Raw genomic sequence first — 72,089 nt, forward strand, 5'->3', positions numbered from 1 at the left:
CGCTGCCTGATGATTCTACTGATGCTGCCTGATGATTCTACTGATACTGCCTGATGATTCTACTGCTGCTACCTGATGATTCTACTGATGCTGCCTGATGATTCTACTGATGCTGCCTGATGATTCAACTGCTGCTGCCTGGTGATTCTACTGACGCTGCCTGATGATTCTAATGATGCTGCCTGATGATTCTACTGACGCTGCCTGATGATTCTACTGATGCTGCCTGATGATTCTACTGATGCTGCCTGATGATTCTACTGCTGCTGCCTGATGATTCCACTGATGCTGCCTGATGATTCTACTACTGCTGCCTGATGATTCTACTGCTGCTGCCTAATATTTATGCTGCTGCCTGATGATTTAACTGCTGCTGCCTGGTGATTCTACTGACGCTGCCTGATGATTCTAATGATGCTGCCTGATGATTCTACTGACGCTGCCTGATGATTCTACTGATGCTGCCTGATGATTCTACTGCTGCTGCCTGATGATTCCACTGATGCTGCCTGATGATTCTACTGCTGCTGCCTGATGATTCCACTGATGCTGCGTGATGATTCTACTGATGCTGCCTGACGACTCTACTGCTGCTGCCTGATGATTCTACTGCTGCCTGATTATTCTACTGATGCTGCCTAATTATTCTATGGCTGCCTGATGATTCTACTGATGCTGCATCCTCACTCTCCCTTCTTTCCCTGTTTATTTGGCTTTTTACACACTGGGGGAAGAACAGCCTCCAAAATAAAGGAGAAAGAGATGTCGGTTTGCCCAGTGTTCCATGGTAAACACAGGGAAGCCTTGTGTGTGTGTGTGTGTGTGTGTGTGTGTGTGTGTGTGTGTGTGTGTGTGTGTGTGTGTGTGTGTGTGTGTGTGTGTGTGTGTGTGTGCTCGCTCATGCGTATGCTTGCGAGAGAGAGGGAACACTGCCGACAGATTACATTCATGACCGAAGGGATTTCAAATAATTACATAACTTGACTTCTTAAAAAATATGTTTCTCGGACCACATAAATATATTTTGCAAGATATTATAATTTCTTCTATGGTGGAACCCTGGTGGAAATATGCCTACAATACGGAAGTGGGACTTCCTGTTGATGTGTCTTTTAACTTCCGGTTGATTTGCCCTGTTACTTCCTGTTTGTGTCTGATAATGGGTTAACAGATCGTACCTGCCAACACAGGTCTGGCTCCCTGGCCCATGGTGGTTATGCCGGCTTCTGTCATCTCGCCGTATTTGGCGCTCACTTCACCTTTGTGCTCCCTGAGTGCTCTCAGCAACTGTCTCTCAGCACTGTGAAACACAGGCAGTAACCCTGTTAACCAGCCACCTGCATATTGTGCTCTCTTGTTCCCACTTTGTAGCCAACAGCGGAGAATCTAATAACGCAACAACAAACACTTTCCACTCTCTCTCTTTCGCTCTCTCTCTCGCTCCCCAGCCCGCTTGGCCTTTCAATCTTATCTGGGGTAATATAATAAACTCCGTCTCCGCTCCGTCTCCCAGCCACCTCTCTTAATTCCTTAAAATAAAGCAATATCATAGGTCCGCCTGCTAAAGTGGATAAGATGGCTTTAAAGTAAGAATAATTCAGCAAATATACGCTCATCATTACGACATTGAAGCCAGCCACCAACTGTATTTCCTGCCCTACCTGCCCTATCAAAAGTATTACATGTGCTTTTGTCAGTTAACAACGCCGCAAAATGGAGGCCCTCTCCCTAATGAAATTACTCTGTTAAATCAAAAACAGTGAAAGGAAATAAACTACATGTTTTATAAAAAGAAAACGAAAGTCAGCTTGGCATCCCGTTCCCATTCTAGAGAATGGAAGATAATTTCTCATTGAATCTCAGAAAACGTAGCCCTTGGTGATGTGTATAAAAGTCTGTCATGACTATTAACCACCCACCAATGATATCAGAAGGAATTTGCAGGGGCCAAGGCTGCACGGAGAAGGTCATCCTTGCTAAAACTCAAACAGCATTCATCCGACAGGCATGGTGTCCAAACCAACACCCACAGTAAACAGTGAGCACAGCAGGCTCATGTAGATTCTCTTGATTTGACTGTATTCTTTCAGGCCGCATGGTAGGCCATAATAACAAACTAAAACATGCTCTTATTGCCTTTGGGCTGAGAGAGGAGATGCATGATCTCAGAATGAAATGGATGGAACACAAACTGATGTTCCTCTGTGTCCAGTGACAGACAGATTTTCATGCCTCGCAGCTATTTACCCACAATGCAGCAGCCCAGACAATGTATTGCAACGGAGTGCATCTATAGGCTACGGTCTCACTACATCCTCTCAATGTACAAATAAATGGTGGACATTCTGAACAATGTATGGTCATTACATTCATATAACAGTCATTCTGTTATATTTTGTTGCTCCCTGCCGATAGACAGAGACTAAAACAGGAAGCACCCGCGCTAAGGTCTGGTCAACGCTGGTCCGACCAATCTGATTCCACGCTTCAAGATTGCTTTGATCACGTGGACAAGGATATGTTCCGCATTGCGTCAAACAACAACATGGACGAATACACTGATTCGGTGAGCGAGTTTATTAGCAAGTGCAACGGCGATGTCGTACCCACAGCAACAATTAAAACATTCCCAAACAAGAAACCGTGGATTGATGGCAGCATTCGCACGAAACTGAAATCACGAACCATTGCTTTTATTCAGGGCAAGGTGACCGGAAACAAACAGTGTAGCTATTCCCTCCGCACGGCAATCAAACAAGCTAAGCGTCAGTATAGAGGGGCGGCAGCGTAGCCTAGTGGTTAGAGCTAGTAACCGGAAGGTTGCAAGTTCAAATCCCCGAGCTGACAAGGTACAAATCTGTCGTTCTGCCCCTGAACAGGCAGTTAACCCACTGTTCCTAGGCCGTCATTGAAAATAAGAATTTGTTCTTAACTGACTTGCCTGGTTAAATAAAGGTAAAATAAAAATAAATAGAGACAAAGTAGTGTCGCAATCCAACGGCTCAGACACAAGAGGTATGTGGCAGGGTCTGCAGTCAATCACGGATTACAAAAAGAAAATCAGCCCCGTTGCGGACCAGGATGTCTTGCTCCCAGACAGACTAAACAACTTCTTTGCTCGTTTTGAGGACAATACAGTGCCACAGACACGGCACGCAACCAAAACCTGCAGACTCTCCTTCACTGCAGCAGTAAAACACCCCGCTAATCCACAACACTGGGGCCCCACAAGGGTGCGTTCTGAGCCCTCTCCTGTACTCCCTGTTCTCCCACGACTGTGTGGCCATGCATGCCTCCAACTCAATCATCAAGTTTGCAGACGACTCTACAATGGTAGGCTTGATTACCAACGATGACGGGACGGCCTACAGGGAGGAGGTGAGGGCCCTTGGAGTGTGGTGTCAGGAAAATAACCTTACACTCAACGTCAACAAAACAAAGGAGATGATCGTGGACTTCAGGAAACAGCAGAGGGAGCACCCCCCTATCCACATCGACGGGACAGTAGTGGAGAGGGTAGTAAGTTTTAAGTTCCTCGGCATACACATCACAGACAAACTGAATTGGTCCACCCACACAGACAGCGTTGTGAAGAAGGCACAGCAGCGCCTCTTGAACCTCAGGAGGCTGATGAAATTCGGCTTGTCACCAAAAGCACTCACCAACTTTTACAGATGCACAATCGAGAGCATCCTGTCGGGTTGTATCACCGCCTGGTATGGCAACTGCTAGCCCACAACCTCAAGGCTCTCCAGAGGGTAGTGAGGTCTGCACAACGCATCACCGGGGTCAAACTACATGCCCTCCAGGACACCTACACCACCTGATGTCACAGTAAGGCCATAAAGATCATCAAGGACAACAACCACCCGAGCCACTGGCTGTTCACCCCGCTATCATCCAGAAGGCGAGGTCAGTACAGGTGCATCAAAGCAGGGACCGAGAGACTGAAAAATAGCTTCTATCTCAAGGCCATCAGAATGTTAAACAGCCACCACTAACATTGAGTGCCTGCTGCCAACATACTGACTCAAATCCAGCCTTCCAGGTGGTGCAGTGGTCTGGGGCACGGCATCGCAGCGCTAGCTGTGCCACCAGAGCCTCTGGGTTTGCGCCCAGGCTCTGTCATAGCCAGCCGTGACCGGGAGGTCGGTGGGGCGACGCACAATTGGCCTAGCGTCGTCCGGGTTAGGGAGGATTTGGCCGGTAGGGATATCCTTGTCTCATCGCGCACCAGCGACTCCTGTGGCGGGCCGGGCGCAGTGCACGCTAACCAAGGCAGCCAGGTGCACGGTGTTTCCTCTGACACATTGGTGCAGCTGGCTTCCAGGTTGGATGCGCGCTGTGTTAAGAAGCAGTGCGGCTTGGTTGGGTTGTTTTTCGGAGGATGCATGGCTTTCGACCTTCGTCTCTCCCGAGCCCATACGGGAGTTGTAGCGATGAGACAAGATAGTAATTACTTTCAACTGGATACCACAAAATTGGGGAGAAAAGGGGGTAAAAAATCATTTAAAAAAAATGTATCACTAGCCACTTTAAACAATGCCACTTAATATCATGTTTACATACATTACTAATCTCATATGTATATACTGTACTCTATACGATCTACTGCATCTTGTCATCTTTATGTAATACATTTATAACTATCCACTTAAACAATGCCACTTTTATATGTTTACATACTCATCTCATATGTATATAATGTACTCGATACCATCTACCGCATCTTGCCTATGCCGTTCTGTACCATCACTCATTCATATATCTTTATGTACATATTCTTTATCCCTTTACACTTGTGTGTATAAGGTAGTAGTTTTGGAATTGTTAGCTAGATTACTCGTTGGTTATTACTGCATTATCGGAACTAGAAGCACAAGCATTTCGCTACACGCATTAACATCTGCTAACCATGTGTATGTGTCAAATAAAATGTGATGTGATTCTAAGTATGACGTGAGATGAGAGCTATGGAGAACGTACTGTTGAAACGCTGCATACAGTCTGTCTTGCTGTATCCTTTCCTGTTGGTCACAGCCTCTGTGTGACTGGGCCTTGGGTTCCATTGGAAGAAAGATAACTTTTTGGGACATTTTGCAGCCAGTAAAAAGAAATAGACTCACAAAACAAACACAGTGCAGAAGTTACACTGATGAAGAAGTGCATTATTTGAATTACAACTATTTCACTGAGATGTTTGGAATTCCTCGGGCTGTTATTACTATAAAAGTGTTAATTACGTTTACAACTCTACGACACAATAAGAGTAAGGAGATGAAAATGCCTCTCAGCGAACCTGGCGCAACGTATTCAAATCATCTTGGTAATACCGACGACACGACTTCAGGAAATATCCTTTTGACATAGCACTAAGTAATCCTGCCCTTTATGGACACAGTCGGGTACCTTTGCATTTCCCCTTAAAGACATTAGTCTTTTCTTCCTCACCCACTCCTTTTCCTGAGACATCCCTCCTCGTTGAAGATGTGCTGCATCCTGCCAAAAATAAAAGCACACACTTAGTGTGCGTTTGAAATGGCACCCTATGCAGCCCTGGTTGAAAGTAGTGTACTATATAGGGAATAGGGTGCCTTTTCAGAAACAACCTTAGTTTGGGGAAGCTCTGTGATAGAGGGTTAAAGTGTGAATTAAGTACATAGCGTCTAACTGTGAAACAATGTGGTAATTCAATCTGCAGACAATCAATAGCAGCCAGCCCGGAGCCTACAGACATCTAACGGGTTGATAAATCCTTATAGACGGTATCATTCAGTCAGCAAGTTTACACCGCTATTCAGTCGCATTGACACTGTTAAATGACAGCATCTCGCAAGCGACCATGAAAGGTTTTGTGTGTAACAAACGGGAGAAAAAAAGGCCTATTATTTCAAAATAGACAGGAAAATCTCTGGTTTCTAATGTTGTTTCAATGAGATGCGCAAAACAGTTGGGGAGTGAATACGTATTGTGTTAGCATAAAACACTGATCCCTGCTAGTATACGGTATTACCATAGATGGAACTGATTATCAGAACATGAAACGATGACTCAAGTCTTACCATCAGAAGATCCATCCATTTCTCACTTTCCTTCCATCTTCTTGGTTTTAATTTGTAACTCCTTCATACTCCTCCCTTTTCAAGTCAGATTACAGCTATAAATATACTGGATAGTTGTCTCTTTTCTGTTTAGATATGCGTTAATGTTTGGGTTTGGTAACCTCAATAGCACTGAACAAGGAAAACCCCATGTTCTCATTTTCACCCCATCATTTGACTGATGAACACTAATTTCATAAGCTTCTTCAGATCTTTACGGTAAATTCACAAAATCCCCTTTTACCAAAACAAGTGTTGGGGAGAAACATTGTCAAGCTTCATTTTTGTTCCTGAAAAGACTAACGAAGTGGTTGACAAACCAAGGCAGAAATCCAGGCTTCAGAAACAACAAACATTGCATCCAGTAACAAATGAATTGTTTGGACGTTATCCTATTTTCACAAACAATGTATGATACCATCAATTTCACAAATGTGAATACTCAAGATGAGTAAACCGGGCTTCAGAGCAATTCATTGAAGTTACATAAAAATAGATTTCAGTTCAGTGCATCTGAACGTTACATCAACTACAGTATATTACAAACCAAACTGACAACTTTTAAAAGCCCCCCCCCCCAAAACAAAAAGGCAACAGAACGCAGAGACAAAATGTCAGTGAGAGGTGGGTGGGCGTTGAGCAAAGCTCCCAGTGTTGTCCATTAGGCAGAACATGTAATGTGCTGGTGAATATGAGAGATGACAGAGATATTCCTCTTTGTGGCTCTGACCTGTTCCAGTGAAAGGCTGCCATGCGTGATCATGTCAGGCAGCATACGTTCCCTCAACTGCTGGGCGTAGCGGGGGATCACCTCTTCTTCCATTTCCTCCTCTACCGCCACCGCCGTGAAGCGCCCACGGCCTGCAGCACCAGCACCGTGAAGCGCCCACGGCCTGCAGCACCAGCACCGTGAAGCGCCCACGGCCTGCAGCACCAGTACCGACACGCAGCACTGGATCACCGGCCCTCACATTCCACACCTCTGCCTCCTCCCTGTGGGCTAGCACCATACCCGGACACACAGGGGAGGGTGTGGAGTAACTACACACACACACACAGAGCAAATGTATAACTATACACACTGATAAACATACACATATGCACTATGCAGTAGTAAAGGTGCCACTAACACATACAGCTTAGATTTCTATTACAGAGTACTCAGAAACATTATTTCTTATAAGCACAGCCCAAACCGTTGTGGCTTAAAAACAGGACAAACTCGCATCTGTATTGCACTGACCATCTCAGTGTGTGCTCTTCAGAGGAGGAAGGGGAGGACCAGACGCCAGTGTAACTGCTTACTGACTGTACACTGTAACGTTACTTAATGATTGTAGCGGGTTTACTAACGAGTTAGTTCTATTAGCTCTGTTCACTTGGATGTTACTTTAGCTAATATGGGGACAACGATGTAGGCTGTGTGTAGAGGTTATGGTTTGGCTTGGAAAGTTTTTTTTCGCCTGGTCACATACAGCTGATTTGTTGTTCATTGAAGTCCACAAGCGAAGGGAAGAGAAGGAATATAACGTGGCAGTTATGAGAGTGAACTCTGTTTACCCGTGATCAGGGGTGTATTCATTCTGCCGATTCTGTTGAAAAACATTTCTTAAACTGAAGCAAATGGAACAAAACGGGGATAAACATGTTGTCTCTTGACCTGTGTGCACCTACGTTTGTAAACGTACTGTACATTCACAGGCTAGGTTGTAGAAACCTCATGATGGGTATAGGGAAATTCAAGTATCATGCAGCAGACTAAATCACTATTACGTTGAACTGGGTGAATGGAATATGAATGAGAGTCATCCAATATGCTGTAATAGGAATAAGGCCATGCTCATGAAAATAAATAAATGTGTCCTCATCTTAAACGACACTGACCGCCACTGTTGTGCATCCAGTGTGGAACTGGATATAAGTCAAAGCCGTAAATGTCCATCACTAAATCACCAGCAGTGCTAAAGCATCAATTAATTATTTCTGGTGGATTAGCCTAGCTAGCTTTTCAAAAGGCCACTGATGCAGCAAATTTCTCCAAAGAAAGTCTGAGGTGGACAAACAGACTCCCAACACTGTGTCAGCTCCACAATATAAACTGTCACTGTGTCCTACATGTATTGATGTTGGTCTCAAAAATTCTGAGGTAGTTTACTGTTTTGTAGCACAGAGAGAAATGTCAAGCTAGGCTGACATTGCTGGCTTCTGTGCTTTGGTAATAGTTCTGAATGAACAAGAGTAGAACTATGCCTTAATCAAAGCTAGCTGGTTCTTGGTTATAAATGTAGGAATGATTCAACATTCAAATGTGTCTTCTGCTCTACTGCCCTGCCTTGTTAACAGTGATTATGACGTGTTGTTATTGTCTCTTGTAGGTACAGTCAGCGTGTGCAGACCAATGTGTGAATCAGACGAAGCCAATGCCTAAAGTGATTATTTTCTTTCTCAAACAGAGAGATTAAATATTTCAAGACGTAAAAATATGAGATGACAACCTCCCAGAGTAGGATTTATCCAGGAATCCCAACTGAAATGACTTGCACTGGACTGTGTCCATTTCATTAATGTCCTGTTTCTTCCCTCCTGTCTTGTTGTGCGTGCACTTTGTTCACAACCGTAAGATGAAGAGAAAATCCCGGCCCAGTCACAATGCATCAAGATCAGGGGGATAGAGAGAGAGAGGGCCTGCCTAGTCAGACTGCAGCCTATACCGGTGGGAGGTATCCATAAAAAAGCATAAGGTCATTGTCTTGATGTCTATTGTGACTCACCGGAGAGCTCACCGGCATTGGATGGTGTTGGGCACTCGCAGTACAGGCAAGAGAAGGATTATGCCTGTGCCTATTGCATAAAACTGTTCATTTAAGATCCTCTTGACTTTTCTTTAGAGGATTTCATGTACATTCTGAGACAATGGAAAGGGCTGCTAATCTCGCTGCTACAGCTAAATCCATGACAATGCTGAATAATACAAGCAGGCTAAATTCTACCATGTTAGAGCAGGTCTAAGCCAATCACTTCTGTACTGGAATTACAACAGAGATGCGTCATGTCAACAGGATCTGGTTGAGACTGTCTTGTCTTTCCCCCCCAGAACAATGCCAGCTTACAGAACCTCAGTGTACCCCTGTTTGGGTACATATTCAAATGAACCTCCTGTTAATGGAAAAAGGCATGCATACCACACGACAATGGGCTGGTGCCTGGAAAGCTAAGAACTAGTCCTTCTACTGTGTGTTCCTTTAAAGTGTTCTTCTTTCTTCAATCCGGGAATGAACATTATGTTTTTGATTGAGAAATCAACTCCATATTTGGGGTTGAATAATTTTGGGGGTATTTTGAAACTTTTTAAATGTGTTTTTGTAGGAACTCTGGAGCGTTGATCGTACCTGACTATGATGGTTGTGTCATCATCTGCATCCAGCATTTCAGCCATTTTCTAATATAAGCCCTTTACATATTGGTTCATTATTTCTACAAATCAAACAAATACAAAGTCAGATCATCTGCTGATAACTGTATGAATGAATTAATTACATTTTCTGAAGTAATTAAACATGTTTTATGAATGAATGAATGAATGAATGAATTGCATTTTATGGATGAACGAATGAGTTTCATTCCCTATTTCTCCGAGGTCACAATAGTTACATAGTCTTTCCTCTTCCAGTTCACCACAATACCTGTTTCACTACGCAGAGGCAATATCCCTGATCTGACCTGTTTCACTACACAGAGGCAATATCCCTGATCTGACCTGTTTCAATATGCAGAGACAATATCCCTGATCTTACCTGTTTCAATATGCAGAGGCAATATCCCTGATCTTACCTGTTTCAATACACAGAGGCAATATCCCTGATCTGACCTGTTTCAATATGCAGAGACAATATCCCTGATCTTACCTGTTTCAATACACAGAGACAATATCCCTGATCTTACCTCTTTCAATACACAGAGACAATATCCCTGATCTTACCTGTGCACTGTATTACTTCAACTCACAATGGCACACTTCTTCTCCAACTCTTACTAAATACAGTAATAGAATATACATATACGTATGTGTGCTTGAAATGATATTCAAAACGTCAAGACGGGTAAATATTCACACATGCGAACCATGCTCATTCATGGAGTAATAGCGCTTGGTCAGGCATGGAATAACGCTTCTACAAAGGTAATGAAAAAGGAGCAGTAATATGGCTCATATGTTGCTTGTCATCATTTGATGGGATTGAGTATTACAAATCCATTGATGTTAAACGGGGGTGATATCCTAAAGATGAAATGGCTTCTCTGTTAATAGCCATGCTCCATTATAACATGCATATTACTTAACTCCCAAGTGGAGGGGGGGGGGGGGGGACTATTGACATGGCTCTGTGTCTGGTGCCTGTCATTTGAAGAGAGAGAGCAAGGAAAGCCGGAGCGAAATAAAACTGACCAATGATACGTGACCTTTGACAATAAAACTGACCAATGATACGTGACCTTCGTCAATAAAACTGACCAATGATACGTGACCTTCGTCAATAAAACTGACCAATGATACGTGACCTTCGTCAATAAAACTGACCAATGATACGTGACCTTCGTCAATAAAACTGACCAATTGTACGTGAACTTTGTGAATGTGTGAGCCATCTGTTGGACCATCAGCAATAAATGTGTTTACATAGTCCTGGCCGTCAGACACTGGCTGGCAAATGACTGATCTTTTTCACCTCACTTTAGTGAACCGATAACTATTGCGATGAATAATGGCATATGTTTAATTCCAGCTCATCTTCTGTGCCGACCTCCGCCATCCCGCTCCGCCTTGGGTTGGTTTCCTGCACCAGCACTGGGTCAAAGTAATTTCGGTCATGTTCATTTCCTGTGGAAACTAAGCCAGGCGAGAGAGAGAAAGAGGAAGGTGGGAGTGGTGGTGGGGCAGGTTGGTGGAGGTCAGTGGTTATTAGAAGTGAAATTATAATTTTGAAAGCCACACTGTTGATCCTGGCCTGTCAGAGTCAGCGCCTTGCTACCTGATAAGCCTGGCCGGTCAGTCCGTTCATATGAGCGCGGCTCACCGGGGCCCAGCAGAAATCAGGGGCCTAATTAGCATGCAACGAAAGGTCATGCCAGGCAATCTCTTAAATACTATTGGCATTTGTTACTTGTGTTCAAAGGGAACTAATGAGAAAATGTACAAGTGAAAAGTACGTGGAATGTCAAAGTCAATAGCCCTCTAAAGCTCTGGGGTCGATGGCCAGGAGAACCCGGTCGGTTTGGGCCGAGTGGAGGCAGACAGGGAAAATAACTTAACTCGTGTCCCATTGACTTCTTATTAGCAATCACTGACCTATGGGCATCAAAGCTGCTCTGCTAGGATGTATGGGAATCCAGCACCTCAAGGGGTCTTTCTCTTAAACAGGTTCACCCCACTGTGCTGCTTTCTTAACCACAAATCGTTCTCCTGGCCTTGGATATTTCACAGAGTATATCCCTAATCTAAATGGTTTTACTTGTATTACTCAGTCGGGCTAAATTAAGAGGGGTGGGTTATTAAATAATATTTTTCCACACAAGGATCACATTTATATTAGAGGGAGAGGATCAACACTCAGACAAATAAAAATGTGTAGTTAGCATGTTTGCATAGGACCTCTACTTTGCCACTACCCACCCATCAACAGTTCTGTGGGCTTCTGTTTGTAGGCCAACAACAGTTCTGTGGGCTTCTGTCTGTAGGCCAACAACAGTTCTGTGGGCTTCTGTCTGTAGGCCAACAACAGTTCTGTGGGCTTCTGTCTGTAGGCCATCAACAGTTCTGTGGGCTTCTGTCTGTAGGCCAACAACAGTTCTGCGGGCTTCTGTCTATAGGCCATCAACAGTTCTGTGGGCTTCTGTCTGTAGGCCAACAACAGTTCTGTGGGCTTCTGTCTGTAGGCCAACAACAGTTCTGTGGGCTTCTGTCTGTAGGCCACCAACAGTTCTGTGGGCTTCTGTCTGTAGGCCAACAACAGTTCTGTGGGCTTCTGTCTGTAGGCCAACAACAGTTCTGTGGTCTTCTTTCTGTAGGCCATCAACAGTTCTGTGGGCTTCTGTCTGTAGGCCAACAACAGTTCTGTGGGCTTCTGTCTGTAGGCCATCAACAGTTCTGTGGGCTTCTGTCTGTAGGCCAACAACAGTTCTGTGGGCTTCTGTCTGTAGGCCAACAACAGTTCTGTGGGCTTCTATTTGTAGGCCAACAACAGTTCTCTGGGCTTCTGTCTGTAGGCCATCAACAGTTCTGTGGGCTTCTGTCTGTAGGCCACCAACAGTTATGTGGGCTTCGGTCTGTAGGCCATCAACAGTTCTGTGGGCTTCTGTCTGTAGGCCAACAACAGTTCTGTGGGCTTCAGTCTGTAGGCCACCAACAGTTCTGTGGGCTTCTGTCTGTAGGCCACCAACAGTTCTGTGGGCTTCTGTCTGTAGGCCAACAACAGTTCTGTGGGCTTCTGTCTGTAGGCCACCAACAGTTCTGTGGGCTTCTGTCTGTAGGCCAACAACAGTTCTGTGGGCTTCTGTCTGTAGGCCAACAACAGTTCTGTGGGCTTCTGTCTCTAGGCCAACAACAGTTCTGTGGGCTTCTGTCTGTAGGCCACCAACAGTTATGTGGGCTTCGGTCTGTAGGCCATCAACAGTTCTGTGGGCTTCTGTCTGTAGGCCAACAACAGTTCTGTGGGCTTCTGTCTGTAGGCCACCAACAGTTCTGTGGGCTTCTGTCTGTAGGCCACCAACAGTTCTGTGGGCTTCTGTCTGTAGGCCAACAACAGTTCTGTGGGCTTCTGTCTGTAGGCCAACAACAGTTCTGTGGGCTTCTGTCTGTAGGCCAACAACAGTGCTGCGGGCTTCTGTCTGTAGGCCACCAACAGTTCTGTGGGCTTCTGTCTGTAGGCCAACAACAGCTCTGCGGGCTTCTGTCTGTAGGCCATCAAGAGTTCTGTGGGCTTCTGTCTGTAGGCCAACAACAGTTCTGTGGGCTTCTGTCTGTAGGCCAACAACAGTTCTGTGGGCTTCTGTCTGTAGGCCAACAACAGTTCCGTGGGCTTCTGTCTGTAGGCCATCAACAGTTCTGTGGGCTTCTGTCTGTAGGCCAACAACAGTTCTGTGGGCTTCTGTCTGTAGGCCACCAACAGTTCTGTGGGCTTCTGTCTGTAGGCCAACAACAGTTCTGTGGGCTTCTGTCTGTAGGCCATCAACAGTTCTGTGGGCTTCTGTCTGTAGGCCAACAACAGTTCTGTGGGCTTCTGTCTGTAGGCCATCAACAGTTCTATGGGCTTCTGTCTGTAGGCCATCAACAGTTCTGTGGGCTTCTGTCTGTAGGCCAACAACAGTTCTGTGGGCTTCTGTCTGTAGGCCAACAACAGTTCTGTGGGCTTCTGTCTGTAGGCCATCAACAGTTCTGTGGGCTTCTGTCTGTAGGCCAACAACAGTTCTGTGGGCTTCTGTCTCTAGGCCAACAACAGTTCTGTGGGCTTCTGTCTGTAGGCCAACAACAGTTCTGTGGGCTTCTATCTGTAGGCCAACAACAGTTCTGTGGGCTTCTGTCTGTAGGCCAACAACAGTTCTGTGGGCTTCTGTCTGTAGGCCATCAACAGTTCTGTGGGCTTCTGTCTGTAGGCCAACAACAGTTCTGTGGGCTTCTGTCTGTAGGCCACCAACAGTTCTGTGGGCTTCTGTCTGTAGGCCAACAACAGTTCTGTGGGCTTCTGTCTGTAGGCCATCAACAGTTATGTGGGCTTCTGTCTGTAGGCCAACAACAGTTCTGTGGGCTTCTGTCTGTAGGCCACCAACAGTTCTGTGGGCTTCTGTCTGTAGGCCAACAACAGTTCTGTGGGCTTCTGTCTGTAGGCCAACAACAGTTCTGTGGGCTTCTGTCTGTAGGCCATCAACAGTTCTGTGAGCTTCTGTCTGTAGGCCAACAACAGTTCTGTGGGCTTCTATTTGTGTTTATGTAATATACTGCACAAGCTTTTCTACATACCTACCTCACTGATGAACACCAGTTACAAATGGTCAAACAGAGACACTTATTAGGCTAGAGTCCTGTATATGCATTGCTGAACTTATACATTTAAGTGATATCATAAATTAACTGTGAAATTCACATGCAAGTCCCTTTACGTTGTCAAAACAGTTTTAACAATTTCGCTGCAATAGCTTTGAGGTAATGAACGCCTTTTTTCAATCAAAATGTGCATAATGGCGGCAGCTCTCAAATATCTTGTCTTTGAATTATATCTTTGATTTACAGTACCTAAATAGTTTTCCCCCTCTAATAAAAAACGTAAATTCCCTGTTCTCACATGCTAGCTATCAAGAACCCAGACTCCTTTTCTCCATTCAGCGCTACTGTTAACAGGCAGTTTTGATTGAATATATTGAGGGTAACCAAGTAGAAGTGTCACAAACATGAAAGTGCTGCTGCTCGTATCCATTATGTTGAGGTGCAGCCTCTACAGACTACATAAGCCATGTGTGGCAATGGGGTTTAATATAGGCCTGTTCTGAATAGAAAAGTATAGATAGAGGACTACGATCACATATGTTTAGCTGTTCTAATTCAATATGTCATGAACATTCCGGGCTTTAAATTATATCAAATAAATAGGTTAGTGTTCTAGGTATAATGTTAGATAGAATGCTATATATACTGTAAGAAGTCATGTTAATTATACTGTTAGATGTAATGTTAGATGGACTGTTAGATGAAATGTTAGATGGACTGTTAGGTGTAATGTTAGATAGAATGCTATATATACTGTAAGAAGCCATGTTAATTATACTGTTAGAGGTAATGTTAGTTGTAATGTTAGATGTAATGCTAGATGTAATGTTAGATGGACTGTTAGATGTAATGTTAGATAGAATGCTATATATACTGTAAGAAGCCATGTTAATTATACTGTTAGATGTAATGTTAGATGTAATGTTAGATGTAATGTTAAATGGACTGTTAGACGTAATGTTAGATAGAATGCTATATATACTGTAAGAAGCCATGTTAATTATACTGTTAGATGTAATGTTAGATGTAATGTTACATATAATGATATATGTAACGCGTAATATACTGTTAGATGTAATGGTAGATGTAATGTTAGATATAATGTTAAATGTAATGTTAAATATACTGTTAGATGTAATGTTAGGTGTAATGCTAGATGGAATGTTAGATGGGATGTGTAATATAATGTTAGATATTATGTTTAATGTAATGTTAGGTGTAATGCTAAATGGAATGTTAGATGGAATGTTATATGTTAGATATAATGTTAGATGGAATGTTTAATATAATGTTAGATGGAATGCCAGATGTAATTTTAGATGGACTGTTAGATGGAATGTTAGATGGAATGTTAGATGTAACGTTAGATGTAATGTTAGATGGAGTGTTAGATGTAATTTTAGATGTAATGTTAGATGGAGTGTTAGATGTAACGTTAGATGTAATGTTGTATGTAATGTTAGACGTAATGCTAGATGGAATGTTAGATGGAATGTTTAATATAATGCTATATGTCATGTTTGATCTAGCGTTAGATGGAATGTTAGATGCTAGATGAAATGTTAGATGGGATGTTAGATGAAAGGTTAGATGTAATGTTAGATGTGATGTTAGGTGTGATGTTGATGTAATGTTAGATGTAATGTTTGATCTAGTGTTAGATGGCATGTTAGATGTTAGATGACATGTTAGACGTAATGTTAGATGTGATGTTAGATGTAATGCTAGATGGAATGTTAGATGGAATGTTAGATGTAATGTTAGATGGAATGTTGTATGTAATGTTAGACGTAATGCTAGATGGAATGTTGTATGTAATGTTAGATGTGATGTTAGATGGAGTGTTAGATGTAATGTTAGATGTAATGTTGTATGTAATGTTAGACGTAATGCTAGATGGAATGTTAGATGGAATGTTTAATATAATGCTATATGTAATGTTTGATCTAGTGTTAGATGAAATGTTAGATGGGATGTTAGGTGGAAGGTTAGATGTAATGTTAGATGTGATGTTAGATGTAATGTCAGATGTGATGTTAGATGTGATGTTAGATGTAAGATGTAATGTTAGATGTAATGTTAGATGGAATGTTAGATGGAGTGTTAGATGTAACGTTAGATGTAATGTTGTATGTAATGTTAGACGTAATGCTAGATGGAATGTTAGATGGAATGTTTAATATAATGATATATGTCATTTTTGATCTAGCGTTAGATGGAATGTTAGATGCTAGATGAAATGTTAGATGGGATGTTAGATGAAAGGTTAGATGTAATGTTAGATGTGATGTTAGGTGTGATGTTTGATGTAATGTTAGATGTAATGTTTGATCTAGTGTTAGATGGCATGTTAGATGTTAGATGACATGTTAGACGTAATGTTAGATGTGATGTTAGATGTAATGCTAGATGGAATGTTAGATGGAATGTTAGATGTAATGTTAGATGGAATGTTGTATGTAATGTTAGACGTAATGCTAGATGGAATGTTGTATGTAATGTTAGATGTGATGTTAGATGGAATGTTAGATGGAGTGTTAGATGTAATGTTAGATGTAATGTTGTATGTAATGTTAGACGTAATGCTAGATGGAATGTTAGATGGAATGTTTAATATAATGCTATATGTAATATTTGATCTAGTGTTAGATGGAATGTTAGATGTTAGATGAAATGTTAGATGGGATGTTAGATGGAAGGTTAGATGTAATGTTAGATGTGATGTTAGATGTAATGTCAGATGTGATGTTAGATGTGATGTTAGATGTAAGATGTAATGTTAGATGTGAATTTAGATATAATGTTAGATGTATTGTTAGATGTGATGTTAGATGTGATGTTAGTTGTATTGTTAGATGCACAATGTAATGTTAGACGTAGCGTTAGATGCCAGATGTAAAGGTAGATGTATTGTTAGATGTAATGTTGGATGTAATGTTAGATGCTAGATGTAATGTTAGATGTAATGTTAGATATGTTTACTATAATGTTAGATATAATGTTAGATGTAATGTTTATTATAATGTTAGATGTAATGATAGATGTGATGTTAGATGTAATGTTAGATGTAAGATATAATGTTAGATGTAATGTTAGATGTAATATTGGATGTAATGTTAGATGCTATGTTTCATTTAATGTTAGATGTGATGTTAGGTGTAATGTTTATTATAATGTTAGTTGTGATGTTGGATGTAATGATAGATGTGATGTTAGATGTAATGTTAGATGTAAGATATAATGTTAGATGTAATGTTAGATGTAATATTGGATGTAATGTTAGATGCGATGTTTCATTTAATGTTAGATGTGATGTTAGGTGTAATGTTTATTATAATGTTAGTTGTGATGTTGGATGTAATGATAGATGTGATGTTAGATGTAATGTTAGATGTAAGATATAATGTTAGATGTAATGTTAGATGTAATATTGGATGTAATGTTAGATGCGATGTTTCATTTAATGTTAGATGTGATGTTAGGTGTAATGTTTATTATAATGTTAGTTGTGATGTTGGATGTAATGATAGATGTGATGTTAGATGTAATGTTAGATGTAAGATATAATGTTAGATGTAATGTTAGATGTAATATTGGATGTAATGTTAGATGCGATGTTTCATTTAATGTTAGATGTAATGTTAGGTGTAATATCTAATGTTAGATGTAAGACATAATGTTATATGTAATGTTAGATGTAAAGTTAGATTTAATGTTAGATGTAATGTTAGATGTGAAGTTAGATGTGATGTTAGATGTGATGTTAGATGTAAGATATAATGTTAGATGTTAGATATAATGTTAGATGTGATGTTTAATATAATATTAGATATAATCTTAGATGTAATGTTAGATTTAATGTTAGATGTAATTTCAGATGTAAAGTTAGATGTGATGTTAGATGTGATGTTAGATGTAAGATATAATGTTAGATGTTAGATATAATGTTAGATGTGATGTTTAATATAATATTAGATATAATCTTAGATGTAATGTTTGATATAATGTTAGATGTGATGTTCTATGTAATGTTAGATATACGATGCAACGTTAGATGTAGTGTTAGATGTGATGTTAGATGTAATGTTAGATGTAATGTTTAATTTGATGTTAGATGTAGGATATAATGTTAGAAGTAATATTAGGTGTTAGACATAGTGTTAGATGTAAGATCTAATGTTAGATGTAAGATATAATGAAAAATGTAATGTTAAATGTTAGATTTAAGTTAGATGTAGTGTTAGATTTAAGATATAATGTTAGATGTAAGATATGTTAGATGTAATGTTAGATGTAATGTTAGATGTTAGAAGTGATGTTAGATGTGATGTTAGAGGTATGATATAATGTTAGATGTATTGTTTAATATAATGTTAGATGTGATGTTAGATGTTCGTTTTAGTGTTAGATGTAAGATGTACTGTTATATGTAAGATATCATGTTAGATGTGATGTTTGATGTAATGTTTAATATAATGTTAGATGTTAATGTTAGATGTATTGCTAGATGTGATGTTAGATGTAATGTTAGATGCGATGTTAGAGGTATGATATAATGTTATATGTTAGATGTAATGTTTAATATAATGTTAGATATGGTGTTAGATGTGATGTTAGATGTATGATATAATGTTAGGTATAATGATGTAATGTTAAATGTAATGTTAGATGTGATGTTAGATGCAGGATATAATGTTAGATGTCATGTTTAAAATAATAGTAGATGTAGTGTTTAATATAATGTAAGATGCAATGTTAGATGTCAGATAATAAACAAATATACATATATGTCTGACAGTTTTGGAATTCTGTAAAAGTGACGTTTTATCTCAGTAATGCACATATTTTATTAACCCTCCGTATAAATTTAACATTTCTAAAGGGGCCTTGATCCATTACTGATGAGACACTACTCTTTAATTTAGCTCTTATTCAGAACTAGAAGTTTTTTTTTCAGTGTTAACTTTGGGGGTACACACACCCACACACAGACCCCCCTCCCCCCCTACTTACACACACACACACACACACACACACACACACACACACACACACACACACACTCACGCGCACACACACACACACACACACACACACACACACACACACACACACACACACACACACACACAGACACACACACACACGCACACACTCACACACACTAACACACACACACACACACCTAGACGCACCATCTACACGAGAGCCACATCCAATGAGAAAAGTTTCCCATGAATGATTGATTTTGCACAGGGGGCCTCGGCGTCTCAGAATATTAACGTTTCTCCTCTCTTTCCTTTTCTAATAAGTGCAAGTCATAACATCTCCCTGACAGTTCAGAGCCGTGAGGGGCAGATGCTATCGATTTAATCTCTGATGAGAGAAGACTTCCCCTGGGATTCATCAAAGCCCCTCTCTGCCCTGCTCCCTGCCTGGCGTGCCGATGGCTGACACTACGTCTACTGAATCAGATGGATCAGTTCAGCAGCATCCAGTGTGTGTGTGTGGGGAGGGGGGTAAAGGACTAGGCCGGAATGAGGTCTGCTCCGCTAAATAAAATTCCACTAATTAAAACTACTCTAATTCACCAGATCTGAGGAAAAGCCATGTTTCTTCAGTGTAAAATAGACTGTAGAATTTTTCTGTGACCATGGGGTAACACAAATTGGCAAATTGGCACTTATTGTCAAGAATCTTGCCCTCAAGGAAGCTCGGCAGAGTGGTCATTAGCTGGCACAAAGTCATTGTAAACCTGACCCTAACCTTAACCACACTGCTAACACTAATGTCTAACCCTAACCTTAACCACACTGCTAACACTAATGTCTAACCCTAACCTTAACCACACTGCTAACGCTAATGTCTAACCCTAACCTTAACCACACTGCTAACACTAATGTCTAACCTTAACCTTAACCACACTGCTAACACTAATGTCTAACCTTAACCTTAACCACACTGCTAACACTAATGTCTAACCCTAACCTTAACCACACTGCTAACACTAATGTCTAACCTTAACCTTAACCACACTGCTAACACTAATGTCTAACCTTAACCTTAACCACACTGCTAACACTAATGTCTAACCCTAACCTTAACCACACTGCTAACACTAATGTCTAACCCTAACCTTAAATGCATTTTTTTTTGTTTTCAGGGATTTTTACAATAAAGACAGTTTTGACTTTGCAGCTGGCCCATCTAGCGGAAACCGTTCAGTTCTGCCTCCAGTGCAACACTCATGACAATAAACGTCAATCCGCCACATGGAAACTCTCAAATATACCTGGAGAACTGGAGATACCTGCTTGCGATAATTTGTTATGATGTGTCTACGCATCAGTGTTCTTGGTTTAAACGCCAACAGTTTTTTTCACTCCACCTTTCACTCAATCTGGCAAGTGTTATCTTTCTTTAAATCTTGTAGAATGATCCCATAACTTTGTCAAGTAACAGACACAACCATGAAAAAGATTGCCAAGGGGCCTTAAGACTCATTATCCTAAGCTTAGCCAGGAGACCAAAAATATTCTTAACATCTCTGGAAAAAGTGTGTGTGTGTGTGTGTGTTTGTGTGTGTGAATTGGCCAAATTTTGGAAGCTTCTCTCTACTGAAATTACACTTAAATGATTTACTACTGTACATTACTAATTCAATCTTAAAATACCTGACTTGTCTGACCTATGAAGACCAAAGCGTGTGTTACATAATATTGCTGAAGAGTCTCACTGACACAGTGAATTACAAGGGGCCATTTCTTTCTGCATGATGGCAGGTCAGCTCTGTTTCATTAGAGTTATGTACACAATACACCATATAGACAGTGTGTATATGCTGGTATGGGAAGGCTATGTAAATACTCTCTCTGATGACTCCAGAAGGCAGAATACTGTTAGAACGGTAGAGGCTGATTTGGTTCTGGAACACCCACTCTTGTGACCTTATCCGGTTAGGTGGAAGTTATAAGAGGGGTACTTGTTAGGACACGCTAGCTTTGGAATGCGAGGTTCAGGCCTTCAGAAACACAAAAGGTTAGATCAGGAACAAATCCACTATCAATGAGTTTGAGGCTAATGAAGAATGAAACTTCACCTCTTGGTTTGGCAGGGGCTCACAGTTCCATTTATTTGTTGGTGAGCTGCAAGGGTGCTATCTTGCCTGTCATGTCAAATGTCTCTCCCTGCCGAAGCCAAAGAAGCTGAAAGCTCTGTGCTGTAGTTGCCATCGAAGGCAGGTTTTTCAATGCCTTCCACTGCAGCCCCCTGCAAAAAGAGAATAAAACACAGCACAACAGGAAGGCCAGAAGCGGAGCATTATACCAAAGTACATTTAATGACAGCAGAACATTCCTTCTAGTGATTCCTCTCCGCCAAAATACTTAAGCGCATCCTCCTCGAATGTCACTAAAACACAATTAGGTTCAAATTAAATCTGAATCTTGCAGGGAGGAAAAAAGAGAAGAAGAAATGATTAAAATAATTACAAATTGCGCCCTGACAAGCAAGAGCAAAATTTTGCCCAAAGCCATTCGTCTGTAATTAGTTAATTAATCCTTACACAAATTATGAGCAATAACTCATCAAGCAGGGCTCACCCATCAGAAATTCAGCCGACTTGGATTTCTTCTGCTTAGGTTGCTGCAGAGCCTTATGCCGTAACTTCTGGAGGGAAATTGTTAAATGAATAAATTAGCTGCAGAATGAAGATCATCATTTATGATCCGCAACTAAACGCAATATTTTAAATATGGGACAACACTGAAATGTCATTTACAATGCCGCTAAAAGGGTCAAGCACTAATTGAACAACAGGATGGATAAAAAAAATCACATAAATAGATAAGAGAAGTTGAATGTGTAATGAAGGTCACGTTAAAATACTTCCTCCTTTTTTTCCAGGAGACAACACACAAATTATCAATTTTTACACAGTCTTTGTGAGAGTGTGAATATTCATTCTCATGAACACGTCCTAAAAAGACTGGAGAACAAGGCTACTTAAATCAGAGAGTTCAAGGACTCTGTTATTCTTTGCGATGCTTTGAAAAATATTCAGTACTGTATTTATTGCATTCGCGGTATGTGATACAAAGCAAATTGCATAGCAAAGCCCAAACACAAGCCAACTCGTAGCGAACCTTTCATAATATCCCTTGCCCTCCTGAATGCCCCATAGTAGCTGGGGTCCATAGCTGTTTGTTAACTTTGATGTACATCCCCAAGCATCATGGAACATTTTCACTTAACCACAGCATATTGTAACTCTTCCTAAAACAGCTTTGCTATGATCCAGTGTGCTCCAAAGGAGTTAGATCAAGTGTCCCTTTTCCTAGTCCATACAGACGTCCATTCAATGGCCTGTAGTACACGTCCACAATGTGACACTATTAGTTAACATTGAAAAGGGGGAAATACAAAACTTAATCACTGAAAGCCACCTATAGCTGTACATGGCCTATAAATGCTCTTTCTCAATGACCACTTCAGTGCAATATTAAGGAGTTTGACATCATATGCTTCAAAACTCTTGGAGGCACTTTCATCCCATGGAGAGATGTTTTTGAGAGCGGTGTGTTATGGAATAGAAACTAGAAATGTAGAAAAACCAACACGAAGAACAGCCAAGGTAAATCACTAAAGTAGTTGTTTTTATTATGGATGTTGATTGTCCTGTACATACATGTCTCTATAGCCCTCAAAGCATGTTCAACTTCACTTTCAAGAATAATTTATGCAGATCGTGATGATGAACTGTACCCATTCCCATGAACAGCATTTCTATACAATATTTAATTTCAAAGACAAAATCAGGGGTAGTGGGGGGGCGATGTTTTTTTTATTTAGTTTTTATTCTAAACGACAGAGCAATTAAAATAGTGGAGGACATGTCCCAATCTGGAAAGAACAGTTTTGTCAATCTGTTTTTACATCCAACAAGCCCTAAAGCAACACATTCATTTATACCACAGAGATGAATTGTTATCTAATTGTAACTTATTTAAAAACCATTTTCTCTTTCCACTGCGTTCCAATCAATTTTTTCCAGTTGTAGACAACAGTACGACTTTAAACACCGACCAGAGACACTAAGTGTGTGGATTCAGTTTCCTTTTCCAGTGTCAAATATAGATATTTAACACACTGTTCAGTTTTTTGTTCATATCCAAATGTACATGAGGAAGTTATAATAGTACCCCAACTTGAGAAACAAGCAAGTCATGACTTTGCTAATAGGGAAATGACACAATGAACATGGCTTTGTTTATGCACCAGTTTACATGATTGCGTAACAGGCCGAGTTAGTAATTACAAAAAGATGCAGCAGCATGCAAACTGGTGTCTGGATTGTTGTTGTTGGTGGTGATGGTGATGGTGGAGGTGGTGGTGATGGTGGAGGTGGTGGTGATGGTGGAGGTGGTGGAGGTGGAGGTGGTGGTGATGGAGGTGGTGGTGGTGATGGTGGAGGTGGTGGTGATGGAGGTGGTGGTGGTGATGGTGGAGGTGGTGGTGATGGAGGTGGTGGTGGTGATGGTGGAGGTGGTGGTGATGGAGGTGGTGGTGGTGATGGTGGAGGTGGTGGTGATGGAGGTGGTGGTGGTGATGGTGGAGGTGGTGGAGGTGGAGGTGGTGATGGTGATGGTGATGGTGGAGGTGGTGGTGATGGTGATGGTGATGGTGGAGGTGGTGGTGATGGAGGTGGTGGTGGTGATGGTGGAGGTGGTGGTGATGGAGGTGGTGGTGGTGATGGTGGAGGTGGTGATGGTGATGGTGATGGTGGAGGTGGTGGTGATGGAGGTGGTGGTGGTGATGGAGGTGCTGGTGGTGATGGTGGAGGTGGTGGAGGTGGTGGTGGAGGTGGTGGAGGTGGAGGTGGTGATGGTGATGGTGATGGTGGAGGTGGTGGTGATGGTGATGGTGATGGTGGAGGTGGTGGTGATGGTGATGGTGGAGGTGGTGGTGATGGAGGTGGTGGTGGTGATGGTGGAGGTGGTGGTGATGGAGGTGGTGGTGGTGATGGTGGAGGTGGTGGAGGTGGAGGTGGTGATGGTGATGGTGATGGTGGAGGTGGTGGTGATGGAGGTGGTGGTGGTGATGGAGGTGCTGGTGGTGATAGTGGAGGTGGTGGAGGTGGTGGTGGAGGTGGTGGAGGTGGTGGTGGAGGTGGTGATGGTGGAGGTGATGGAGGTGGTGGTGGAGGTGGTGATGGAGGTGGTGGTGGTGGTGGTGGTGGAGGTGGTGATGATGGTGGTGGTGGTGGTAGTGGCCAACCTACAAATCATACTTCTGAGAATTGATCAAGGAGAAATGGAGATGAATACGCAATGAAACAGCTATCTACGTTTGAAAAACACTGTATACCATATGCAATAATGCATTATGTTGAGGAATGCACAGTACATGACAGTAGGTATGTGTATGCGATATTGTAGGGTTAGTACAGTAAGTACAGTTGACACATTGAGACATCGTTGGGGGCTGGTCTTGGTTAGCTACACATGGAGGATCTCAATTTGATCACTCGTTTATTGATGAGAATGTTCCTGCACTGCAGGAAACGTGTAGTATATTCAAGGTTTTAAAAGGATTCTAACATATGTAATTTCCACTTTTAAATGTCTGACTTGATTTGCACTAACGTAAAATGTATCAACCCCTACAAAAAAGTTAAATTTATTATAATCCACAAAATAATTCACATTTCCTGTTGCTGCTTTAGCAAACTGGCTCAAATTAAGATCCTACATCTGTAGTGTAATTAATCATCAAATTAGCGCAATGAGGGCAGATAGCCTGTCTTTATTTTTCAAATCATTGTTTTTGCCCTTGAGACTAAGGCACTTTGAAGAGGGAGGTGTAAAACACTTTACCTCAGCCTAAATGCCATTTAATTATCATGCATTGTTTTATCTTAGGCCAAAATTAAATATACATCCTCCTAATTATGAAAAATATACATTTTTGGTGCCTTCCCTATAGAAAATACAAAAATATAAAATTGCCTTTAACACTGCCTTTAAAGAGACAGATGAAGAATCTTAATTTGATCTCTCTTTCGTTGCTGAGAATTTTCCTGCGCCGCAGAAAGTGTTGATGAGCAACAGATGAGCAACATCAATGAGCAAAATCAAAAGACAAACTCATGAATTTGAAGTGTAAATATACACATCAGAAGGGCTGGCTGGCGACAAAACAAAATGAGAGTTTGTTATCATTCCTCAGTTAACTTAGCTCTATTTTCCACCAAATTTTGAGATTTGCACGAATGTATCCCCTTGAGTCCAGTTCCTGCTTCTTAAAAACCTCAGTAACCATGGGGAGTATACATTCCGTGAGCAGAACACTTTTGGTCGCTGTCCCTAAAAATAGAATTCAGAAAACTCCACATAATCCACCCCATCTAATGTTTCCCTTGTCCTTCCTTGGTTTCCACTAGCAGTGACAGCATGTCCCTTTAAACACGACAATCACCCAGTGTGCTCGAACAGGACACAGATGTTTCATATCTAAATCAATAAGCATTGCAGGTGAGAAGAAGGTTCTTGTGGTGACATAACTCTGTCAGCTTGTATTTTAGGAATCTGAGCAACTGTTCCAATTCTAACAATATCACACGCAGGATAAACTACAAAGGGGAAAATATCTTCCGACAGGGCTTTCTAACAAACATACATATATTAAATGAATGGTGCTGTATTGGAGTCATGTGCCAAGAATATCTGGTGTACTATAACAAGCCCTGAAAATAAAGCAAAAATGCCCTGAATTAATTGTTGTCATCCAATCCTGTGCTGCTTAAGACCATGTTCCATCAAAACCCCTCATTGAGTTTGCACATAAAAAAATGTTCATTTGCGGTCAAAGACGAGAACAAAAATTAGTTATAACTTGTGACAAGAAAAATCTGAATGTGATTGTTGTCAAAAGGAATTGGGTACAACAATGCCTTGTTCAGTTCGGGTTCCATTCAAAGCCGGAGCTGTGAGGGCTCGGGGAGAAGACTGCTGCTAGACTGGTGGGCACAGACCAGCTAGAAAGTGAATTTTGCATACTGTACGGATCATCGCCCAGTTCAGGCCAGTCACATTGAATCTGCCATCATCCAATTGTGCTTCATGAAACCGTCAACCCTCATTTATGTCTGGCTGTTTTCTTCTATGCGGCTGTAAACAAGCCACCGCTCTGAGCTGTCGCCCTCATCCCTATCTGCTGAAGAGGGGAACGCAGACAGCCCACGTCCGCTGTGTCAGAAACAAGCAACTTAAAGCCTGCCACTTACAGACAGCAGTCTGTGCAGCAGGCACAGAGTCAAAGACAGGAGACTCTCTGGAATGAGAGATTTATTGGGGTTTAAAGGGGAGAATACATTAGGCCTGTACCGATGCCGGAGTGTTCTGTCTATCCTTAGATTTAATTAGAGAGCTCCTAATCTGAACAACTGTTTTTCAAGTCATTCAGATAGAGCAGCATTGTGTATTAGTTTGCAGAATATTCTCCCAATCTGGCCCATGAAAGGAAACAAGCTGCCACACAGAGGGTAAATGGATGCATACATAAATTGAAAAATGGAATTGAATATTTTTTCAATTTGTATGCAAGTGTTTGACAGGTATATAGTTGTGTAGTGAAAGATGTGTGCAGGCTGGGACTGAACTAAACAACATATTGCCTCATCAATGCTGGCAGAAATGGCTTTGGTTGTCATATGTTATGTAGGCCCGCTTTAAGTGCTTTTAAATACACATGCAGTGGCCAATTCAGAAATTGTACCGCATGAAAAGCTAACCGTTTCAAATAAGTCATGTCAGCAAAATGTGAATGATGGAAATACCATGTAAACAGAGGTGGATAGTACAGTATCTCCTTGATTTTAAAACACTATACGGAAAAGCTGACATTTCTGTCCTACAACATCGTCAAAAAATATTCTTTAAAATGTCATTTACAACAAAAACCTATTTTCATTTAGAGAGTATAAATAGCTTTATAAGTTTGTGGTAATTGTTATCCACCAAATAGTTTCACATTCAACAATGACAGTGCCAGTTGGTGTAGTCAGAAAAACATCATTAGTATTCAGGCTTAATTAATCTATGCTGGCCCCTTTAAGTGAATTAGGCAATTATTTATGCATGTGTGCTCCTTTGATGACAGCAGATTATGTACTTTACAGAGAGAACCTTGAAATAAAAATCTCACTACAGGCTGCTCGATGGCTGAAAGAAATGTTACCAAGACCCAGAATACACCACGGACCGGACATTCCCTGGCCTGAATGTGGAGTAAAACGACATACACAGATCATAACTATCAAATCCACTTGAAACATTTCACTCCCAAAACAAGGGAAATCTCACAAAGGTATTGTTGAACACTTGGCAAGAGGCAAAATAAATCACAGAAATATGGACTTTTGTGTGCCCTAATCCAAGTAATGAAAACCAAGGATCATGGGAATTTGGGATTTTCAAGAGGCTTTTTGTTCCCTCCCCTTGAGAACTCTCCACAGTGGCTACACCCTCTATACCCCTCAATCCCCCATTGGGATCTCAACGGCAGCTTGGAGGAATGCTTAATGTCAATGGTCAGCCTTTCCCAGCACCTTCAGAGGAAATGGAGGTATGAAGGCCTGACCCCTGTGTTCGGCTAGACGTGAAACTGTCCTCACACTGCACCGATCTTGGATAATTTGACTCTAATTCTTAGCCAGTGACTGGAACAAACAAAATTGCAAAATGAATGAGAGAAAAACAAGCTTTTAAAAAAAGTTGTGGAATCAATTGAGTGAAAATTGTAAATAGTTTTATTGTATGCTGTTATTGCAGAGAATTTCCACTGTAGCCATACGCTGCACCTATAGCACAAAACACTTTATATCATACTGTACTATCATATCTTCAATGTCCTTCTGTTTGTGTGTTCAGATCTACAGACTGTAATCTTTGAAATGCATCTAGGAGAATTAAGGTTTAAGTGCAGTTTTTTTAATTATCGGAGATAGACAATTATTATTCCCTTTATTATTCAAATTGGTATTGATATATTCCGTTCCTATGGTAATACACATGACTTCCACAAGTTTCTGCTGAAGTAGCAAAAGAAAATCTCATCTCATACCTTGTGAGAGAATGAAATGCTACACTTTTTTCACACTGAACACTGCTACTATTGGATGTGGCTGAAAAACATGTTAAACTATTGAATCCGGGCTTTGTATATGTGAGGGAAAATGTATATCGTAACAAGTGTGCCTACGTTTTTGTAACTACACTCTGCGTAATAACCAGGTGAAAGTGATGCAGTGTGTAGTCCACATTACACACATTAGAAAAGAAAGACCACGGGATATCCTTATAAGGATATCCTTATACATTACTATGGATCATAACTAGATAGTTCAAACTTCCAGTATCTATTCTTCTCCATTCCTCTTTATCACTAGAATAAGGGAAAGATTAGGACTTCTCAGGTAAAGGGATACTTTTTAGCATTTCCTGTACACATGTATTGTACATATTTTTTTTCAAATTCATGTTTTTCATTTGGTGATTTGTTTTTCTTAGTTACTAATAGAGATGAGTGTAGGAATGTTTTATAGGGGTCATAGAGCTACATGCTGTGAGAGGCCCAGACAATTGGTTGTAAAAAGCTATTATCCCCTATATGCCAAACTCTGTTTTCCAAGTAATGTGATAGCCAACAGTTTCTTAAGCACAGAAGTGACTGACTCACTGCTGCTACGGTTTTTGGCTCTGCAAAGGCTATGCAAATATATATGTGCGCAACGCCCTCATGTCCTTCGAGTTTAATACACTCTGTGGGTTGTAGTTAATAAATAGATTGAAAACACATTTCATGACAACTCCTAAATGTAGCATTCACTCCATTGGAATAAATTGACTCAAAGAAGGCTTGTGAAAAGTGTGAAAATACCCTCACAGAAAATGAAATGCAGTTGTATATGGTTTCAACAGGATGTAGTGATACAAATAACTGATTTCACCCCTATCCTTCCTCAGCTCTGAGAAGCATCATCTCCTCTGTCAACTACTCAGCAAAGCTCAATCAACTCTTAATCCTGGATGAGAGGCTGTTCTGTTCTGTGTTGCTCTCCGTAAAAACTTCGCTCTCTACGGCTTTGTGTGACCTGCGATATTTGGTTGACATTCTTTGTTTTCCACCAACAGGGATAAAGGATGTAATTTCATAGTCACTGAGGCACAGTGCGTAATTCTTTCCAACAATTCTTTACAATTTTATCTTGTTGTGGACAGAGGCCACATTTCCTGGAGTCTATATAGGTGCAGTATTACTGTATCTCCCCAGTTGTTGACAAAATCTACCTGCCCTGTAATAGTCTACATAATAACTGTTTATATTGTATTTACCTTTTTCTTCTTAGGTAGTTCACTTTCTTGACAAATGGATGGAATGAACAGCTGGCAGCAGGTGAATCTAGAAACCTAGCACGCATGTGGAACCTGATTTTGGAGCAAGCCTACTCAGGAAGTAAGAGGCCTGCAAATTGTGAGCAAAAATGTATCACTAGCATGACAAACTACCACAAAATACGAGAACAAATTCATGTATGTTGAATTGATATGCTCAAGTCGCGAGGGGGGAAAAAAAGCATTTATAGTCAACAAACAATAGCTCAAGTTTCCTACAGTTGGTCTACTCCTAGTCGACAAGGCTTGGAGGTGCAATATTGTTGTTGTTCCCCATTTCGTTCAACAACAGACTACCTGCCCCTTAAACATTATAGTATTCTCCATGACCTAGTTATTCAAATTCAAATTCAAGTTCACACGACATGCGGATGGATTAACAAGCAGCAGGTGAATTGAGAAACACTGCACACGTGAGAGGCACCGACAAATATCACGTTTTATTCACCTAATAAATTGGTTGACCAAGGTCTTGTCGACTGGCCTAGGAAACTTGAGCTAACGTAAACGTGTATATTTGGGCCGGGGTACAGTTTGCAACTCTAGTACTACCTGTATTGTCCTGAAATTAAAGGTGTCATCCCCCCTGTCCTGAATTTGAGTGCTCGGGTAGTGCTGCGCGCCAAGATACCTCAGTGTTATGACACCATGCGTGTGTTCGTATGTTATGACACCATGCGTGTGTTCGTAGCCAGCCAACCGCGTCAACAGTATGGCACCATGCGTGTGTTCGTAGCCAGCCAACCTCGTCAACGGTATGGCACCATGCGTGTGTTCGTAGCCAGCCAACCGCGTCAACAGTATGGCACCATGCGTGTGTTCGTAGCCAGCCAACCGCGTCAACAGTATGGCACCATGCGTGTGTTCGTAGCCAGCCAACCGCGTCAACAGTATGGCACCATGCGTGTGTTCGTAGCCAGCCAACCGCGTCAACAGTATGGCACCATGCGTGTGTTCGTAGCCAGCCAACCGCGTCAACAGTATGGCACCATGCGTGTGTTCGTAGCCAGCCAACCGCGTCAACAGTATGGCACCATGCGTGTGTTCGTAGCCAGCCAACCACCATGCGTCAACAGTATGGCACCATGCGTGTGTTCGTAGCCAGCCAACCGCGTCAACAGTATGGCACCATGCGTGTGTTCGTAGCCAGCCAACCGCGTCAACAGTATGGCACCATGCGTGTGTTCGTAGCCAGCCAACCGCGTCAACAGTATGGCACCATGCGTGTGTTCGTAGCCAGCCAACCGCGTCAACAGTATGGCACCATGCGTGTGTTCGTAGCCAGCCAACCGCGTCAACAGTATGGCACCATGCGTGTATTCGTAACCAGCCAAACGCGTCAACAGTATGGCACCATGCGTGTGTTCGTAGCCAGCCAACCGCGTCAACAGTATGGCACAATTTAGACACTTTTGAGTCAGGATGGACAAATACCTGCAATTTGAGAACAACACATGCAGGTAGTACAATAATGGGAGACTGCATCCTACCCTGTATATAGGTAGTGTCATGACTGTCCTGATCAGATCAGGTTACAGGAGACCACAACCCTACAGATTATCTCTCAATCCCAACAGAGGAGGAGAGATCTAGGGGTCTGAAGATGTGGGGGTTTTATGACCCCTCACGCCCCTAGTAAATCTCAGGCCACAGACAAATTCCTTTGTCCTGTTATTATGGAGAACCAGCCTCAGACCATTAAACATGAAATAAAGGGACTTTGGAACAATGGTTTCTGTTAGCCACAATGGTGGTTTTTTCTCTCTCTCTTTGAAATCCCCATTTTGGGTAATGCGCTATAGTGTGTTGGCCCGTTATACTAAGTTCTAATCAATAGCCTATAATGTGTTTTGTCTATGTGTATCTTTTATCATCATTTTAGCTTTTTAGTAAATAAATATTCAACTAAGATTGGTGTGGTACGAACTCATTAGTGAGACCCGGGTCTGCGCAGATTCACGGGAGGAGTGATATTATGGGCAAAGGAGGGCTTTGTTACTTCTCAACATAAATTATAGTAATGAGGTCCCATCCCAGGTAAAGCCATCATGCAACTTTGTAAACATTCACTATGCAGTATGTGAATATACACTAAGGTTCACCATGCATTATTTAGGGTGGTTTGATATAAACATTCTTGTCACTAAGAAAAGCTGGAGTGCATTACAGCTGGTGTGAAGAATAGGTACAAAACACAGCAGATTGTTCCATTCACAATAGGCACAGGGCATGGTTAATGTCTCCCTAAGAACAAACAGCCCAAGCGTTATTTATTCCTGAGAAAATACCTGGTTATTGGTGTCCTTTTCAGCTGAGGGAGAAAGAGTGCTCGCATCGGAAATATTTTTGTTTGTTTGATTTGGAATCCATGTTTATCATGTTTGATCATGAATACTATGATAAACTAACATTCACCTAATTTCTATTGGATAATGCGTGTTAGACACCAACTGGGTAGTTCCAGAGATGTACAGGTTAACTTTAAAGTTGGGTGACCCAACCAAATCAACATAGAAATATTTGTTGTAGATCTGTCATTCTCACTGAAAGCAAGTCTAAGAAGCGGTAGTGTCACGCCCTGACCTGAGTATTCTTTGTTTTCTTTATATACTGTATTTTGGTTAGGTCAGGGTGTGACGAAGGTGGTATGTGTGTTTTTGTCTCATCTAGGGTGTTTGTACTGTCTAGGGGTTTTGTAGATTTATGGGGTTGCTTCCATCTAGTTGTTTGTGTAGGTCTATGGTCGCCTAGATTGGTTCTCAATTAGAGGCAGGTGTTTATCGTTGTCTCTTAGCGGTCACGTTCGTCTCATCGTTTTGTTGTTTTGTTTAAGTGTTCTTCGTGTTCGTCCTTCAGTAAAGAAGAATGTATTCTAACCACGCTGTGCTTTGGTCTACTCCATACGATGATCGTGAGAGGTAGATCTACTCTACATGCACTATTTCTATGCTTCCCGTTCTTAAGTTTAATTTTTGTGGTCTTTTACTTTCGGTATTATACACCAGCTTCAAACAGCTGAAAATACAGTATTTTTGGTTATGGAAAATGCATTTCACAGCAGTTTAGATGTTACAATGATTCTCTACACTATACTTGCTTGTTGTTTTTTTGGCAAACTATTCAACTTTTTTTAAACCAGGAAATGTGATTTCTTCATAGTGCATCTTTAATAGAAAATATGATAAAAATAACATATAAACCAAACACCAAATCTATACTATTCCCTGTTATAGTCCTTTGTTCAGTAATATGTCATTGGGCCTATGCAATCACCAAACCACAGAGCTGAGCATCATCTCTGGGCCCAATAGGCTGGTTGTACTTGTGGTTTAAGTAAGACATTCACTCATCTGGACTGCCCATTTTCCAGCTTAGTTGTCCTTGATCGTTTAATTGATTAAATATAGACCTAAATCCACGATCTGTCTCTATCTTTTCCAATTAATTCTCCATGTAGGCATGAGAGTGGTTGATGATGTTATCTTACCTAATTAACCTGCATAGGGATTCGGCTGTTGGACAGGAATTGTTCATCACTCATCTACGTGTTCATTACTATCATTACCATAAAGGGACTGACTTACCATGTTGGCCGTTCTGGTACCGTTCATTTCGATTTTAGATTCTGGTTATTTTGGTTATGTTTTCAGATCATTTTTAATTACGGTAAAAGACTGAAAATATGGAAATTCTCTAATAACATTCAACTGTGGTCAAAGCAATCGCAGAGATCGCTTGAGATGACGTGAGATGACAAGTGTTGCTTTGGGTGATTTCAGACTTTAGATTTGTTGTTTTGTTCCCGGCGAGATTCAGCAGCAAACTGTAGTCCGAAAACTCCCTCTTTTTTTTGTCAGCTTTCCCAATTACAGAATAAGCTTCTCAACCTATTAACGCTACAGAATGCAAGAGGAATCAATCACCTTCATTGGGCCATGTGTCATTTGTTAATCGGGTATTGATGAGAGTATTGACATGTGGCTAATTAATCTCAAGCCCAGATCCAGCTTTCAAATGTTTCCTTCATTATGTTCCTCGTCTTAGACGTTGGCACAGTTGAGCCAGGTGGTAGACAATGAGTATAGTTAGCTGTCAGACTGTTTTTAAACTCGCCCTGTCAAAACAACTAGGCTCTCTCTGTTGTGGCACACACTGTAGCTACTTGATACTAGTACAATAGTTTTATAGGCTTTGCTTTGCATTAAATAGTTTCTTGGATGATCTACATGTCAGAGTGGTATTATTGTACCATCTGTACTCCAACGGCAGTCAACACCGCCTCAAACCGTTAATGCATTTTCAATGGATTTTTTACCACAATTAGGCAAACCCAGACGCCGACTGAGACATTCACTGGGCTTTCTTTTTCTCTCTGCCAGCAACATGGGGATGCAAGCACTGTATAAACTGTATAAACAATTAAGCTGAAACTGCATGAGGCCCAAATGCACATTACTCATTAACAAGTTGTAGGCTGCTGCAATGGCAGCGCTTCCCCTCTAATGTCCACATTTAGCAGGCCACAGAGGTCACAACCCCTCCTGTCATGGCACAGGGGCTTGCAGACAGCTGGCTGGTTGATGTTAGCGGTGGACTAGCCGGAGCTGGGTTTGTTTGCATCTTGATCGATAGCACTAGCACATTAGCACTCAGACTCCCAGGCAAAGAAGCACCTGAAGGTCAAGCCTGCCTTTGGCAACACCACAGAGCAGCATTTCCCCAAACTAACACACACACAGCAACCGCCAAATCCAACTTTTGATTATTGTTTATAGATACAGATGACAATTAAAGCATGGCCTGCAGGCAGCAGAATTATTTACAGCTGAAAACTCATATCATTATCAGCATGCTCCTAATTGCCAGAAGTAATGTCAATGTTAGTTGACTTAGGGTGGGTTTTTTTTTCCCCCTTCATAGAAGTAATTTTCCTTCAGCATATGGAGAGACGGTTTATCCCAATACAGCTGTTCATCAGGCTTACCTTACTTTTGTTAAGCTCCAAAAGACTACATTGCAGCATCTTCAGAGAGGAGCGCTCTCTGGAGCACCTTCAGAGAGGAGCGCTCTCTGGAGCATCTTCAGAGAGGAGCGCTCTCTGGAGCAACTTCAGAGAGGAGCGCTCTCTGGAGCATCTTCAGAGAGGAGCGCTCTCTGGAGCATCTTCAGAGAGGAGCGCTCTCTGCAGCATCTTCAGAGAGGAGCGCTCTCTTGAGCATCTTCAGAGAGGAGCGCTCTCTGAGCATCTTCAGAGAGGAGCGCTCTCTGCAGCATCTTCAGAGAGGAGCGCTCTCTGCAGCATCTTCAGAGAGGAGCGCTCTCTGCAACATCTTCAGAGAGGAGCGCTCTCTGCAGCATCTTCAGAGAGGAGCGCTCTCTGCAGCATCTTCAGAGAGGAGCGCTCTCTGCAGCATCTTCAGAGAGGAGCGCTCTCTGCAGCATCTTCAGAGAGGAGCGCTCTCTGGAGCATCTTCAGCTCTCTGGAGCATCTTCAGAGAGGAGCGCTCTCTGCAGCATCTTCAGAGAGGAGCGCTCTCTGCAGCATCTTCAGAGAGGAGCGCTCTCTGGAGCATCTTCAGAGAGGAGCGCTCCCTGCAGCATCTTCAGAGAGGAGCGCTCTCTGCAGCATCTTCAGAGAGGAGCGCTCTCTGCAGCATCTTCAGAGAGGAGCGCTCTCTGGAGTATTATGAAAAGACGTTCCTTTAAAAATCATTCACCACTAGGAGAGAAAGAAAGATCCCTGTGCCAACTTGCCCAGTAAAGTTTATTTTAGCTCGTTTTAGAATAGCTTTATCTATCATGTATTTTAGTTTATCTTAAAAAATCTCTAAAATTCAAGCTGTCACAAAGTTGTTGCTATGCTATGCTCTCTGCTTCCATTTATGTTTTAAGTATTGAGCTTCCGTAGTTCCCTTGAACCTCGAAGTGCAAGGAGACTTTTACTGAGTGCAAGGAGTGAAGGGTGGTGGGTGTTTGAGGACATAGGGGGTGTTTTGGGCTCCGCTTCAGCATAGCTTTTGGGAAAGGGTGGAAGGAAGTCTGTCAAGCATGATGTATTTAATATGCATAGAGAAGAAAGAAATATACTTTTAGCAGAATGTTCTGCTTTCTTTGAATGTATCATGCCTGCTGCTTGTGATAAAACAAGAAACTAATGTGGCCCCAAAAGATTATGTCTACGAGGCAGGGAAGGGAACGCAAGGCATCCATCTTGGGCTTCGGAGTCAAATTGTGCAAAGAAGTGAAATGATTGTTAAAAGGGCATCGAAAATAATTATTTAAAAAATGGGCCTTGGGTCATCATTAGGGCTTGATCTCGGGGAAATTGGGACCACAGGGACCATTTAGAGAACATGTTATTCACCAATGAGGACCATCTCTAGCATGCGACAGCTGCTTTTCTTGACAAGGATTTATTATGTGTCTCTTGACAGGCAGGAAAGTTCCCCTTTGATGAGCACATTGTGAGCTCTCGCAATCGCTTCAGGAAAACAACTGCAGGAAATGGGAATGATGAAACTTGTGGCTACATTTCTTCCTCTTATTAGGTTGATTTGGAGGTGATGATGTCAGTGCTGTGATGGCGGTTCCCGTCCCTGCTGGGTCAAGTGCCCTCGGCTGCAGCGTGTCTGCCGTAGTGCTTGACTGGGTGACGTGTAGGAGATCTGAGATAAAGTACTACTGCATGGCAGTGGCACGACCCTCTTCATATTGTCTGTCCAGTGATTGACAAATGCAGTGCCCACTTCTGACTTGTCCAGTGATTGACAAATGCAGTGCCCACTTCTGACTTGTCCAGTGATTGACAAATGCAGTGGCCACTTTTGACTTGTCCAGTGATTGACAAATGCAGTGGCCACTTTTGACTTGTCTGGAACCTAACACATGGTTGTTGTTCCTTTTCCTACACGCAAGAGTCTATTTTAAGCAATAAGGCATGACGAGGTGTGGTATTCGGCCAATATACTATGGCTAAGGACTGTTCTTAAAGCACGACGCAACGCGGAGTGCCTGGATACAGCCCTTAGCCGTAGTATATTGGCCATATGTCATAAACCCACGAGATGCCTTATTGCTATGATCTACTGCATCAATATCAGTGTTTTTCTATATACAGCTAGAACATACTCAACTTTGGTGGTTGGTATGGTTGATGTTGACAAGTAGAGATTCAGTCAGCTCTTGCCCCACTGGACAATGACCCCATCTATTCTGTAAGTATGCAATTAATTGGCTGAGAAGAGGGGTGTAGTGATTACGAGATTTATGAGGCTCCCTGAGACACCCTCTGTCCCTAAGCAGGAATTTCACGGAGATGGCGTAATGACAGTTGGAGGCTGTTGTTGTCGGGGTTTTTTGACGGACACCTCGTTCTACTGTGGTTAAACTCAGTTAAACATCTCTCTGAATAACTGTTGCATGATTCCGGAGGTGTGTTTTGGAATTGAAATGTATTTAAAGAACTCACTTAACTTTAGTCCTCCACTGGACTCACTAAGCTATTCATAGATCCATAGCGAACCTTCACCTGCCTTTTAAGTTGTTTAAGTATTTAACTCCAGTATCTTTTGAACTTTTAATTATCTATTTTTCCCAAGTTAATGATTCAATGCTAAGTGTACTACTGTGTGTCTTGTGTCACCATATTAAGACTGTAAAGCTTGCCTTGTAAGTGGATAAAACTGAAGGTGACCACCATTCTCTCTCTCTCTCTCTGTCTCTCTGTCTCTCTGTCTCTCTGTCTCTCTCTCTCTCTCTCTCTCTCTGTCTCTCTGTCTCTCTGTCTCTCTGTCTCTCTGTCTCTCTGTCTCTCTGTCTCTCTCTCTCTCTGTCTCTGTCTCTCTGTCTCTCTGTCTCTCTTTCTCTCACCCCCCCCCCTCTTAGTCACTCATTATCTGTCTTGACAGAGACTGGATGGAACATCACACCGTAAATTGAGGTTTTATTCCATTATTTGATTTGCATTGAAAAGGGGAGCTCTGAATTTGTATTCCTAAAATCTGTGCAGATTGAGGTTGGATGAAAACTCTGTTTACCATAAATATGAATGGCGCGATGAGTAACTGTGCGGTATTTGTTTAACCAGAGAGGAAAGGTACATAAAGGAAGGGGAACATGTTGATACAGTTAATGCGTGCTGTCAGTGCCAAGCAGATGAGTCATTATCACGGCACCACCGCGTTTTGCAGACAGTAGCTCAAGCACAACCGCTATGATCACAGGCTTATGTTTCTAAACACATGACCTGTGGTGTTTTGCAGGATGTGCATCCTCTCAGACTGGTCCATGCCATACTTAGGATTGTATTGTATGCTCACAAGAGACGCGTTGTATTGCATTGTTGTTACGGTGTTGTGTGTTTAGTTGTTTTTTTTGTGTCACTTTCAAAACAAATCAAATCAAAGTTTATTTGTCACGTGCACCGAATACAACAGGTGTTCACCTTACAGTGAAATGCTTACTTACAGGCTTTAATCAATAGTGCAAAAAAGGTATTGGGTGAACAATAGGTAAGTAAAGAAATAAAACAGTAAAAAGACAGGCTATATACAGTAGCGAGGCTACATACAGACACCAGTTAGTCAGGCTGATTCAGGTAGTATTTACATGTAGATGTGGTTAAAATGACAAACGTGACTTTCTGTTCTGGGCCCATATAGTAAGAGCTCACAGAGAGGGGAGATGATGGACGATGACTGACGGGGAAGTGAGGCCTTGGGTCTGTACCGTTAGACGCATTGTAACTGAACCCTGAGGCAGTTTCAGTTGTGGTCTGTAGGTAACAGGTAGGGCTCTGTGTATTGGTTAGTCATGTCACATGACCTGGATTTGAACCTTTTATTTAAAGCTTATTTTATGAAACTGTCCCCCTTTCTTTTCTGTTTTGTGTCAGATGGTCCAACGTCATAGTCCACTCTCAGACAATTGCTTTTATTTTTGGTCTAACTCGCATTTCTGGAAAAGGCTTGAAATAAAGGTTAAGATCCAGGTCATGTGACATGATTAACCAACACACAGGGCCCTAGTAATAGGGTAGCGCATACTGTAACCATAGAAATAGACTTACTAGAAAGGACAACCCAATTCAAGTGAATGAACAGTGATACTATATCTATGACAGTGCCAGCCCTGAGAGTACTGATCGACCAGGAAGCGACTCTAGCTGTTGATGGTATTGATGGTTTTACATGTCAGAGTAAGATCAGTTCACTGCAGCATCCTTCAACGTGAACGACAAAGACAGCCGTAAAGTCAACAGTCTGTCAAGCCGCAGAAGACAGCTGAGCTCATTGAAAAATGCTCATTGGAGCAGGTGTTAAACATCTGCTTGCCTACAGTAACTGCATCGAGCTCACCCTCTCCTTCCGTTAATCAATTTGTGAAGTTGTACCCTTCAACATGTTGCGTTGAAGTCGTTCATAGCTTGCGGGTACCTAAAAACAAAAGAGTAAGTCGATAACTATATCTCGAAATAGGATTTGAGAGAGAGGCAAATTGGTAATTAGTTGCTATGAGTGTCTCGACATCGCAAACGAGCATTACAATCGTGCTTATGACTCGGCTCTGGGGTCCCCAAAGCCTCTTTTATTAATGCAGCTCTCTGGAACCATCAGTAAGCTATTAACCTAAACGATGAGCAGAAATGAAGGGCTGTGCTAAATGGGCTGAGTGCACCTGTGATGGGGAACCAGCGACACTGCCGCAGGATGAGGATCAGCTTGGTTTGAGAGATCAAGCAAAGGCTGACGAAGGTAAATACCAGGGTTTGGAATTGAATAGGAGGAGGTTACAAGAATCTCATATTTTCACACATAAGCTGTTCTCTGGACAGATTCCTTAGACTTGCAGTTAACGTTCAGATACAGTACAGATAGCTCTCTGTAAGGCCCATTTTAATCCGTTAGCAGAGGAGAGGCAAAAAATGGCCACGACAGGCAGTCATGTTTTACAGTGACATGTTGTGCCTTCACATAGAACCACAGTCGTTTAAGTATTTCTCATTCCTTTTTGCTACCCAATATCAACAATCCAGATTCAATAAGCCAGGTTTACTAAGCTTTATACAGGTCAGGTTTACTAAGCTTTATAAAGGTCAGGTTTACTAAGCTTTATAAAGGTCAGGTTTACTAAGCTATATAAAGGTCAGGTTTACTAAGCTTTATAAAGGTCAGGTTTACTAAGCTTTATAAAGGTCAGGTTTACTAAGCTTTATAAAGGTCAGGTTTACTAAGCTTTATAAAGGTCAGGTTTACTAAGCTTTATAAAGGTCAGGTTTACTAAGCTTTATAAAGGTCAGGTTTACTAAGCTTTATAAAGGTCAGGTTTACTAAGCTTTATAAAGGTCAGGTTTACAGGTTTACTAAGCTTTATATAAACTAAGGTCAGGTTTACTAAGCTTTATACAGGTCAGGTTTACTAAGCTTTATAAAGGTCAGGTTTACTAAGCTTTATACAGGTCAGGTTTACTAAGCTTTATAAAGGTCAGGTTTACTAAGCTTTATAAAGGTCAGGTTTAAGCTAAGGCTTTACTAAGCTATATAAAGGTCAGGTTTACTAAGCTATATAAAGGCCAGGTTTACTAAGCTTTATAAAGGTCAGGTTTACTAAGCTATATAAAGGTTTACTAAGTTATAAAGGTCAAGGTTTACTAAGCTAATAAAGGTCAGGTTTACTAAGCTATATAAAGGCCAGGTTTACTAAGCTATATAAAGGCCAGGTTTACTAAGCTATATAAAGGTCAGGTTTACTAAGCTATATACTAAGCTATATAAAGGTCAGGTTTACTAAGCTTTACCAGGTTTACTAAGCTAATAAAGGCCAGGTTTACTAAGCTATATAAAGGTCAGGTTTACTAAGCTTTATAAAGGTCAGGTTTACTAAGCTATATAAAGGTCAGGTTTACTAAGCTTTATAAAGGTCAGGTTTACTAAGCTTTATAAAGGTCAGGTTTACTAAGCTTTATAAAGGTCAGGTTTACTAAGCTTTATAAAGGTCAGGTTTACTAAGCTTTATAAAGGTCAGGTTTACTAAGCTTTATAAAGGTCAGGTTTACTAAGCTTTATAAAGGTCAGGTTTACTAAGCTTTATAAAGGTCAGGTTTACTAGGTTTACTAAGCTTTATAAAGGTCAGGTTTACTAAGCTTTATAAAGGTCAGGTTTACTAAGCTATATAAAGGTCAGGTTTACTAAGCTTTATAAAGGTCAGGTTTACTAAGCTTTATAAAGGTCAGGTTTACTAAGCTATATAAAGGTCAGGTTTACTAAGCTTTATATAAAGGTCAGGTTTACTAAGCTTTATACAGGTCAGGTTTACTAAGCTTTATAAAGGTCAGGTTTACTAAGCTTTATAAAGGTCAGGTTTACTAAGCTTTATACAGGTCAGGTTTACTAAGCTATATAAAGGCCAGGTTTACTAAGCTATATAAAGGTCAGGTTTACTAAGCTATATAAAGGCCAGGTTTACTAAGCTATATAAAGGTCAGGTTTACTAAGCTATATAAAGGTCAGGTTTACTAAGCTATATAAAGGCCAGGTTTACTAAGCTATATAAAGGCCAGGTATAAAGGCTCAGGTTTACTAAGCTATATAAAGGTCAGGTTTACTAAGCTATATAAAGGCCAGGTTTACTAAGCTATATAAAGGCCAGGTTTACTTTTATAAAGGTCCAGGTTTACTAAGCTATATAATAAAGGTCAGGTTTACTAAGCTATATAAAGGTCAGGTTTACTAAGCTTTATAAAGGTCAGGTTTACTAAGCTATATAAAGGCTTTATAAAGGTCAGGTTTACTAAGCTTTATAAAGGTCAGGTTTACTAAGCTATATAAAGGTCAGGTTTACTAAGCTATAAGCTTTAAAATAGGTCAGGTTTACTATAAAGCTTTATATAAAGGCCAGGTTTACTAAGCTTTATAAAGGTTTACAGGTTTACTAAGCTATATAAAGGTCAGGTTTACTAAGCTATATAAAGGTCAGGTTTACTAAGCTATATAAAGGTCAGGTTTACTAAGCTATATAAAGGCCAGGTTTACTAAGCTATATAAAGGTCAGGTTTACTAAGCTATATAAAGGCCAGGTTTACTAAGCTATATAAAGGCCAGGTTTACTAAGCTATATAAAGGCCAGGTTTACTAAGCTATATAAAGGCCAGGTTTACTAAGCTATATAAAGGCCAGGTTTACTAAGCTTTATAAAGGTCAGGTTTACTAAGCTTTATAAAGGTCAGGTTTACTAAGCTATATAAAGGTCAGGTTTACTAAGCTTTATAAAGGTCAGGTTTACTAAGCTTTATACAGGTCAGGTTTACTAAGCTATATAAAGGCCAGGTTTACTAAGCTATATAAAGGCCAGGTTTACTAAGCTTTATACAGGTCAGGTTTACTAAGCTATATAAAGGCCAGGTTTACTAAGCTTTATACAGGTCAGGTTTACTAAGCTATATATAGCCCTAAGTTTGCGTTTATTTCTTCCCCCGTTAGATGATTGCGCAAATTGTACTGTACTGATAGTACTATAACGGTTGAAAGAAGCAATAAGACATTATGAAATGTTGAAATGAAGACAGTTTTGTCTTTTACTTTTGTTTTGAGGGTTGCTTTATCCCTTACTTGGAAGAATAACGGGTTCAGACATGACACCTGGTGTAAACGATTAGTAACCTAAATCTGGCCTTCGGTGTTGTTGACACATTAACATAGAGAAGGGAGGGGCCCAGAATACAGCTTTTCTTACTGGCGCTTGTTTGGGAGGGTGAATGTTTGGGACTGGGTGGGGAAGAGGCGTGTCTAAAAACTCCCATTCCATTGTCTTCAATATCAGTAATTATGGAATTAGGCTCAGTTGAACTGCAGAGAACAGAGCTGGTTGATACTAGGGGAGTTAAGTTACCATACGTATTGTGAAAGCAGGGAAACCTATTTCTCAAACATCAATTCTGTTCTATTAGCAGCTTCACGTCTGTGTGTTGGAGACCCTGAGGATTTTCATTGCTTTGATGAGCAAGAGGTTATCAGCTATCAACTTTAAAATAGAATAATGGAATAGACGGGATCATGCTTTAAAGGCTTTTGGAGGTGATAGTTCTATATACAGACGGGTTCATTAGGAATTATTAACTGGGTGGTTCGATCACTGAATACTGATTGGCTGACAGCCATGGTATCAGACTGTAAACCACGGGTATTTTTACTGCTCTAATTACATTGGTAACCAGTTTATAATAGCAAACCTTGGGGGTTTGTGGTATATGGCCAATATACCAGGCACTCTGCGCTGCGTCATGCTTAAGAACAGCCCTGAGCTGTGGTATATTGAAAATATACCACACTTCCTTGTGCCTTATTGCTTAATTATAAACGATGTGGTTCGAGTCCTGAATGCTGTTTGACGTGATTAAATTACTCTGAACTTTAAGTTCTGTCTCTTTTTCCTCATGAGGTCTTGCATCAGAATTCTGCCACCTGGTTGAGTTGCGTAATTATTATTATTATTTCTTTACCTTTATTTAACTAGGCAAGTCAGTTAAGAACAAATTCTTATTTTCAATGACGGCCTAGGAACAGTGGGTTAACTGCCTGTTCAGGGGCAGAACAACAGATTTGTACCTTGCAACCTTCCGGTTACTAGTTAAACGCTCTAACCACTAGGCTACCCTGTCGCCCCACTCTGGTGTAATGGCAGCTGCTACTTCCAAATAAAAATACTTCAAAAAAAAATGTACAATTGGTCACCATACATGTGTAATGACTCACCATCACAAGTCATTGTAATTGAGAAAAAGCCTATAGCCTATATGAAAATGAATAGGAAGCTAATGGACGTGCTAAAAGCCTGATCAGAAACAAATATCTGTGTGCTGACAGCTTGCTAATTCCAGCAAATACACAGACCGGCTCTGGCTCACTGTAGTAGCAGTGCTGCTTCACTCTGTTGACCTCTGTTCAGCATGGCTGATATATATTGAAAGGAGATCATTACCTCTAAGTAGTTTTACCTCAAATTTCTGCCATTTTACACATTTCTGCCAATTTGGCAAATTAGACGTTAGCCAGTCACACGGTCAAAAGGTCGGCGGGAAGAAATACAGGTTTGAAACCTATATTTAGGAGAATTAATAGTGGCTTGTCTAAAAATACTAACAAGGTTTTAGGTGTGTATTACTTGAGAGGAGAAATGTTGGATGTTGAGGATGTGTGACATTCCAGCCTTCCGTTATAAATGCTCATATGTTCAATGCTTCCATGTGAAATGCCACTCGTCCGTTCTTTAACCTCGACGGGGAATGACAAGAACCAGGACACTCTCCTCTTGCTTCACCGAGCTGTGGCCAGTATAGCTTCCTAGATGGACACTGCACGGTTTAATGTGATAGACAAAATAGCATTAGGCTTTGGGTCTGCAGCTCAGCAGTGGAAAGAGTGTCGTCAGCCCTGCAGAAAGAGTGATTGAGGAAGAGAGAGCACTCTAGCATCCATCTGAGCCCTTCCACTCCGGCGAGTATGCAATAGGGCAGACAGACATATGGGCGACTCTACATTCTTTTAAGGGAGTGAAGCGAATTCCTGGCCCCCTCCTCGTCGTCGCTTGCGCACAAATTGCCTGTTCGAATGTCAGCCCGTCTCTTTATCAAACCACTCCATTGTCTGCCAATGCAGGGGATGCTGTGAGAGAGAAAAAACCACGCACCATCCCCAACAGCTCTGGTGTGATGCGGGAGAGAGTCTGCACCAGTGGTTATTAGTAGAGGACGATGGTGGTCCAACATGGGCACCGTCGATAGAGAGCCCTGACCCACATATGGACGGACCAGAGTTATTTCTTTGTGTGGGGTTTGTGCCCCATTAGCCGCACTGGCCAAGGCTGGCCCAGACTGGCTCAGGCTAGCCCAGGCCATACAGGGCCAGGAGAGGCATTGCAATGGTGGGAGTTCACACAAGCACGCCCTGCCTGCCGCCTGACTTCACTGTCACTGATTACAAGTGACTCAGAGTTAATAAAAGAGCAAAGCTGACTGTCAGGGGTGATTAGGCTGAGCCCCCAGACAAGACAAAGAGGAGAGGAGTGGACATTATTCATGGTTATTAACTGGGTTGATTTGGGGATTTCAGGGACCTTACCTGGGCTGTGTAAGAGCAGTTTTTTTTACAATTTAAAACCTGGATTTTACAAAAATGTTAACAAGTTCAGGCAACAGCCTACATGTACATATTACCTATACTACCTCGACTAACCGGTGCCCCATTGACTCTGTACCGGTACCCCCTGTATATAACCTCCACATTGACTCTGTACCAGTACCCCCTGTATATAGCCTCCATATTGACTCTGTACCGGTACCCCCTCTATATAGCCTCCACATTGACTCTGTACCGGTACCCCCTGTAGATAGCCTCCACATTGACTCTTTATCAGTACCTCCTGTATATAGCCTCCACATTGACTCTGTACCAGTACCCCCTGTATATAGCCTCCACATTGACTCTGTACTGGTACCCCCTGTATATAGCCTCCACATTGACTCTGTACCGGTACCCCCTGTATATAGTCTCCACATTGACTCTGTACCGGTACCCCCTGTATATGGCCTCCACATTGACTCTGTACCAGTACCCCCTGTATATAGCCTCCACATTGACTCTGTACCGGTACCCCCTGTATATACTCTCCACATTGACTCTGTACCGGTACCCCCTGTATATAGCCTCCACATTGACTCTGTACCGGTACCCCCTGTATATGGCCTCCACATTGACTCTGTACCGGTACCCCCTGTATATAGTCTCCACATTGACTCTGTACCGGTACCCCCTGTATATGGCCTCGCTAGTGTAATTTTATTGTTGCTCCTTCATTCATTATTTGATATTTTTCTATTGTTCTTATTTATTATTAATTTATCATAGAACACAGCAACATCCAATAGGCTCTGGTATACAGTTCAAGTTGAAAGTTAACATACACCCAAGCCAAATACATTTAAACTCAGTTTTTCACAATTCTTGACATTTAATCCGAGTACAAATTCCCTGTCTTAGGTCAGTTAGGATCACCACTTTATTTTAAGAATGTTAAATGTCAGAATAATAGTAGAGAGAATGATTTATTTCAGCTTTTATTTCTTTCATCACATTCCCAGTGGGTCAGAAGTTTACATACATTCAATTAGTATTTGGTAGCATTGCCTTTACATTGTGTAACTTAGGTTAAACGTTTCGGGTAGCCCACAATAAGTTGGGTGAATTTTGGGCCATTCCTCCTGACAGAGCTGGTGTAACTGAATCAGGTTTGTAGGCCTCCTTGCTCGCACACGCTTTTTCAGTTCTGCCCACAAATGTTCTATAGGATTGAGGTCAGGGCTTTGTGATGCCCACTCCAATACCTTGACTTTGTTGTCCTTTGCCACAACTTTGGAAGTATGCTAAGGGTCATTGTCCATTTGGAAGATCCATTTGCGACCAAGGTTTAACTTCCTGACTGATGTCTTGATATGTTGCTTCAATATATCCACATAATTTTCCTTCCTCATGATGACAACAACTTTTTGAAGTGCACCAGTCCCTCCTGCAGCAAAGCACCCCCACAACATGATGCTGCCATCCCCGTGCTTCACGGATGGGATGGTGTTCTTTGGCTTGCAAGCCTCCCCCTTTTTCCTCCAAACATAACGATATGGCCAAACAGCTCTATTTTTGTTTCATCAGACCAGAGGACATTTCTCCAGAAAGTACGATCTTTGTCCCCATGTGCAGTTGCAACCCGTAGTCTGGCTTTTTAATGGTGGTTTTGGAGAAATGAGCGGCCTTTCAGGTTATGACGATATAGGACTAATTTTACTGTGGATATAGATACTTTGGTATCTGTTTCCTCCAGCATCTTCACAAGTACCTTTGCTGTTCTGGGATTGATTTGCACTTTTCGCACCAAAGTATGTTCATCTCTAGGAGACAGAATGCGTCTCCTTCCTGAGCGGTATGACGGCTGCATGGTCCCATGGTGTTTATACTTGTGTACTATGGTTTGTACAGATGAACGTGGTACCTTCAGGCATTTCGAAATTGCTCTCAAGGATGAACCAGACTTGTGGAGGTCTACAATTGTTTTTCTGAGGTCTTTGCTGATTTCTTTTGATTTTCCAATAATGTCAAGCAAAGAGGCACTGAGTTTGAAGGCAGGCCTTGAAATACATCCACAGGTACACGTCCACTTGACTCAAATTATGTCAATTAGCCTATCAGATGCTTCTAAAGCCATGACATAATTTTCTGGAATTTTCCAAGCTGTTTAAAGGCACAGTCAACTTAGTATATGTAATCTTCTGACCCACTGGAATTGTGATACAGTGAATTATAAATTAAATAATCTGTCTGTAAACAATTATTGGATAAATTATTTGTGTCATGCGCAAAGTAGATGTCCTAACCGACTTGCCAAAACTATAGTTTGTTAACAAGAAATTTGTGGAGTGGTTGAAAAACGAGTTTTAATGGCTCCAGCCTAAGTACATGTAAACTTCCGACTTCAACTGCATTTCCTTAGCTGCTTCTAAGACTCTTATGTGCAGTACAGCTGGGATAATTCTCATGGCGGGCCCCATTGGTGTGTGTGTACAGCAGTCACTTCCCTCGTGTTTGATAGTTGATCGTTTCCTATTAGATTATATCATACTAGATTTGAGCTGATCTTGAAAACAGTGTATTCTAAAACAGACTTCTCTCCCCAGTATGACTTTCATGTCTATTGGTCCTTTGCAGAGGTCCATGTTGAACAGTAGCACGGTTGGGTTCCAATCAATTTTCAATTCAGAAAGTGAATTGAAATTTGAATTAGGAATGGAAAAATCCTTACAGAAAACGGCACTCCATTTTCCCTTGACTGAATAGAAAACGTATTTGACCCCCATCTCTGGTCTTGGTCTCAAGGTCCACCTAAGTGTGTGATTGGAATAGCCCTCCCTACATCCCTAATTGTGTGAGATTCATAAAAAGAAATACACATTCCTTGAGTATCGCTCTCCTAACTCCTTAATAAGACACCGATTCCTGATGCCTCCCTCTCTGCCATTTCTCCTCTTAGACAGAATCCTCCATCTTCTCCAGGTTTGTCATTTTCCTGGAGTGGGCGGGGTCAGACATTTGATTGATCTGGAGCCATGATTTACCTCACCCCTACACAATAAGCTGTGTCAGGCTACTTGAGGACTTTAGTGTTCTTCCTTCCTCTGCTCACGCACTTTTTCTTTTTCCCTCTCTGATTGTCTACTTCTGTCTTATTCTCTCTCTCACACTTATGATGTTCTCACCAATAGGTGCCGTAACAAGAGAGAGAGAGAGAGAGAGAGAGAGAGAGAGAGAGAGAGAGAGAGAGAGAGAGAGAGAGAGAGAGAGAGAGAGAGAGAGAGAGAGAATTCGATAGAATTGTCTAGCACCATAAACCAACACATTCAAAGGTTTGCATGTGGAGAGAGAAAAAAGGCCTCTTAATCAATACAGCATTCGGTCTCTGCCATCAGTGGAGTCCCAACAACAGCCATTATTGTTATCTGTGTGAGATTGTACACTCTGTTTGTTCATTTCATGTTTTTATTGATTTTTTTTTATTTCACCAGGTCGGCCAGTTGAGAACAAGTTCTCATTTACAACTGCGACCTGGGCAAGATAATGCAAAGCGGTGCGACATAAACAACAACACAGAGTTACACATGAGATAAACAAACGTTTTGTTTCATGTAGGCACACTCAGAATGACTATCGTCGGGCGGAAATGGAGATGAAGAAATGGGAGAGAGAACCGAGGTATGCTTTTGAGTCTCGATGGAGGGATGAAAAAAAAACTTTGGGGAATGAACGGAAATTGCAGAGGTGTACCTTGTATATATTTGAGAATATACATCCAGACGTTGTGATTGGATAAATCAACACATTAAGGAACTCGTCATCCAGGTCCCACTGAACTGGAGGCACCTCATCCTCGAGTTCCCTTTTGTTCTCCACACTGTTTCAAGACGTCCATTCGTTCCCTTTTTGATGCTGTTAAAAACCTGATATGGACAGCAACATATTAAGACAGCAACATATTAAGACAGCAACATATTAAGACAGCAACATATTAAGACAACAACATATTAAGACAGCAACATATTAAGACAGCAACATATTAAGACAGCAACATATTAAGACAGCAACATTTATTTGATGAAAGTACCAATAAAACATGAGCTGTATTTGCTCAAATATTTAACACAAACCATGTGAGCGTGTGTGTGTGTGTGTGTGTGTGTGTGTGTGTGTGTGTGTGTGTGTGTGTGTGTGTGTGTGTGTGTGTGTGTGTGTGCGCATGCAGTAATTAGAAGAACATGTCACTTGGGCTCTGGTGGGACAGTTCCTCTCCAGGCTGTAGGAAACGATGGCCTTAATTGTGTTAGATTCATAAAAAATGACACACTTTCCTTCTCTTGATGTTTTCCAGTGGAACTGTAGAGTCAGAGGACAGAGCGGAAAGGAATGGACACTGGCCCCTCAGCACCAAAACAAACACGCTAAACAAGCTGATATCACATTAGACAAGACTGATAAGACTGTTTGTTTTTTTGTCTGTTAAGTTTGAGGAGGACGGCAGCTGGCCATGGCCATACAGAGGGCTCTGATGACGTCCCAAACCCTTACAGTGATGTCATGTGACAGGAAGAGGAAGTGAGGTCGTCTTGGATTCACCCACCGTCGTCACCACCCAGGACAGCAACTAAGTCCGCAGAATGATTCTAGAGCCCTGCTGTACCGCCCTGTGTTTACTGTCTCCATCTAACTGAAGACATGGTACACACATGTGTTTACTGTCTCCATCTAACTGAAAACATGGTACACACATGTGTTTACTGTCTCCATCTAACTGAAAACATGGTACATGCATGTGTTTACTGTCTCCATCTAACTGAAAACATGGTACATGCATGTGTTTACTGTCTCCATCTAACGGAAAACATGGTACACACATGTTTTTACTGTCTCCATCTAACTGAAACATGGTACACGCATGTGTTTACTGTCTCCATCTAACTGAAAACATGGTACACACATGTGTTTACTGTCTCCATCTAACTGAAACATGGTACACGCATGTGTTTACTGTCTCCATCTAACTGAAAACATGGTACATGCATGTGTTTACTGTCTCCATCTAACTGAAAACATGGTACACACATGCGTTTACTGTCTCCATCTAACTGAAACATGGTACACGCATGTGTTTACTGTCTCCATCTAACTGAAAACATGGTACAAGCATGTGTTTACTGTCTCCATCTAACTGAAAACATGGTACACGCATGTGTTTACTGTCTCCATCTAACTGAAAACATGGTACACACATGTGTTTACTGTCTCCATCTAACTGAAAACATGGTACACACATGTGTTTACTGTCTCCATCTAACTGAAAACATGGTACATGCATGTGTTTACTGTCTCCATCTAACTGAAAACATGGTACACACATGCGTTTACTGTCTCCATCTAACTGAAACATGGTACACGCATGTGTTTACTGTCTCCATCTAACTGAAAACATGGTACAAGCATATGTTTACTGTCTCCATCTAACTGAAAACATGGTACACGCATGTGTTTACTGTCTCCATCTAACTGAAAACATGGTACATGCATGTGTTTACTGTCTCCATCTAACTGAAAACATGGTACATACATGTGTTTACTGTCTCCATCTAACTGAAAACATGGTACATGCATGTGTTTACTGTCTCCATCTAACTGAAAACATGGTACATACATGTGTTTACTGTCTCCATCTAACTGAAACATGGTACACACATGTGTTTACTGTCTCCATCTAACTGAAAACATGGTACATACATGTGTTTACTGTCTCCATCTCTATATCTATCTCTGTCTGTCCATTTCATTTAAAGCATGTCAGTCTTTATGTACACTCCAAAGATGTTTTCATCACGGTCTTGATCTTGAACACAATATGCGTCACACCCTAGTAGCCAAACCACAAATATCTCTCCCTACACTTTCCACCTTTCTCTCTTGCCTAGCCTCGTTTTTCACACACAGAGACATTCACATGCGCACACACACACACACACACACACACACACACACACACACACACACACACACACACACACACACACACACACACACACACACACACACACAACTCACCTTCTGAGTTTCCACTGCACAGGTACATCCTCCTGCCAACCAGGTAGGGATTAGAAAATCTAATTTATGCCTTTCTGAAATGTGGCCTCTCTTGGCTCTCTGACAGGAAGGTTGCCTCTGCCATTTTCTATTTCCCCTTTTAACATTGTGCATACCAACAATATTATCTCCCAAATAAATTCAAATGAGAGGGGGCAGAGCATGCAGCGTTTGGCCAGTTTTAAAAAAGCTCCTGGCGTCTCGTACTTGGTAAGACATTTATGAGAAAACTGCTCCGTTTCATCTCACATGGCCCTAGGTTGAAATGGCAGCTTAGTCTAAAATCTGCTAGATGACAGTGTGGATTATATAGAGAGCGAGAGAGAGAGAGAGAGAGAGAGAGAGAGAGAGAGAGAGAGAGAGAGAGAGAGAGAGAGAGAGAGAGAGAGAGAGAGAGAGAGAGAGAGAGAGAGAGAGAGAGAGAAAGAGAGAGCGAGAGAGAGAGAGGGAGAGAGAGAAAGAAAGAGAGAGCGAGAGAGAGAGGGAGAGAGAGAGAGAGAGAGGGAGAGACAGCGAGAGGAAGAATGAGAGAGACAGAAAGAGGGAATAGAGAGAGAGAGAGAGAGAGAGAGAGAGAGAGAGAGAGAGAGAGAGCCAAAATAAATAATGAGGAAGTACATGGAACAACGTACGTTAGTGGCACTTGTTTAATACTGTTTTGGGTGCTGAACCTCAAAGTATGGTAACATAAACAGCATTGTGATGTGTGTGTGTGTGTTTGTCTGTGTAGCAGGCATCCTGTCTCTTGCGAAATATGTTTTGCATGGACAGTCTTGCGATGAGAACACAAACCTAGCCGTGACTCCCATAACCTCTACAACATCAACCGGAGGCCTTGAAATATTCTGAATTCACTGCACACGTTACCACACTATCAGATCAGTACGAACACGTCAAACGATTGGCGAATAGACGGAATAACCATCAGCATGTCGTTTGACATAAGCCACAAAGCAAACCATGGGATTTCAAATGTATTGCACACTACATGTTGAGTAGGAAATAGCACAGCTACACGAATAATCACGGCTGCATTAACATTCTGATGGGACATGAGCCTCGGAGCCAACACATGAGAGGCAGGGCGGGGAAGCCAATTCATTTTTTATTTCTTTAATTCAACCAACCAAGGTGGCTAGACAAAGGGCATGCCAGCTCTCAGGGTAGGTAGGTACCACGAGGCTCCGTCTTGGAGGGAGGGGAGAATAAAGGCATAGACTCCTTTAAGGAAAGCTGTTTGTTAATTGGTTTGAACCCTGGTCAGGCCTGCTCCTGCATAGCAGACCCTAAAGGTGGCATTGGAATGAGGGTGTCCAGGGAGCGCAGGACCGGAGGTAATTAATGCAAGCAGGCAACAAGCAGGCAACCAGCAGGCAACCAACAGGCAACCAGCTGGCAACCAGCAGGCAACCAACAGGTAACCTTAACAGCCAGACAGGAAGCCATAAAAAGAGAGGTCAGGAGAGCTGAGCTGGGTATGTGTGTTCTCTCAGGAAAAGTTTTGAGACTGACTTTTCACACACACACACACACACACACACACACACACACACACACACACACACACACACACACACACACACACACAGACAAATATACACAAACACACACAGACACACACACATACACACACACAGAAGGACAAACACAAAGACACATACACACACACACACAAAGACACATACACACACACACAAAGACACACTTACACACACACAAAGACACACTTACAACAGATACAACAGACAAAGACACACACACACACACACACACATGCACACAAAGACACACAAATACACAAAGACACACAGACACACACACACACGCACACAAAGACACACACACACACACACTGACTACCTCATTCAATCACACACATTCACCGGCATACCACACCACAAAGGCATGTACATAAATGAACACACAACAAACACTCCCTAATCAAAACATGTGCTCTGAGACAACACACACACTCACAGCCACATACACACACTCACAGCCACATACACACACACACAACCACACACACACTCACAGCCACATACACACACTCACAGCCACACACACACTCACAGCCACATACACACACACAGCCACACACACACTCACAGCCAAACACACACACACACACCAGCCACACACACACAGCCACACACACACTGTTATTCCTGCTTCGAAAAAAAAGAGTGCTTGCTGCAACTGGAACGCACTGCCAAGAACCCGGGCTGTCCCACAGGCCCTCTGGCAAGGAGACTAGGGTTTATCAGTAAATACAACTTACCATTCTGCAGTGTGTGTATGTCCGTCTGCCTGGGTCTGTGTGTAGTGTGTGTGTGTTTGTGTTAGTGTTTGTGTGTGCATGTTCGTCTGCCTGGGTATGTGTGTAGTGTGCGTGTGTGTGTGTGTGTGAGCCCTGCCCTAGCAGCAAGGTGCCTATTCGCTGACTGCCTCCCCACCACCACCTGCCTCAGCCACACGCTGAACCAGCCCAGCCCCCACTGGAGCACACCCCCCCTGGGGAGAAACTGGCTGCTTGACCCCTGGGCCTCCCTTTTCCTCGGTCTGCTTCAGACAGAGGGGGATAGAAATGGGTGTGCTACACTGTGTTCACTGGATTATACACACAACAGCAACCTGCCCAAGCTACAGCAATCCATCCTGAGGAAAGAAGGAGAGGGAAAGAGAGAGAGAAGGAAAGAAGGAAAGGGAGAGAGAGGGAGGGAAAGAGGGAGAGGGAGAGAGAGGGATAGATAGAAAGAGAGAGAAAGAGAGAGAGAGGGGGGGGGGGTTAGAGGAAGAGGGAGATAGAGGTCACGCTCACTCTTTCTCCCTCTTTCTCTCTCTCTCTCTCTCTCTCTCTCTCTCTGTCTGTGCTGTGGGAGCCCAGACCGTGTCCACCTTGAGGCTGAATGGCAGCAGAGAGAATGGAAATGAGTCATTGGTTTTACGAGCAGGGCTGAGAGCTACGTGACTTTGTGGCATGCTGTATGGGAATCACTAGTGAACTGTGATGTAACTAGGCAGACAGGCGTACGGCGTCCTGGAGATGTCAGTGTTTGTGACTGCGTTTTGGATCTGTTGTCTTGCTAGTCCCCCTGTACACTTGTTCTAGCAGTAGGACTGTGTGTGTGTGTGTGTGTGTGTGTGTGTGTGTGTGTGTGTGTGTGTGTGTGTGTGTGTGTGTGTGTGTGTGTGTGTGTGTGCGTGTGCGTGTGCGTGTGCGTGTGCGCGTGCGTGTGTGTGTGCGCGTGTGTGTGTGTGTGTGTGTGTGTGTTTTTATCCTGCTCTGCTTTTAAAAAGTATTGTTCCACTGAATTTGATTCCCCATCATGTTTATCATCATGTTAATTTTTGATTTACTAGCTCAGAGCTGGAGGAAAGAGAGACAAAGAGAGGGAGAGAGCGAGGAAATGGGCCTGCTCTTCAATAAGCAAAACCTGGCTTTCTCAGAGCCGGCCAATATCCTCCAGGTGAGAAAATATTACCCCAAGCCATCAAGCATGACTGACAACTGCCATTTACCATGAGCTACTTCAATGTACTTGATGTCAGTGTGTGCAGCTTTTGCTTACTGAGCCTCACACTAAACCCAGCAGCTATCTTCAGTCCCGTGGCTCGGGGGCTAGCAGCCGCTTTGACTTTCTCATAGCCTCCGTACCAGACACTTTTCTCTCTCGTTGCCTGACACACACAGAGACATATACACACACACAGAGAGAGAGAGAGAGAGAGAGAGAGAGAGAGAGAGAGAGGCACCTCTCTTTCTCTTGACTCAAATGTACTGAACTCCTATCCAGTTGAGCTTGATGATGATGGTATTGTTGGTGTTTACGTTGAGCAACAGTACCTGAGCTTGTTCTTGTAATGCAGAGTCCAAACCAACTCATTGATCTATTTCTTAGTAGATCTCCTGCGTCAACAACCCGGTCAATATAGCCCATCAGATGGAAAAGCATGGCAACCGAGACAAGAGTTTTGAACTTCTGCACATCACATTCAAATCAATACCATGATCTTCTTGTTCTTGAGCAGTAATGATCGGTGTGTGTGTTTTTTTATATTCCTAACACACCGTTGCAAATGTTCTATGACAAGAAGATGTCTGGCGATTGGAAGAATTATTCGCAGCAAAAAAAATACAGTGGATGCAATTTTTGCTACTTCAACATCAGATATCTGGGGCTGTGTGTTGGTTAGTCTCCTAGTGCAGGGGCCCACCGAGGACTTGATATCTGGGGCTGTGTGTTGGTTAGTCTCCTAGTGCAGGGGCCCACCGAGGACTTGATATCTGGGGCTGTGTGTTGGTTAGTCTCCTAGTGCAGGGGCCCACCGAGGACTTGATATCTGGGGCTGTGTGTTGGTTAGTCTCCTAGTGCAGGGGCCCACCGAGGACTTGATATCTGGGGCTGTGTGCTGGTTAGTCTCCTAGTGCAGGGGCCCACCGAGGACTTGATATTTGGGGCTAGGTGTTGGTTTGTCTCCTAGTGCATGGGCCCACCGAGGACTTGATATCTGGGGCTGTGTGCTGGTTAGTCTCCTAGTGCAGGGGCCCACCGAGGACTTGATATCTGGGGCTGTGTGTTGGTTAGTCTCCTAGTGCAGGGGCCCACCGAGGACTTGATATCTGGGGCTGTGTGTTGGTTAGTCTCCTAGTGCAGGGGCCCACCGAGGACTTGATATCTGGGGCTGTGTGCTGGTTAGTCTCCTAGTGCAGGGGCCCACCGAGGACTTGATATTTGGGGCTAGGTGTTGGTTTGTCTCTAGTGCATGGGCCCACCGAGGACTTGATATCTGGGGCTGTGTGCTGGTTAGTCTCCTAGTGCAGGGGCCCACCGAGGACTTGATATCTGGGGCTGTGTGTTGGTTAGTCTCCTAGTGCAGGGGCCCACCGAGGACTTGATATCTGGGGCTGTGTGCTGGTTAGTCTCCTAGTGCAGGGGGCCACCGAGGACTTGATATCTGGGGCTGTGTGTTGGTTAGTCTCCTAGTGCAGGGGCCCACCGAGGACTTGATATCTGGGGCTGTATCTTGGTTAGTCTCCTAGTGCAGGGGGCCACCGAGGACTTGATATCTGGGGCTGTGTGCTGGTTAGTCTCCTAGTGCAGGGGGCCACCGAGGACTTGATATCTGGGGCTGTGTGCTGGTTAGTCTCCTAGTGCAGGGGGCCACCGAGGACTTGATATCTGGGGCTGTGTGCTGGTTAGTCTCCTAGTGCAGGGGGCCACCGAGGACTTGATATCTGGGGCTGTGTGCTGGTTAGTCTCCTAGTGCAGGGGGCCACCGAGGACTTGATATCTGGGGCTGTGTGCTGGTTAGTCTCCTAGTGCAGGGGGCCACCGAGGACTTGATATCTGGGGCTGTGTGTTGGATAGTCTCCTAGTGCAGGGGCCCACCGAGGACTTGATATCTGGGGCTGTGTGTTGGTTAGTCTCCTAGTGCAGGGCCCACCGAGGACTTGATATCTGGGGCTGTGTGCTGGTTAGTCTCCTAGTGCAGGGGCCCACCGAGGACTTGATATCTGGGGCTGTGTGCTGGTTAGTCTCCTAGTGCAGGGGGCCACCGAGGACTTGATATCTGGGGCTGTGTGCTGGTTAGTCTCCTAGTGCAGGGGGCCACCGAGGACTTGATATCTGGGGCTGTGTGTTGGTTAGTCTCCTAGTGCAGGGGCCCACCGAGGACTTGATATCTGGGGCTGTGTGTTGGTTAGTCTCCTAGTGCAGGGGGCCACCGAGGACTTGATATCTGGGGCTGTGTGCTGGTTAGTCTCCTAGTGCAGGGGCCCACCGAGGACTTGATATCTGGGGCTGTGTGTTGGTTAGTCTCCTAGTGCAGGGGCCCACCGAGGACTTGATATCTGGGGCTGTGTGTTGGTTAGTCTCCTAGTGCAGGGGGCCACCGAGGACTTGATATCTGGGACTGTGTGTTGGTTAGTCTCCTAGTGCAGGGGCCCACCGAGGACTTGATATCTGGGGCTGTGTGCTGGTTAGTCTCCTAGTGCAGGGGCCCACCGAGGACTTGATATCTGGGACTGTGTGTTGGTTAGTCTCCTAGTGCAGGGGGCCACCGAGGACTTGATATCTGGGGCTGTGTGTTGGTTAGTCTCCTAGTGCAGGGGGCCACCGAGGACTTGATATCTGGGGCTGTGTGTTGGTTAGTCTCCTAGTGCATGGGCCCACCGAGGACTTGATATCTGGGGCTGTGTGTTGGTTAGTCTCCTAGTGCAGGGGGCCACCGAGGACTTGATATCTGGGACTGTGTGTTGGTTAGTCTCCTAGCGCATGGGCCCACCGAGGACTTGATATCTGGGGCTGTGTGCTGGTTAGTCTCCTAGTGCAGGGGGCCACCGAGGACTTGATATCTGGGGCTGTGTGCTGGTTAGTCTCCTAGTGCAGGGGCCCACCGAGGACTTGATATCTGGGACTGTGTGTTGGTTAGTCTCCTAGTGCAGGGGGCCACCGAGGACTTGATATCTGGGGCTGTGTGTTGGTTAGTCTCCTAGTGCAGGGGGCCACCGAGGACTTGATATCTGGGGCTGTGTGTTGGTTAGTCTCCTAGTGCATGGGCCCACCGAGGACTTGATATCTGGGGCTGTGTGTTGGTTAGTCTCCTAGTGCAGGGGGCCACCGAGGACTTGATATCTGGGACTGTGTGTTGGTTAGTCTCCTAGCGCATGGGCCCACCGAGGACTTGATATCTGGGGCTGTGTGCTGGTTAGTCTCCTAGTGCAGGGGGCCACCGAGGACTTGATATCTGGGGCTGTGTGTTAGTTAGTCTCCTAGTGCATGGGGCCACTGGGGACTTGATATTTGGGGCTAGGTGTTGGTTTGTCTCCTAGCGCATGGGGCCACTGGGGACTTGATATTTGGGGCTAGGTGTTGGTTAGTCTCCTAGCGCATGGGGCCACTGGGGACTTGATATTTGGGGCTAGGTGTTGGTTTGTCTCCTAGTGCATGGGGCTAATTGGGACATGATATTTGGGGCTAGGTGTTGGTTAGTCTCCTAGCGCATGGAGCCACTGGGGACTTGATATTTGGGGCTAGGTGTTGGTTAGTCTCCTAGCGCATGGGGCCACTGGGGACTTGATATTTGGGGCTAGGTGTTGGTTAGTCTCCTAGCGCATGGGGCCACTGGGGACTTGATATTTGGGGCTAGGTGTTGGTTAGTCTCCTAGCGCATGGGGCCACTGGGGACTTGTGTTTTGTCCTTTGTCTTCCGTTCAGGATAAATGACATTATTTTGCCTTGCCCCCCAAGGAGACCTGTTCAGGCAAGAAGTGAGAGTTACTGTAATGTGACCTATTGAACAGGGCCCTACGCCTCAAACATAGTCAGAAACATGTTTATGAAGAATGTTTTGAATATTACAGTTGATTCTGTTATGTCTTTCTGTGCCACCTCTCATTGTTGAGGTGTGACTGCGGTTCTGGGAATGTCTTTGGATGTTTACTGCAAGAGACATGCAGAGAGATAGTGATTGAGCTATACAGTTGAAGTCGAAAGTTTACATACACTTAGGTTGGAGTCATTAAAACTCGTTTTTCAACCACTCCACAAATTTCTTGTTAACAAACTATACTTTTGGCAAGTCGGTTAGGACATCTACTTTGTGCATGACACAAGTCATTTTTCCAACAATTGTTTACAGACAGATTATTTCACTTATAATTAACTGTATCACAATTCCAGTGGGTCAGAAGTTTACATACACTAAGTTGACTGTGCCTTTAACAGCTTGGAAAATTCCAGAAAAAGATGTCATGACTTTAGAAGCTTCTGATAGGCTAATTGACATCATTTGACTCAATTGGAGGCGTACCTGTGGATGTATTTCAAGGCCTACATTCAAACTTAGTGCCTCTTTGCTTGACATCATGGGAAAATCAAAATAAATCAGCCAATACTTTAGAAAAACAATTGTAGACCTCCACAAGTGTGGTTCATCCTTGGGAGCAATTTCCAAATGCCTGAAGGTACCACATTCATTGGAAAAAAAGGGAGAGGCTTGCAAGCCGAAGAACACCATCCCAACCGTGAAGCACGGGGGTGGCCGCATCATGTTGTTGTGGGGGTGCTTTGCTGCAGGAGGGCCTGTTGCACTTAACAAAATAGATGGCTTCACGAGGAAGGAAAATTAAGTGGATATATTGAAGCAACAGCTCAAGACATCAGTCAGGAAGTTAAAGCTTGTTCGCAAATGGGTCTTCCAAATGGACAATGACCCCAAGCATACTTCCAAAGTTGTAGCAAAATGACTTAAGGACAACAAAGTGAAGTTATTGGAGTGGCAATCACAAAGACCTGACCTCAATCCTATAGAAAGTTTGTGGGCAGAACTGAAAAAGCATGTGTGAGCAAGGAGGCCTACAAACCTGATTCAGTTACACCAGCTCTGTCAGGAGGAATGGGCCAAAATTCACCCAACTTATTGTGGGAAGCTTGTGGAAGGCTACCCAAAACATTTGACCCAAGTTAAACAATTTAAAGGCAATGCTACCAAATACTAATTGATAGTATGTAACCTTCTGACCCACTGGGAATGTGATGAAAGAAATAAAAGCTGAAATAAATCTCTCTGATATTATTCTGACATTTCACATTCTTAAAATAAAGTGGTGATCCTAACTGACCTAAAACAGGGATTTTTTACTGGGATTAAATGTCAGGAATTGTGAAAATCTGAGTTTCAATGTATTTGGCTAAGGTGAATATAAACTTCCGACTTCAACTCTAGGTGTAATGTCTGCTATCCCAGGTTAGTGATTGAAGAAAGAAGAACCTGACATTTATAGATGAGGACTCTACCTGTCTGTCTATCTGTATGTCCGTGGTCAGGCTAAAGGCAGTGATTGAATGTTTAAAGATGTGAAGGAGGTTTGATCAGCGCGGTGTGATGGAGTAGGGGGTGCCAGCGTGATGGAGTGGGGCTGCCAGCGTGATGGAGTGGGGCTGCCAGCGTTTGTGTGTGTGTTCAAGGTCTTCAATGTAGTGGTATACATTGTTCAGGTTCCATACCTGTATTCATTGAATTGGTTCAAGTTACTTATGATATGAGGGACACTTCTTAATCATCTTTTACTGAAGTGGTGTAAATCAGGGGCACACAGAGTGTTTCTTGCTAGTCTTAAACAAATCTAATGTCAATGAAACAAAAGTAGACATCTCACAACTCACACAGTAGATTTGATTAAGACTAGCAAGAAACAATCTTTGTGCCCCTTTATTTAGACCACTGCATTACAGTTTTTCTCAGTCGCTTTGGTGCATTTCTTAGATCAAAAGTGCAATTCTTGATACTACTTGTACAAATTCCAAATCATCTAGTCACTTGTGCACATCAATAAAGCAATTTCTTATTCCTTTTGAACAAATTGCAATTGATAATGTACAAGTGTCAGCTTTTTTCCACATTATCAATTGCTCATGTCATGTTGATCAAAATATAGTAGATGGTTCTCTGTTGAATAGTCTTACCCCTCAAAACATCTAGGCATTAGTTCCTTGCATAAGCCATTACATGCAAAATTGTTGAACTATTTGTCACAAACTGTCAAGCATAGTTTTACACATTTCTATTAGACCTTTTGTACAAAAACATGAATTGATGAATCGTGCAGGTGAAATTGACCCTCACTCATGAAGGAATGTAAAGTGTTAGTTCAACCAACAATCAACCAATTGTCTAAATTGCTCAAAGTTGCATCTCATGAAGAATCAATTGGCAAGCATATATAGACAGACCACAACACAGAGTTGCAATTTTCCAATAATGGATGGACCAGGAAACGAACAGGGTCAACAGCCAAGAGGAGGAAGAAGAGGAGCAAGGATGCGTGGTGGAAGGCAAAACAGAGGAAGAGGCAGAAGAGGACATAGGCGCATATCTGATGACATAAGGGCCACTATTGTAGACCATGTTGTCAATCATGGCCTTACAATGGCTGAGACGGGTCGAAGGGTGCAGCCGAATATTGGGAGATCAACCGTGTCCTAAATAGTTCAAACGTTTCGAAGAGAGAACAGGTATGTCCACCAATGTACAGTGCACTGTTACTGTATATAAGCAGTATACTGTATACTTCCTACAATGCTTCATATTACAGTAGTCCACTTGTATTTCACAGCATACAGAAATATACTCTATACAGATACATACTGCACCTTACATGCACCCACCTGTATGTTTTACAGTAAAATGTGTGTTCGCATAGTTTTTGTCTATGTGAAAGTGTGCGATGCATCACTGCATTTCCCCACATAGGACTGCAAGATTACCTCAAACCGGTGGCAGAGTACGACTTTTCACACCTAAACAGGAGGAGGCTATTTGCACCATGGTCCGAGTAAACAATGCCATGAGACTCAGGGAAATACAAAGGACCATTATAGAGGACAACGATGTCTTTGAAAACATCCATACGGTTAGCATCTCAACCATCGACAGGGTGCTGCATAGAAACCAGATGAGTATGAAACAGCTGTACCGTGTACCATTCCAAAGGAATGAGGACAGAGTTAAGGAGCTACGGTACCAGTATGTAAAGGTAAAACATATATCTATGTAACTACTTTACAGCAACATTTTATAGTGTTACATAGTACAGTAAGCATAAACTGCACACATTTCCATTGCTGTGGAAGGAACATGCAATATATGTACATTTTATGTCACTCTTCCTTACCAAAACAAATTCAACTGTGTGTTCTGGGATATAGCGTATAATGGAGTTGGAATCAAGTGAACCCTCTCACAACTTTGTATACGTGGATGAGGCTGGCTTCAACCTGACCAAATGCAGAAGGCGGGGTCGGAATATCATCGGTAACAGAGCTACTGTGGATTTGCCAGGCCAACGGGGAGGAAATATCACCATGTGTGCTGCTATTTCGGAGCATGGTGTCCTAACCCATATCCACCTTATAGGGCGATACAACACTCAGCATCTACTCAACTTTTTAGAGACTCTCTACAGGGCTCTCATCCCTGATGATGAGAGGGGTCTGCTTAGAGAGGATTTGTATGTGGTAATTTGTGATAATGTGAGTTTCCATCGATCAAACATCATAAGGCAATGGTATGTGACCCACCAGAGGATGCTCATAGAATTCCTCCCACCTTATTCACCATTCCTTAATCCAATTGAGTAGTTATTTTCAACATGGAGGTGGAAGGTGTACGATCGTCAGCCACACACACAGATGACCCTGCTGGCTGCAATGGATGCAGCATGTGAGGACATCACAGTAGATGCCTGCAGAGGATGGATAAGGCATTCCAAAAGATTCTTTCCACGTTGCATTGGAAGGGAAAATATCCGGTGTGATGTGGATGAGAATATGTGTAGAGACAGCACAACAGTGCTGCGGGCAAAGTTGTGCCTTAGGGGTGGTTTCCTGTGTTTCTTTCTAATTTAGTTTTTTTCCCTTTGTGTCCCTTTGTGCCCCAGTCTCTTTCAATCAATAACCCACATACAGTAATATGTAAATAGTACTGTTGAAATTGATATATGCCATAGAAGTGCAGCCTTGTGCATTTTCAATACAGTAACTGTCATCCAAACTGTAGCCTAAGTTTACATCAGGTAATACTGTCAAAGTACACAGTTACATTGACAACATGCCTAAACATTTTGACGACCTTGTTTGTGAACAATGACTCAATGACTTATCATTCTGATGACACTGACATGATCATTGGCATGAATATTTACTTTTGAGAGATGTACTAAGGATTTTTAGTGACTGACTAGCTTTAGAAACATATCTATTGTATATTGCAGTTTGTACAAATAGTTCTGAGAAATGCACTTATTATTTTGCACATGTTACGGATGATGCTAAAAATGCACCAAAGCGACTGAGAAAAACTGTAAAAGGTTAATAAGAGATTATATTTATAAAATGTTGAGTTTGCATCCCAGTATTACACATTATATACATCACAGAAGACTGAAATATAACAAAACTGTTTGACGTAAAAATAAAAAAATAGCGTGATTTCATCTGGAAATTATGACAAATATCAATAACATTCCACCCATGCGGCCAACGAGGGTCATTGGCTGCAGGAAAGGGTTACAACACTATCCTTTTCCTGTCATCCTCTCAAGGCTTAGTTGTTGTTTGTTGTTGGTGTAGTTGTTTTCTATCTCCTCTCCGTGGTTACCTGGTCAGCTATTTTGTCGTCCTTAACGTAGGAGACACTCCTAGCTAGCCAACAGCCAGCCAACGTCTACTGAATAGTACTTTCGCATTCCGGTCGCATTCCGCTTCGCTCCACAGGTAGTATCACATTTTCATTTCATTTCATTACAGTCCCAACGGTGTGATTTGTTTGATCGTAGCTAGCTACATAGCTAGCTACATAGCCGTCTTTGTTTCAAAGATAATTGTGTAGTCTAGAGCGATTTTCTAGGTTAGCTAGCCAGCTATTGTCGTTCTCCTAACGCAACGTAACGTAACCAACACTGCTAGCTAGCCAGCTAGCCCCCGAATAGCAGCATTGTAGAAACTTCACACTCAACGGAACGACTTGATTAGGGTAGTGTCAACAACGCAGCTAGCCTACCTCAGCAGTACTGTATCATTTTAATCATTTTAGTCAATTAGATTCTTGCTACGTAAGCTTAACTTTCTGAACATTCGAGACGTGTAGTCCACTTGTCATTCCAATCTCCTCTGCATTAGCGTAGCCTCTTCTCTAGCCTGTCAACTATGTGTCTGTCTATCCCTGTTCTCTCCTCTCTGCACAGACCATACAAACGCTCCACACCGCATGGCCGCGGCCACCCTAATCTGGTGGTCCCAGCGCGCACGACCCACGTGGAGTTCCAGGTCTCCGGTAGCCTATGGAACTGCCGATCTGCGGCCAACAAGGCAGAGTTCATCTCAGCCTATGCGTCCCTCCAGTCCCTCGACTTCTTGGCACTGACGGAAACATGGATCACCACAGACAACACCGCTACTCCTACTGCTCTCTCTTCGTCCGCCCACGTGCTCTCGCACACCCCGAGAGCTTCTGGTCAGCGGGGTGGTGGCACCGGGATCCTCATCTCTCCCAAGTGGTCATTCTCTCTTTCTCCCCTTACCCATCTGTCAATCGCCTCCTTTGAATTCCATGCTGTCACAGTTACCAGCCCTTTCAAGCTTAACATCCTTATCATTTATCGCCCTCCAGGTTCCCTCGGAGAGTTCATCAATGAGCTTGATGCCTTGATAAGCTCCTTTCCTGAGGACGGCTCACCTCTCACAGTTCTGGGCGACTTTAACCTCCCCACGTCTACCTTTGACTCATTCCTCTCTGCCTCCTTCTTTCCACTCCTCTCCTCTTTTGACCTCACCCTCTCACCTTCCCCCCTACTCACAAGGCAGGCAATACGCTCGACCTCATCTTTACTAGATGCTGTTCTTCCACTAACCTCATTGCAACTCCCTCCAAGTCTCCGACCACTACCTTGTATCCTTTTCCCTCTCGCTCTCATCCAACACTTCCCACACTGCCCCTACTCGGATGGTATCGCGCCGTCCCAACCTTCGCTCTCTCTCCCCCGCTACTCTCTCCTCTTCCATCCTATCATCTCTTCCCTCTGCTCAAACCTTCTCCAACCTATCTCCTGATTCTGCCTCCTCAACCCTCCTCTCCTCCCTTTCTGCATCCTTTGACTCTCTATGTCCCCTATCCTCCAGGCCGGCTCGGTCCTCCCCTCCCGCTCCGTGGCTCGACGACTCATTGCGAGCTCACAGAACAGGGCTCCGGGCAGCCGAGCGGAAATGGAGGAAAACTCGCCTCCCTGCGGACCTGGCATCCTTTCACTCCCTCCTCTCTACATTTTCCTCCTCTGTCTCTGCTGCTAAAGCCACTTTCTACCACTCTAAATTCCAAGCATCTGCCTCTAACCCTAGGAAGCTCTTTGCCACCTTCTCCTCCCTCTTGAATCCTCCTCCCCCTCCCCCCCTCCTCCCCTCTCTGCAGATGACTTCGTCAACCATTTTGAAAAGAAGGTCGACGACATCCGATCCTCGTTTGCTAAGTCAAACGACACCGCTGGTTCTGCTCACACTGCCCTACCCTGTGCTCTGACCTCTTTCTCCCCTCTCTCTCCAGATGACATCTCGCGTCTTGTGACGGCCGGCCGCCCAACAACCTGCCCGCTTGACCCTATCCCCTCCTCTCTTCTCCAGACCATCTCCGGTGACCTTCTCCTTACCTCACCTCGCTCATCAACTCATCCCTGACCGCTGGCTACGTCCCTCCCGTCTTCAAGAGAGCGAGAGTTGCACCCCTTCTGAAAAAACCTACACTCGATCCCTCCGATGTCAACAACTACAGACCAGTATCCCTTCTTTCTTTTCTCTCCAAAACTCTTGAACGTGCCGTCCTTGGCCAGCTCTCCCGCTATCTCTCTCAGAATGACCTTCTTGATCCAAATCAGTCAGGTTTCAAGACTAGTCATTCAACTGAGACTGCTCTTCTCTGTATCACGGAGGCACTCCGCACTGCTAAAGCTAACTCTCTCTCCTCTGCTCTCATCCTTCTAGACCTATCGGCTGCCTTCGATACTGTGAACCATCAGATCCTCCTCTCCACCCTCTCCGAGTTGGGCATCTCCGGCGCGGCCCATGCTTGGATTGCGTCCTACCTGACAGGTCGCTCCTACCAGGTGGCGTGGCGAGAATCTGTCTCCTCACCACGCGCTCTCACCACTGGTGTCCCCCAGGGCTCTGTTCTAGGCCCTCTCCTATTCTCGCTATACACCAAGTCACTTGGCTCTGTCATAACCTCACATGGTCTCTCCTATCATTGCTATGCAGACGACACACAATTAATCTTCTCCTTTCCCCCCTCTGATGACCAGGTGGCGAATCGCATCTCTGCATGTCTGGCAGACATATCAGTGTGGATGACGGATCACCACCTCAAGCTGAACCTCGGCAAGACGGAGCTGCTCTTCCTCCCAGGGAAGGACTGCCCGTTCCATGATCTCGCCATCACGGTTGACAACTCCATCGTGTCCTCCTCCCAGAGCGCTAAGAACCTTGGCGTGATCCTGGACAACACCCTGTCGTTCTCAACTAACATCAAGGCGGTGGCCCGTTCCTGTAGGTTCATGCTCTACAACATCCGCAGAGTACGACCCTGCCTCACACAGGAAGCAGCGCAGGTCCTAATCCAGGCACTTGTCATCTCCCGTCTGGATTACTGCAACTCGCTGTTGGCTGGGCTCCCTGCCTGTGCCATTAAACCCCTACAACTCATCCAGAACGCCGCAGCCCGTCTGGTGTTCAACCTTCCCAAGTTCTCTCACGTCACCCCGCTCCTCCGCTCTCTCCATTGGCTTCCAGTTGAAGCTCGCATCCGCTACAAGACCATGGTGCTTGCCTACGGAGCTGTGAGGGGAACGGCACCTCAGTACCTCCAGGCTCTGATCAGGCCCTACACCCAAACAAGGGCACTGCGTTCATCCACCTCTGGCCTGCTCGCCTCCCTACCACTGAGGAAGTACAGTTCCCGCTCAGCCCAGTCAAAACTGTTCGCTGCTCTGGCCCCCAATGGTGGAACAAACTCCCTCATGACGCCAGGACAGCGGAGTCAATCACCACCTTCCGGAGACACCTGAAACCCCACCTCTTTAAGGAATACCTAGGATAGGATAAAGTAATCCTTCTCACTCCCCCCCCCCCCCCTTAAAAGACCTAGATGCACTATTGTAAAGTGGCTGTTCCACTGGATGTCATAAGGTGAAAGCACCAATTTGTAAGTCGCTCTGGATAAGAGCGTCTGCTAAATGACTTAAATGTAAATGTAAATGTATTTGTTTCTGCTCAACAGGAAGTGGCGCCACTGGTCTGGCAGTTGCAGTGCTGCTGTATGACTCAAGGTGAGGGGGGAAGCCACTGTCAGAAAATATGTGCCTCCAAACAGGAAAACACATTCAGGCCTGTTTCATTCAGGGGCATCCAGCACTGACACAGGACAGTACACTTAAGTACTCATACAGATCAACTCAGACAGACACACACAGACTCACACAGGCAGACAGACAGACAGACAGACAGACAGACAGACAGACAGACAGACAGACAGACAGACAGACAGACAGACAGACAGACAGACAGACAGACAGACAGACAGACAGACAGACAGACAGACAGACAGACACAGTCACATAGAGTATGCATGTACGTAGGCAGACAGACACACAGACACACACCTCAACAGGATCCGATCCCTGCCTCTCTGTGATGATGCGATGTGGCCTATTACAGTGTGAGTTGAGTGGCATGTGGAACACAGAGAGTTGAAAACAGATCCTAGTGTAGCTGACGATCACTCAGGATATCTGTTGCTCCCAACCGATATTCAATCTCATGTGTTGCGCCAAAAATTCACCCGGTAAGAAAAAAAAAGGCGTGGAAGACATTTTTCAGCTTGTCACCACCTGCCACGAACAATCTGGAGGTAAGTCTGCCTCATACCTGTCTCTGCTTCTCATCCTGGGAGAGGTAAATCAATGAGCAGGCCGACAGATCACTTAATCAAACCGGGCAACCGAGGAATCTTCCCACACTGCACCGCACACCAAGGTGAATCTGTCTCTCTCTCTCTCTCTCTCTCTCTCTCTCTCTCTCTCTCTCTCTCTCTCGCTCTCTTTCTCACACTCACACACTCCTCGACTCCCACACCCCGACACCCCCGCCCCCCATCTCTCCCCACACACACACAAACACACACACACATACACACACACACACACACACACACACACACACACACGCTCCTCGACTCTCCCCCTGTTCTGTCTCTCCCACACACCTGTGTGTCAGCCCATATAGAGGAATGGTAGACTCGGATTGTATTAGTAATCCTGTTGGGTCATACTGCTGGACTCTTCAGGCAGACAGTATGCATATACCTAAAGACTGTCATTACCCTCTACCTGTGATTACTAGCCTATTGTACTCTTAGTCTGTCTGAAAGGGTACCCTATTCCCTATATTTAAAGGTAGTGCACTAAAGGTAGTGCCCTAAAGGTAGTGCCCTAAAGGTAGTGCACTAAAGGTAGTGCCCTAAAGGTAGTGCCCTAAAGGTAGTGCCCTAAAGGTAGTGCCCTAAAGGTGGTCCCCTAAAGGTAGTGCACTAAAGGTAGTGCACTAAAGGTAGTGCCCTAAAGGTAGTGCCCTAAAGGTAGTGCACTAAAGGTAGTGCCCTAAAGGTAGTGCCCTAAAGGTAGTGCCCTAAAGGTAGTGCACTAAAGGTAGTGCCCTAAAGGTAGTAACCTAAAAGTAGTGCCCTAAAGGTGGTCCTCTAAAGGTAGTGCACTAAAGGTAGTGCCCTAAAGGTAGTGCCCTAAAGGTAGTGACCTAAAGGTAGTGCCCTAAAGGTAGTGACCTAAATGTAGTGCACAAAAGGTAGTGCCCTAAAGGTAGTGCACTAAAGGTAATGCACTAAAGGTAATGCCCTAAAGGTAGTGCCCTAAAGGTAGTGCACTAAAGGTAGTGCCCTAAAGGTAGTGCCCTAAAGGTAGTGCCCTAAAGGTAATGCACTAAAGGTAGTGCACTAAAGGTAGTGCACTAAAGGTAGTAACCTAAAAGTAGTGCCCTAAAGGTGGTCCCCTAAAGGTAGTGCACTAAAGGTAGTGCCCTAAAGGTAGTGCCCTAAAGGTAGTGACCTAAAGGTAGTGCCCTAAAGGTAGTGACCTAAAGGTAGTGCACTAAAGGTAGTGCCCTAAAGGTAGTGCACTAAAGGTAATGCACTAAAGGTAATGCACTAAAGGTAGTGCCCTAAAGGTAGTGCACTAAAGGTAGTGCCCTAAAGGTAGTGCCCTAAAGGTAATGCACTAAAGGTAGTGCACTAAAGGTAGTGCCCTAAAGGTAGTGCCCTAAAGGTAGTGCACTAAAGGTAGTAACCTAAAAGTAGTGCCCTAAAGGTGGTCCCCTAAAGGTAGTGCACTAAAGGTAGTGACCTAAAGGTAGTGCACTAAAGGTAGTGCCCTAAAGGTAGTGCACTAAAGGTAGTGCCCTAAAGGTAGTGCACTAAAGGTAATGCACTAAAGGTAATGCACTAAAGGTAGTGCCCTAAAGGTAGTGCACTAAAGGTAGTGCCCTAAAGGTAGTGCCCTAAAGGTAGTGCCCTAAAGGTAATGCACTAAAGGTAGTGCACTAAAGGTAGTGCCCTAAAGGTAGTGCCCTAAAGGTAGTGCCCTAAAGGTAGTGCACTAAAGGTAGTGCCCTAAAGGTAGTGACTTAAAGGTAGTGCACTAAAGGTAGTGCCCTAAAGGTAGTGCACTAAAGGTAATGCACTAAAGGTAATGCACTAAAGGTAGTGCCCTAAAGGTAGTGCACTAAAGGTAGTGCCCTAAAGGTAGTGCCCTAAAGGTAATGCACTAAAGGTAGTGCACTAAAGGTAGTGCCCTAAAGGTAGTGCCCTAAAGGTAGTGCACTAAATGTAGTAACCTAAAAGTAGTGCCCTAAAGGTGGTCCCCTAAAGGTAGTGCACTAAAGGTAGTGCCCTAAAGGTAGTGCCCTAAAGGTAGTGCCCTAAAGGTAGTGCCCTAAAGGTAGTGCACTAAAGGTAGTGCCCTAAAGGTAGTGCCCTAAAGGTAGTGCACTAAAGGTAGTGCCCTAAAGGTAGTGCACTAAAGGTAATGCACTAAAGGTAATGCACTAAAGGTAGTGCCCTAAAGGTAGTGCCCTAAAGGTAGTGCCCTAAAGGTAGTGCCCTAAAGGTAATGCACTAAAGGTAGTGCACTAAAGGTAGTGCCCTAAAGGTAGTGCCCTAAAGGTAGTGCCCTAAAGGTAGTGCACTAAAGGTAGTGCCCTAAAGGTAGTGCACTAAAGGTAGTGCCCTAAAGGTAGTGGCTTAAAGGTAGTGCACTAAAGGTAGTGCCCTAAAGGTAGTGCACTAAAGGTAATGCACTAAAGGTAATGCACCAAAGGTAGTGCCCTAAAGGTAGTGCACTAAAGGTAGTGCCCTAAAGGTAGTGCCCTAAAGGTAATGCACTAAAGGTAGTGCACTAAAGGTAGTACCCTAAAGGTAGTGCCCTAAAGGTAGTGCACTAAATGTAGTAACCTAAAAGTAGTGCCCTAAAGGTGGTCCCCTAAAGGTAGTGCACTAAAGGTAGTGCCCTAAAGGTAGTGCCCTAAAGGTAGTGCCCTAAAGGTAGTGCACTAAAGGTAATGCACTAAAGGTAATGCCCTAAAGGTAGTGCACTAAAGGTAATGCACTAAAGGTAGTGCACTAAAGGTAGTGCCCTAAAGGTAGTGCACTAAAGGTAGTGCCCTAAAGGTAGTGCCCTAAAGGTAGTGCCCTAAAGGTAATGCACTAAAGGTAGTGCACTAAAGGTAGTGCCCTAAAGGTAGTGCACTAAAGGTAGTGCCCTAAAGGTAGTGCACTAAAGGTAGTGCCCTAAAGGTAGTGCACTAAAGGTAGTAACCTAAAAGTAGTGCCCTAAAGGTAGTGCCCTAAAGGTAGTGCTCTAAAGGTAGTGCCCTATAGTGCCCTAAAGGTAGTGCACTAAAGGTAGTGCCCTAAAGGTAGTGCCCTAAAGGTAGTGCACTAAAGGTAGTGCACTAAAGGTAGTGCCCTAAAGGTAGTGCCCTAAAGGTAGTGCCCTATAGTGCCCTAAAGGTAGTGCACTAAAGGTAGTGCCCTAAAGGGAGTGCCCTAAAGGTAGTGCACTAAAGGTAGTGCACTAAAGGTAGTGCCCTATAGGTAGTGCACTAAAGGTAGTAGTCAAAAATAGTTATTTTAACCACGTGTTGAATAGCAGAATAATTCTTTCGACTTCTTCAAGTGTAGCTGTACATTCAACTTAAAGAAGACACAGTAGCATTTAAAAAGCTCAATGTTCCAAAGTAATCAAATCCCATCACGCTATAGTCCCTAAATCTTTGTCAACGCAATGCAATTGTTATAGTATGTTTATTGAAACTTGGGAAAGGTTTTATTTAATCAGCACTAACTGTGGTGGGGAGTTGAGAAAAATACAGTCTTTCTTCACCCAATCATTATTGGAAATACAATTTGGCCCTTGTTCTCTGCGGCTCTCTGTGTTGGTTGCACACGTAGGTTACATGTGAGTGGTAGATTTAGTGGTTGGAGATAAACCTGCACTGTAGGTGTTTTAGTGTGAGCTTCTGACTGTGTGTGTGCCATACCTTTTTGAATGTGAGCGATTATTTTGAAGTGAATGTTACATCTACTGTGTGTGCAGCATACATGTGTGTGTAAGAATGTGTGTGTGTGTGTGTGTGTGTGTGTGTGTGTGTGTGTGTGTGTGTGTGTGTGTGTGTGTGTGTGTGTGTGTGTGTGTGTGTGTGTGTGTGTGTGTGTGTGTGTGCGCATGCAGTAATTAGAAGAAGGTGAGTCGTGTGTGTGTGTGTGTGTGTGTGTGTGTGTGTGTGTGTGTGTGTGTGTGTGTGTGTGTGTGTGTGTGTGTGTGTGTGTGTGTGTGTGTGTGTGTGTGTGCATGCAGTAATTAGAAGAACATGTCACTTGGGCTCTGGTGGATCATATTGGTCATATTGAAATCAAAGTTTACCGGTAGCATACACTGATTAGCAGATGTTAAAGTGTGTGCAGTGAGGAGCTTGTATTTCTAATACCTAGCAATACAAAACAATACAAATAATGAATACATTTCACAATTAATAGTACAGGTATGCCCACAATTAGAATGCTATGTTAATATTAGTGAATACAACTATTGGAAACACTATCCACATGGAACTGTGTGTGTCGACCCCTGTCCTCCTCAGACCCTGGCCTGGCCGCTCTTATTTATTAGTGTTGTAGTCGCTGACAGCTAGCACGTCTGGCTGCTGCCCTGGCAGCAGAAGGCTGTGTGATGATTGAACAACAGTCATGGGGCCGTGGTCTTACCACATCACTCCACAGATCTTTTTGGGGTGCTGAGTGTTATGCGTGTGGTTAATGGAGAAGCAGAGCAAATTAAACACAGCGATATGGGGGAACCCAACGCTGGGCCCTCCCGCTGTGTGCGGGAGCTACTGCTACTTAGTGAGAGTGTGCGTGTGCGTGTGTGTGAGGGTGTGTATGTGGCGGGGGTGGGGGGGAGTGTCTGAGTGTATTTTGTGTGTGTGAGAGAGAGAAAGAGGGAGAGATTGCATTTAAATGTGTTGTCACAGTGCCAGTGGGGGCACAGCCAAAGGTTCATATGTAAATCAAGGGCACATTGAACTACAGTGACAGACTTCTTGGCTTGGCAGCTTGGTCTGCTCAGGTGTCAGTTATTTAGTAGCCACCACCACACCCCAGCTTTGG

At 43.3% G+C, this 72,089-nt stretch overlaps 1 long non-coding RNA gene across 1 annotated transcript; it reads left to right on the forward strand.

The window, feature by feature from the left end:
* The first annotated feature begins 32,407 nt into the window (after positions 1 to 32,407).
* Positions 32,408 to 49,275, forward strand: LOC135563877 (uncharacterized). The gene is made up of 3 exons (XR_010460618.1): positions 32,408 to 32,509; positions 48,318 to 48,380; positions 49,187 to 49,275. It is a non-coding gene; the product is annotated as an uncharacterized LOC135563877 (long non-coding RNA).
* The last annotated feature ends 22,814 nt before the right edge of the window (positions 49,276 to 72,089 follow it).

Source organism: Oncorhynchus nerka, linkage group LG22, assembly GCF_034236695.1.
Source record: "Oncorhynchus nerka isolate Pitt River linkage group LG22, Oner_Uvic_2.0, whole genome shotgun sequence".
NCBI classification, from domain to species: Eukaryota; Metazoa; Chordata; class Actinopteri; order Salmoniformes; family Salmonidae; genus Oncorhynchus; species Oncorhynchus nerka.